Source organism: Myxocyprinus asiaticus, chromosome 7, assembly GCF_019703515.2.
Source record: "Myxocyprinus asiaticus isolate MX2 ecotype Aquarium Trade chromosome 7, UBuf_Myxa_2, whole genome shotgun sequence".
Classification (NCBI taxonomy): Eukaryota; Metazoa; Chordata; class Actinopteri; order Cypriniformes; family Catostomidae; genus Myxocyprinus; species Myxocyprinus asiaticus.
The window spans coordinates 19,873,605-19,945,693 of record NC_059350.1 but is presented as its reverse complement, the minus strand read 5'-3'; positions in this window follow the sequence as shown (position 1 = coordinate 19,945,693).

The window sequence follows — 72,089 nt, the reverse complement described above, 5'->3', positions numbered from 1 at the left end:
AGTAGTGTAACTGATGACAGTGTTTGCAGTGTGGCAGCACACTTAAAAAAATATAAAATAAAATAATCTCTTTCGTTATGTGATAAAACTCATGTTTGCATGTTTACATTCAACTAATGTCCCATTCTTTCTAAGGCCACGTCTACATTAATCCATTTTTGTTTAAAAACTCAATTTTCAGTTTCACAACATCATTTTTTCCCCCCAAAGTATGTGGTTATGGAGAGTGTATTTGAAAGTCTCCATGTTTGGTAGAGAAAAAACGCTGTACAAGTGTGAATGAGACTGAGAGGCAGTTGGTTTTTTTTGTGTTTTTTTTAAAGTATGCATTTTCAAACAAAAACACACAGTCTATAATAATAGATTGAATTTTAAGTTTTAACATTAAAATTGACTTGGAAACTTCGGTAAAACTTTATAATAACTTTCATCAATAAATCATTAACAAACATTAAATAATGTTTAACAGATCATTAGTTAATGTATATTCAAATAGTTAGAAATATGAGATAATGTGCTTGTTAATGTTAACTTATGAATTTAGCTAACATTACATAATGCTTAACAGATCATTAGTTACTGTAAATTCAAATACTTAAAGATGTTATTAAGCTTTCATTTATATATGGCTTTGCACTTTTTAACATCTATAAACAATTTTAACAAATGTTACATAATGATTAATAGATTATTATTTAATGTACATTTGAATGCTTAAAAATTTAATTAAACTTTATCATAAATAATTTATAAATGAGCTCATGCATTTTTTTTACATTTACAAATGTTTTCAGAAATTATAAGTATTTTTCACCACTTTACACACATTATTCATGTTTACAAATTAATCAATAATGTCCAGCTAATTAGTAAGCAATGTCTGTAAAAGCCCCACACTTACCGTTTGTTTGTTAATGTAAGCATGCTTTTACTATTTACGCATTTTTACAAATAATTTATTAATTATATTTTTGCAGCACCCAATCTAAAGTTGAAACTATTTATACATAGTAAATATTTGTAAAGGTTGGCTAATGATTTTTTAGTACATTTATGGGCATTGGAATTTGAGCTACAGTGACAAAGTTTGTGTAAGGGATGGTTTATTAAATTTTGTTGTACTTGTTACAAATATTAATTCTTCATACAGACATTAATAACACATTACAACATTAATAACAAGACTTACTTTGGAAGCAAAACTTTGTTTGTTTGTTTATTGCCTCAATAACACATTTATAGTGTACTGTATCCTTAAATAGAGAATATTCATTTAATCATAAATAAGAGAAAACAGTAAAATTTTTAAGAGAGATATGGCTGCTTCTATCCATGAAGCAATGCTTTAAAAATCTGCTAAATAAACTTATTCGATTAAATACAAGCGACGATTCAGCAGTGGTGTAAAAAGTACACCGAAATGAAAGTATGGATACTGACTGAAAATTTTACTCAATTAAAAGTCCAAGTATCTAGCCAAAAACATACTTGAGTGAAAATAAAAAAAGTATTCGCATTAAATTGTACTTAAGTATTAAAAAAGTTAAAAGTAACCTTTTTCCTAACTATAATGAAAAGAGAGGAGATTGTGTGAGAGAGGTTGTTAAATCGACTGATTTGTTAAGTTGCCTTTTTACTGTCTCCCCCAGTGGCATTCGCGACCTGGTCAAAGAATCATGTTACAATAACTAAATTTTTGCAAAATAATTTTTATGTGGCCTGTTGTACAGTACTTAACACAGCAATTTCCTGGTGGAGTGAACACTAGAGGCGCTAAAACAACAATGACTTTTATCCCTCTTACTCAAATCACCAGTAAAACGGCAGATCAGTTCATAAACACTTACTTGTTCTGTTCCTTACACAATGCTCTCTTATGACATATAAACACTTTTACTATAGCACATCACTCAACATTTGCATTATATAACCAACTACATTTAGAAGCTTGTTTAAGCGTGATCAAATTGCACAGAAGCTCAACTGATAGAGTGTTGCTTATGCGATACAAAGGACCGGGGTACGAGTCCTGAAGAGCACGCAAGTCGACATGTAAGCCCAAAGTGTCATAGATGCAACACAAAACTACGCAATTGTGTTTTTCATCTCACATTTGCTTTTTATAATGCTATTGGTTTAAGGTTTAGGGTAGGGAGGAAGGTAATAAATGAAATAAATGGCATGTACACATTTAATAAAAAAATAAAAAATAATAATTTTATATATATATATATATATTTGCAAATGTGAATGATTTTTTGACTTCATAACTGCATTTTTGACTTCATAACTGTCTAATCTGTAGGCGTTTAGAATAAAGATTAGGACAAAAACCATCAGTGTTTCTCACTTCTTGCTCATAGTTTTGAATGAATAGATCACATTCTTTCGAGTGGTCACATACGGTCTAGTCGCACAAATTTTTCAATGCATCCGAAGCTCAAATCAGATCCGAAATTCCACCTCTGCAGATGGTCGGAACTCCACACAGCCACTGGGTGACACTTCATTTAAAATGACTGACCTCTGTCTGTCGTTTGTCGGATGTGGTGAAAAGGTGGCTTCAGTCCAGTAAGACGAAAGAAAATGATCTGCAAAAATTCATTGAGTACTTTTCAAGTTTAAATACAATTGTAAGGAGTAAAAAGTACATTTTGTTCTTTGGAAATGTAAGTAAAAGTACAAGTATTTCATTTAAATTGCACTCAAGTAAAGTACAAATCCCAAAAAATAATACTTAACTATTTTTACTCAATTATTTACAACCCTGCGATTCAGTGCTCACGAGTCGCGAGATTTGGTCAACTACCCGGTGAAGTTCTACACTACCCACAATCCACCTGAAGCGAGGTCCTTCATGGATCAACCAATCAGAGATCACAGAATGACCGGCCGCTCCCAGGAGCGAAATTCAACTGCTGTTGATGCTCAAAAATGGAAGATCCAGAAAATAACATGTTTGTTAGTCAGAATCTGTATTGGTAAATATTTTTTTTTCAGGAAAATATATATATTTTTTACAATGAAAAAAATTATATATATACACTGGCAGCCAAAATTTGGAATAATGTACAGATTTTGTTCTTATGGAAAGAAATTGGTACTTTTATTCACCAAAGTGGCATTCAACTGATCACAATATATAGCCAGGACATTAATAACATGAAAAATGACTATTACAGTTTGAAAGAAAATTTCAGAACTTCTTAAACTACTTCAAAGTGTTCTCATCAAAAAGTCATCCATGTGCACCAATGACAGCTTTGCAGAACCTTGGCATTCTAGCTGTCAGTTTGTCCAGATACATTTCACCCCACACTTCCTGTAGAACTTGCCATAGATGTGGCTGTTTTGTCGGGCAGTTCTCATGCACCTTACAGTCTAGCTGATCCCACAAAAGCTCAATGGGGTTAAGATCCATAACACTCTTTTCCAATTATCTGTTGTCCAATGTCTGTGTTTCTTTGCCCTCTCTAACCTTTTCTTTTTGTTTTTCTGTTTCAAAAGTGGCTTTTTTCTTTGCAGTTCTTCCCATAAGGCCTGCACCCCTGAGTCTTCTCTTTACTGATTTACATGAAACTGGTGTTGAGCAGGTAGAATTCAATAAAGCTGTCAGCTGAGGACATGTGAGGCGTATATTTCTCAAACTAGAGACTCTGTTGTACTTATCTTCTTGTTTAGTTGTACATCTGGCCTTCCACATCTCTTTCTGTCCTTGTTAGAGCCAGTTGTCCTTTGTCTTTGAAGACTGCAGTGTACACCTTTGTATGAAATCTTCAGTTTTCTTTTGGCAGTTTCAAGCATTGTATAGCCTTCATTCCTCAAAACAAAGATTGACTGACGAGTTTCTAGAGAAAGCTGTTTCTTTTTTTCCATTTCTGACCTAATACTGACCTTAAGACATGCCAGTCTATTGCATACTATGGCAAAACACTAAGACAATGTTAAGCTTCATTTAATGAACCAAATAGCTTTAAACTGTGTTTGATATAATGGCAAGTGATGTTCTAGTACCAAATTAGCAATTTAGCATGATTACTCAAGGATAAGGTGTTGGAGTGAGGGCTGCTGGAAATGGGTCCTGTCTAGATTTGATCAAAAATGTCTTTTAAGTAGTGATGGTGCTGATTTTTTATATCAGTAATGTCCTGACTATACTTTGTGTTTAGTTGAATGCCACTTTGGTGAATTCAAGTACCAATTTCCTTAAGAAACAGCAAAATCTGTACATTATTCCAAACTTTTGGCTGCCAGTGTGTGTGTGTGTGTGTGTGTGTGTGTGTGTGTGTGTGTATATATATATATATATATATATATATATATATATATATATATATATATATACATATATAGCTCTGGAAAAAATTAAGAGACCACTGCAAAATTATCAGTTTCTCTGGAGTATTTATAGGAATGTGTTTGAGTAAAATGAAATTTTTTTTTTTTTATTCTATAAAGTACTGACAACATTTCTCTCAAATTCCAAATAAAAATATTGTAATTTAGAGCATTTATTTGTAGAAAATGCAACTGGCCAAAATAACAAAAAAGATGCCGTGTTTTCAGATCTCGAGCAATGCAAAGAAAACAAGTTAATATTCATTTTTAAACAACAATACTAATGTTTTAACTTAGGAAGAGTTCAGAAATCAATATTTGGTGGAATAACCCTGATTTTCAATCACAGCTTTCATGCGTCTTGGTATGCTTTCTACCAGTCTTTCACATTGCTGTTGGGTGACTTTATGCCACTCAAAAATTCAAGCAGCTTGGCTTTGTTTGATGGCGTGTGGAAAATCCATCCATCAACGATCCTCCACCTGGTCATCTAATGGTTAGACGGAGACCTGGAGAGGCCTTCAAGCCACAGTGTCTCACACCCACTGTGACATTTGATGGAGGATCAGTGAGGATCTGGGAGTTCTTCAGCAAGGCTGGAATCAGGCAGATTCGTCTTAGTGAAGGACGCATGAGTAAAGCCACATACAAGGATATCCTGGAAGAAAACTTGCTTCATTCTGCTCTAACAATGTTCCCCAACTCTGAGGATTGGTTTTTCCAGCAGGACAATGCTCCATGCCACACAGCCAGGTCAATCAAGGTGTGGATGGAGGACCACCAGATCAAGACCCTGTCATGGCCAGCCCAATCTCCAGACCTGAACCCCATTGAAAACCTCTGGAATGTGATCAAGAGACAGATGGATGGTCACAAGCCATCAAACAAAGCCGAGCTGCTTGAATTGTTGCGCCAGGAGTGGCATAAAGTCACCCAACAGCAATACCTATAAATAGTAAATCCAGAGAAACTGATAATTTTGCAGTGGTCTCTTAATTTTTTCCAGAGCTGCATATATACAGGTGCATCTCAATAAATTAGAATGTCGTGGAAAAGTTCATTTATTTCAGTAATTCAACTCAAATTGTGAAACTCGTGTATTAAATAAATTCAGTGCACACAGACTGAAGTAGTTTAAGTCTTTGGTTCTTTTAATTGTGATGATTTTGGCTCACATTTAACAAAAACCCACCAATTCACTATCTCAAAAAATTAGAATATGGTGACATGCCAATCAGCTAATCAATTCAAAACACCTGCAAAGATTTCCTGAGCCTTCAAAATGGTCTCTCAGAGGCTACACAGTCATGGGGAAGACTGCTGATCTGACAGTTGTCCAGAAGACAATCATTGACACCCTTCACAAGGAGGGTAAGCCACAAACATTCATTGCCAAAGAAGCTGGCTGTTCACAGAGTGCTGTATCCAAGCATGTTAACAGAAAGTTGAGTGGAAGGAAAAAGTGTGGAAGAAAAAGATGCACAACCAACCGAGAGAACCGCAGCCTTATGAGGATTGTCAAGCAAAATCGATTCAAGAATTTGGGTGAACTTCACAAGGAATGGACTGAGGCTGGGGTCAAGGCATCAAGAGCCACCACACACAGACGTGTCAAAGAATTTGGCTACAGTTGTCATATTCCTCTTGTTAAGCCACTCCTGAACCACAGACAACGTCAGAGGCGTCTTACCTGGGCTAAGGAGAAGAAGAACTGGACTGTTGCCCAGTGGTCCAAAGTCCTCTTTTCAGATGAGAGCAAGTTTTGTATTTCATTTGGAAACCAAGGTCCTAGAGTCTGGAGGAAGGGTGAAGAAGCTCATAGCCCAAGTTGCTTGAAGTCCAGTGTTAAGTTTCCACAGTCTGTGATGATTTGGGGTGCAATGTCATCTGCTGGTGTTGGTCCATTGTGTTTTTTGAAAACCAAAGTCACTGCACCTGTTTACCAAGAAATTTTGGAGCACTTCATGCTTCCTTCTGCTGACCAGCTTTTTAAAGATGCTGATTTCATTTTCCAGCAGGATTTGGCACCTGCCCACACTGCCAAAAGCACCAAAAGTTGGTTAAATGACCATGGTGTTGGTGTGCTTGACTGGCCAGCAAACTCACCAGACCTGAACCCCATAGAGAATCTATGGGGTATTGTCAAGAGGAAAACGAGAAACAAGAGACCAAAAAATGCAGATGAGCTGAAGGTCACTGTCAAAGAAACCTGGGCTTCCATACCACCTCGGCAGTGCCACAAACTGATCACCTCCATGCCACGCCAAATTGAGGCAGTAATTAAAGCAAAAGGAGCCCCTACCAAGTATTGAGTACATATACGGTAAATGAACATACTTTCCAGAAGGCCAACAATTCACTAAAAATGTTTTTTTTTATTGGTCTTATGATGTATTCTAATTTTTTGAGATAGTGAATTGGTGGGTTTTTGTTAAATGTGAGCCAAAATCATCACAATTAAAAGAACCAAAGACTTAAACTACTTCAGTCTGTGTGCATTGAATTTATTTAATACACGAGTTTCACAATTTGAGTTGAATTACTGAAATAAATGAACTTTTCCACGACATTCTAATTTATTGAGATGCACCTGTATATATATATATATATATATATATATATATATATATATATATATATATATATATATATATATATAATATAAATATATATATGTATGTGTGTGTGTGTGTGTGTGGCTTTTACAGACATTTGTTACTAATGTACATTAATGAATAATTTGTAAACATGAATAGTGTTTGAAGTGGTGAAAAATACTAATAATTTCTGAAAACATTTGTAAATATAAAAAGTGCATGAGCTCATTTGTAAACCATTTATGAAAAAGTTTAATGACATTTTTAAGTATTCAACTGTACATTAACAAATAATCTGTTAATCATTATGTAACATTTGTTAAATTGCAAAGCTGTAGAGGAATGAAAGTTTAATAACATTTGTAGGAATTTTAATTTACATTGTGTAATGCTTAACAGATCATTAGTTAATGTTAGTTAAATTCATTAGTAAACATTAACAAGCATATTATCTAACATTTTTCTGGCTATTTGAATATACATTAACTAATGATCTGTTAAACATTATTTAATGTTTGTAAATTATTTATTAATGAAAGTTATTATAAAGTGTTACTGAAAAGTTTTTTTTTTAATTTTTTTAATTTATTTATTTTACCATTCCTCCATAAATTTTTGGTACTTTTCAAATGCATTTTATGGATAGATTTTATGGTTTTAGCCTGGTCTTAAGCCCAGACTTATTAATATTAAAGAATGAAAATCCATCCAATCCAAATACAAATCATGCATGTTTAAAACTATGATGATCTAAACAAAGAGTGCTATAAACATAAACCGTTTCAGTATTTATTGTGTAAATGATTTGTATAATAAAAAAAAAATAAATAAAAAAAAAATATGACTGTTCCACAGTTGTGCCGTCATTTCCACCACACCAAATAATTTTGCCCTTAATTTAGTTTTTTTTTTTTTTTTTTTTTTTTTATGTTAGTGTACTTGTTAACCAAGTTGACAAAAGTGTCAGTGGATATTATGTTTGAGATGAAATATGACAAGTGCAGTTTAAAGAAAACTAAGAAAATTTTTGCTGTGGGCATCAGCTGTGGGCAGAATATTTGGGTGTAATTTCCAAACAAGTTGTAATTTTGCCAAATTAAGCAAAAAGTGTAAAAAATATAATTTAATTGTGTGTGTTTTGGATACATAAAATATTTGCCATGAAATTAGCTTCAGCAAGTCGAAGGAGTTTGCCATTTTATAAAAATAAAAAAAAATGTGTTTTTTAAAAATTATAAATATAATTTCCATCACTTTCATTTCCACCACAGAATTGTATTAAACACATGTGGTAGAAATGACATTGTAATGGGAATTGTCATGACTTTCAGAAAAAATGAAAAAAATGACATAAATCTCATGTGATACATGTACACTCACTATTGGACATTGTTTGACAAATTAAGTTTTAACAAGACTTTACTTTCTAGATGTTCACAGTGTTAAAAGAAACACCCATTAGTGGTTATATGGCCTAAAATACACAGACAATTGTACATCAGTTTGTACCTGCCAGAAATAGTTTTCCAGAGACAAAAGGTGTTTTTACAGGTTACTGCTGCAGTCTGCATTGCATGTCTCAAATCCTTTGAATTCACAGAAATATCTTGTGTTGTTGTCTCCAGTGTATGACATTATGGCATTCTCTCATGGCTGGCAAACTCCACTCTCTTGTGATGGGTGTCAGTTCTGATCCGTAACTCTTCCACTATGCTGAGAATGACGGATCTCCCTGGCTGTTCTGTAGGGCAAGGCAGGTCTGATAAGGTGATTCATCTCAACCCCACAGTCTCTAATGGATCAGCCAACACGCAGTGCTTAAGGTGGTCAAGCTGGTTTTTGGAACATGGTAGCTGGTCAACCAGATAATACCAGCTTAGACCAGCTAATAACCAGCTTAACTATGTTCCAGAACACAGCTACTGTACCAGCTGAAAGGAATATTCCAGGTTTATTACAAGATAAGCTCAATCAACATCTTTTGTGGCAAAATGTTTACCACAAAAAAACAATTTCAACTTGTCCCTTGTCCATTTTTCCCCTTTCTGATGGTTGATGTGAACATTAACTGAAGCTCCTGACCCATATCTGCTTGATTTTATGCATTGCACTGCTGCCACATGATTGGCTGATTAGATAATCGCATGAATAAGTAGGGGTACAGGTGTACCTAATAAAGTGGTCGGTGAGTGTATATACTGTATATTTAAAAGCAGAAATTGCGCATACAGTGAGGTCCTTACAATGCAAGTGAATGGGGCCGGTCCATAAACGTTAAAATAGAGTACACACAATTTAAAAGTATAGCAATAAGACAAATATGATTTAGTGTGATAAAATCAGGGATTTACAGGTGTTCAAATCAACACATAATCAACATTATGCCACAATTGCTGTCAGTTGAGCTTAAATTGTATTGAACCCAGAACATTCTGCTGAATATAATTTGATTGCCAAATTTTCTGTGCAACTGTTAGTGTGTATACTGTAACAGAGCATATACTCACTTATTATTCTGTATCTAACCCTTTAAAAGCACAAACCTAAGCTCCATATTTGATTAGTGCCTCCCAGTCACCTAACACTGATAAAATGCCTGGTGCTGAGGAGGTGTATATCTCACTCAATGGAAGATAAGGAGGAATGTGTCATATAGAGAGGTCTCTGTGGTTAACTGTATGGCATTCATCCTTAGAGGTGACCTCTCAGCACCTCCCTCCCTGCACACAGATGTAAAAAGCCATCTGAGAGAGAGGATATAATGGAGGGGCATGGCAAGAGAAGATGCTCCAAAGCATTGATTAGATTGTCTCCTCCAAAAAGCAGGTCTTTAAACAGGTCTGAAGGTTTCCCGTAATAATCTTTCAGGCAATAGCCTGATTTACTTGTCTGTTAATTTACTTAATCTGTTATGATTCCCATTGCGCTCCAATTCGGATATGTGTGATTTTGCAAATTTTTCTCTTCTTCCTTTCTTTGTTTACATTCAGGCTGTGTTACATTATTTCATCAAGCCCAAGACCACTTCTCTCTTTCACCCTCTTTTTCTCTTTTTTATACAGAGCTAAAGTGAGCACACTTGTGTCACCAGCCTGCCAAACAGAGGAAACCAGCAGTGATTTAGCAAACAAGCGATCAATCAATGGTGCACTGAGGCATATAACACATGCCAGTCAAAACCTATTAAGTTCAAAGGGTCCCCTTTAAATTCCACTTGAGTGGGCTGACCCTGTGGCAGACAGCCCGACATACCAGGGCTCAGAGGACAGTGGCCACAATGAAGACTGAAATGAATATAAAGAGATGTTTATTTACCAGATTATGATCAAGCTCAGCACAAAGCCCATTTTTTATATGAAAAAATATCAGAAAATCATCTCGGCATCAATAGTGGAAATGGCAATCAATTTGTTGAAATACTGTACTTGACAAACCTTAACTTTAATTATTAAGCAATATCACACTAGCAAGAGTTCTGTTGTTCTATATATCAGCACGGCTGTGATTTGGCTGCAGTTTATCACAACCATGTTGATATACGGAACAACAGCTCAATTGCAAATATGATCTTGCTTTTATACAACAAAAAAGTAAATAATATTAAATAACTTACATTTCCAGCCTGATCTCATAAACATTATGTGACTGTTGCAGCATTTTTGCAAAACTAAATTACGTGCGTTATTACATGTTTCGCTGCAGTTTCCTAGTGAAATGTCCAGTGGGGGACTTCAAAAGTGAGTGAAATGGTGTCATAATCAGACGATGTTTTTAAGGTGAATATTAGATGGAGGTTTTGATGAGATAAACGTAACTCCCTAACCTAAAACTTTAACATAAACCTAAACAATAGTGTTCTAAAAAGCAAATGAGAGGTGAACAAATCTGACATCTTTAACCAACACCTAAACCTAACCGATAGTGACCAAAAACAAAATGTGAAATGAAAAGCACATTTTCTGAAGCAACCACATTATTTCAATGACAACTTCGGCTCACATATGAGCTAGGCTGCTTGGCTGGGCTCGAGCCTTGGTCTTCTAAGTCCAAGGTCCAATACTCAATCAGGTGAGCTACCGCGGAAGCTAATCACATTGAAATAAGTGTGTAAATGTAGGTGAGTCTGTACATGTATAATTTTTCAAATGATACGTAATAATAAAAGTGTTTTGATATCATAACAGCAGTGCAAATAGTAAGTGTTCTTAAAGTCATAATCAGCCGTTGTACTCGTGATTTGTGAGTTGTTGTAGCATCTTTAGTGTTAATTTCACCAGGAAACTGCAGTGAAACATAGAGTGGGGCATGTAAAAGTCAGTTTTAAAAAATGTAGTTATAGTAACGTTCATTCTATGAGACTAGGTTGTTTGCTTCAGACACAAAATTATTTTCCACCAGCGAAAATAAATCTAAAGGAAGCTAAAGCATCAAGCACTTCTCTGCTTTGCTCTTATACTCTGGTTCTGAACTAGTGGTGTTTTGTTCGTAAACAAATTAATGTATTTGAACAAATCTTTTAAGTGAACAAATCATTCTGTTTCACTTCCATTATTTAGGTGGTGAACAGATTTGTATTTTGAGTCAATGATTGAATGGCTCACTCATGACATAAAAGATGCCAATTTTAAGAAAGGGTCACTGAAAAAATGAAGTTATACAAATAGTTAAGTATCCCAGCGCTGTTTAACTGTATATCAGCACTCATGAAAATGCTGCTCATCAAATCAGATTCAAGGACTGAAAAGAAATGTTATATTCTACCATAAAGTACTTTCTCATCTGATTAACAGACCGCTCATGCATGTATTGAACTCAAGGTATTGTTGCTGTACTTCTTTTTGTTGTTTTGAACCCTGAGCACTTATCATGCAGTACATGGTCCTATTCATGCAGAGAACACTCACATCACTTAAAACCCCATAGGAACACAAAAAGCGTTCAGTGATTTACATCACATGATACACAAATGCATCACATTTCTGTCCTCTTATTGATGCCAACCCCCTAAACACATGCACGAACACCCCCCCCGTGTCACACACTCAGTGACACCCACTCTGCGTTAGTGGAACACAAGAATGAAGGGAACAGAAGAGAAATGAGCACTTTGAGTCAAAGAGGAGCTTGGGGCGTGCTGCGGGCAAGTGAGCAGTCAGAGAGAGGCTTGGCAGCTCAATGCGCCTTCTGTTGACAGCTCTCAGAGAACAGCTAAACCTAATAGCAAGAGATGGGCCCCACAACTGCTCACTTCCCTGCATTTGCTTCCCCCTTTGCGACATTTAGCTGACTCCTCTAAGCACATTTGTAAATATGTTGTCATATTGCCATCCATATTTCAGCACTATTAGGATTATGTTTGTTACATTCATCTTAAAAGTTGAAGTTTGGAGATGCTGTGCATGCACTTTTACATCATTTCCTTAAGTGGTTGTAATAATAAAATGATACATTTTGGTCAAAAGAAGTGGCTTATGAGAAAAGGTTAAAGGAATATTCCGGGTTCAATACAAGTTCAGCTCAGTCGACAGCATAATTGTGGCAGAATCAGAATCAGAATCAGCTTTATTGCCAAGTATGCTTACACATACAAGAAATTTGTCTTGGTGACAGGAGCTTCCAGTGTACAACAATACAAAAACAGCAACAAGACATAGATAATATTAAAAAATTAAAAATTATTATACACATACCTACATACACACAGACACACACATACATACATACACACATACACATACGTAATGCAATCTAATACAAATCTGTTATCTGTTATGTACAGTGCAAATACCTAGATATAGTATCTTCTTTTAGCCACTCTGATTTCCTTGTTCAGTACATTCCTGGCCTGATTGTACAAGACTTTATCCCCACCCCTGTAAGCATCCTCTTTGGCCTGACGAAGCTGCCTGAGCTCTGCTGTAAACCACGGTTTATCGTTGTTGAACTTTAAATAAGTCCTAGTAGGAATGCACATACCCATACAGAAACTGATATATAATGAAACAGTATATGTGAGCTCGTCCAGGTCTGTGGCTGCAGCCTCAAGAACACTCCAATCTGTGCAATCGAAGCAGGCTTGTAGTTCCCACTCTGCTTCATTGGTCCGTCTCTTTACAATCCTTAATACTGGCTTGGTTGAGTTTAATTTCTGCCTGTAAGTTGGAAGAAGATGAACCAGACAGTGATCAGAGAGTCCCAAAGCTGCTCTAGGGACAGAGCGATATGCATCCTTTATTGTTGTGTAGCAATGATCCAGTAAGTTCCTGTCTCTGGTGGGGCATGTGATGTGCTGTTTGTATTTGGGCAGTTCACGTGTGAGATTTGCTTTGTTAAAATCCCCCAAAATAATAATAACTCCGGGTATTGTTGTTCCGTGTCTGTGATTTGATCAGCCAGCTGTTGCAGTGCCGCATTCAAACACGCGCTTGGCACGATGTAAACACTCACCAGAATAAACGAGGAAAACTCTCGCGGCGAGTAGAAAGACTTACAGTTAATAAAGAGCACTTCCAAATTAGGACAGCACATCCTCTTTAACGTTGTTACATCTGTACACCAACTTTCATTTATGTAAAAGCATGTTCCACCGCCTCTCATTTTCCCCGTTAACTCTGCGATGCGATCCGTTCTGAACAGCTGAAAGCCCGGCAGATGTAACGCGCTGTCTGGAATGGCTTCACTCAGCCAGGTTTCTGTGAAGCACAAGGCAGCAGAGGTTGAAAAGTCCTTGTTTGTACGGGTGAGGAGATGTAGTTCATCCATTTTGTTAGGAAGAGAGCAGAGATTCGCAAGATGAATGCTCGGCAGGGCTGTTCGAAAGCCGCGCCGACGGAATTTGTCCAGTGCACCTGCTCATCTCCCTCGCCTGCATCTCATAGCGCGTTTAAACAACACAGCCACGCCTCTGACTAAAATGTCCAACAAAACGCCTGAATATTCAAAAACTGGGAAAAGACTATCTGGTATAAGCTGTCGAATGTTCAGCAGTTCGTCTCTGGTAAAACTGACTGGAAAAAGATTACTAAACACAGGACAAACAAACAAAAACAACAAAACAATAGGAGCGATCCACACCGAGGCGGCCAATCATAATGTTGATCACCACAAAAAATAATTTTGACTCGTCCCTCCATTTATTTAAAAAAAAAAAAAAAAAAAGAGCAAAAATCAATGTTACAGTGAGGCATTTACTATGGAAGTGAATGGGGCACATTTTTGGAGGGTTTAAAGGCAGAAATGTGAAGCTTATCATTTTATAAAAGCATTTACATTAATTCACTGTTAAAACTCTTGAGCTGTACATTTGTTTAAATTTTCATTTTTACAGTCATTTTATGGTTTACATTACATTGTCATAGCAAAGAAGATGGAAATTTGGCTACAACTTTACACAGAAAGGGTTAGTAAGCAAGTTTATCACCCTAAAATCATGTTAACATGCATATTGTTTATGTCTTGTGGCTATACTTTTGAAACAGTGAGTATTTATCATTTACAGATTGGCCCATTAACTTCCATTTTTAGTGCCTCACTGTAACATATATATATATATATATATATATATATATATATATATATATATATAAGTTTTTTTTTTTTTTTTTTTTGTGGTAATCAATTTCATGCCACAAATGCTGTCAATTGAGCTTCACTTATACTGAACCCGGAATATTCCTTTAAGTTAAAAGTAGAGACATTCCATAAGAGTCTGATTCTGTCTACTTGGCCACTCACATTTTTGCTACTTTTCAAATGCCTTTTATGAATAGAGTTGGTTTTACCCTTGTCCCAGACCCAGACTTTCAATTTTAAACTATAAAAATCCATCATAAAAAACATTGCATTAAAAAAAAAACAAAAAAACTATGATAATCTAAACAAAGAGTACAATAAACATAAGAAAAAAATAATTTATGATACATAAAATGAAAATGAAATTAGCCTTAGCTATTATCAAACAAAAGGAAGGTTCAGAATGACAGATTTCTTCTGTGATGCAGGTATATTCAATGCTGGACATTGTTAGCAGACAAAAAAAATAAATAAATAAATAAAATAAAAAAATAAACAAATACAGAAAACTACTGTTTATTGTCTAAAAGTCCACACAGCAAAAGGGGCCATAGTTGAAGAAACACCTAATTATACATTTTAGATTAACAATATTAAACCATAACTTGCTGATGAATTAAATTACACTTATTATTGAGAGCACATAATCCCTTTACAAAGAGCACGTTCATTTAGCTGGAATCAAATAAAATATGTAGCTCATGATGATCCCCATTTGCCCTAACTGCAGGCGACTGCAGACTTGTGCTTAAAGCAGAGAGAAACAAAGAGCTTGTCCCTCTGTCATCCTCTGGCAGCTGGAGAAAAGGATGACTTTGATGGGGAATGTTGGGAGGTGTCCCACCAGTGGGGAAAGAGAGAGTGAGAGAGCCTCAGTGCAGCCAATCTACTGTATGCTATTCGCACCAGACACTGAATGAGTGATTACACTAAAGCCCCCTACCCCCTCCTTTTTTCTCCCTCAGGGCATAAGGGGACATATGAGTAGAAGCTTAATCGGGGAGTATGTGTTGGTGTATGTGAGTCTGCAATACAGGCATTGCATTTTAGCTAGCCTCCTATCCACTTTATTTTAAGAAAGGAAACATCTGTGAACAATTTTGGTTACTCATTCCATATTTATTCATGCAATGCATTGTGTGTGGTACACAACAGTGATTTTCTTAAAATCATGGTTAGGTATCGGGTTTGGGAAAAGGGTTAGACTTTATGGTGTAGGTTTGTGTTAGAGGTTAAACTTACGAAAAAATCGTAATAATGTTGTTTGCTGGTTCATTTACTTTTTTCAATTGGACTAATGGTTGTACGTTTTTGTACTTTTCAAATACCTTTTATGAATAGAGTTGGTTTTACCCTTGTCCCAGACCCAGACTTTCAATTTTAAACTATAAAAATCCATCATAAAAAACATTGCATTAAAAAAAAACAAAAAAACTATGATAATCTAAACAAAGAGTACAATAAACATAAGAAAAAAATAATTTATGATACATAAAATGAAAATGAAATTAGCCTTAGCTATTCTTATTTTCTAATTCGCCATCTCATGCCATTTTTATGATTTGTCATTGTTGAGATGGTAAACAAAGTCCAAATGTAGGGTTCCCTAATAAAAAATAGTAAGGGTAACCCTTTACATTAATGTTACCTTTGTTAAGGGTTTATAAAGGGGTAATTAATGACTAATAATTAATTTACAAATGCATTATGAACCACTGATATGTGGTTATAAAAACATGCATAAAAAGGGTGATTTTCATGCAGTACTTGCCAAATAGTGAGCCATTTTACCTTACATGTTATAAATGCTTAATAACACTTATTCAACATTAGTAACCTCTGAAAATGTACCTGAGTGTAAAGTGGACACTTCTGACACAATTATTAAGGAGTTGCCAACATTTGTACTTAAATTTCAGTATAGTTATCATTCATTATTATATTAAATATGCTGTGAATGAGCATAGAGACCTGAAAAATATTTTTGGAGAGGAATTTAGGTAACTAGGACTAGGTAAGTTGGGACTCCAATCGGAGTAGCACCATTCTTTTGACTTCAACGTGACAAAGAAAGTGACAAGACAAGTGAGTCAAGACATTACAGTAATTAATATAAACACAAAGTGGACTGTAGCAAAATGACATACTCCCTTCTTTTAATCACACTATAATAATCTGTTTTTGCTGCTTTGTGACATAAATCATGAATAAGGGTATTTTCATTCAGTAAATCATTAATAGCATGTTTTGATTAATATAACTATAATTAAGTGTATTTATTAAGCATTTATAACATGTATGTTAATATGTGCACTGTTTGGCAAGTACTGCGTGAAAGCGGTCCTTTTTTATGTTGTTATAACTGTGTATCAATGAATCATATTGCTTTTGTAAATTAATTATTATTCATTAATGAACCCCTTTTCAAACCCTTAACAAAGGGAACATAAATTAAAAGAATTAACAAAGTGAGACATAAAAACAGCACTTTTCCTCTGTGTGTTTCTTTCAACAGTATTCAGTCCACTATAACTAAAAAAGTAACTAAATCAACATTAATTATTTACCATTTTAGCTTTGTTAATGTATTTTTGTTTACCCTTATCTGCAGTTTGATTTCTAATTATTTCTAAGTATTCAAGCAGACATGCTAAAACAATTTCAGTTTTATGCCTCCTGGTCCAGCTGTGTTTTTGGAGGGAACATTCACACTCAAACATATAAATCAAAATCGTAAGAAAAAAGTCTTCTGTGCACATGCCGCAGCGTACATTTCTCTAATAACAATGCGCGTGTGCCACTGACAAGCAATAATACGGTTATATATTTCTTTATGTAATGCTTTTAATAAACATTCTATCAGTGGAAACAAAATCAACGTGGGCAGAAAGAATGAAAGAAAATCAATTAAAATGAAGTCACGGCTCTGGCTAGCGAATTGTCGGTGGCAGTTATTTGATATAATATAGTTAATATTCTCGCTGGGTAAATTAACGCAATTTTGCCACAGTAGATGGAGTGTGTCAGGAGTGGAGAGAGTATACGAGCTCCCCCAAGGCTGCACTAATAAGCGCTTTTGAGTAAACAATAGTCAGAGCTGACCGCTGCGCCATGGAGAGCCACATGGGGCGAAAATAATTAAAGCTTAGACGCCTCATCAAAGCTAATGCCAGGAGTCTTAGCTGTATGTGTGAAACTCTCCATTTCTCTAAGTATCACTGAGGCATGGCATCCCAAACCTTAAACCCTTCCTGCTCCACATACTTTGTGTGTGTTTATGTGTGTGTGTGATGCATGTGCAGTCATTGCTCGTTTGTACTGTGTCACTCTGCTATTGATTCTGAGGCTGCTCTGGCTGGAGAGAGGCGGGTGGGTGGGGCGAGTGCCAAAAGGCAAGCTGGGGGGCGGTACTTAAGGTCAAAACATATTGTTCGCTCTCCTCCCAGTCTGCGGGCTGCCTCACTGTTGTGATTGATGGGGTGGAAAAGTGGGATTTGGAGGAAAGGAAAGAACCCAGGCAAACAGTCAGTACATGCACTTATTTTTAAGTTAAATTGGGCATTAATGGGCCTGATAAAGCAACAAATTTTAGGTTAGTAGTTTATCAGATTTTTGAGAGACAGTTAAAAAAAAAAATAATATGAACATGCCTGTAAAAAAAAATAAAATACAAAAAAAAAAAAAAAAAAAAAAAAGAAATATATATATATATATATATATATATATATATATATATATATATATATATATATATATTTTTTTTTTTTTTTTTTGTCTATTAACACTTTGTCTAACATAAGCTCTGAAACCAATCTCTCCAGAGTAAATCAACACATGTAAGTATGACATAAGTGTGTTGGACCATAATTAAGACACTTAAGTAAGAAATCACAGTGGGCAGATGGGCTTCTGAACAGAATCCAAGCAGACTGCAGGATGCTTTAGAAGGCACATTTAATGAAGCAGGCATGCCATAGTTTGGCAAAGACAGGAGGCCGTCTTCTTTCAAGCATAGTGCTGTCTCGCAACACACACACATACACACACACACACACACACACACACACGTTGGTGCGACTATCCTTATGTGGACTCTCCATAGACATAATGATTTTTATTCTGTACAAACTATAGATTCTATCCCCTAACCCTAACCCTACCCCTAAACCTAACCCTCACAAAAAACTTTCTGCATTTTTACATTTTCAAAAAAACATGGTTTAGTATGTTTTTTAAGCGATTTGAGTTATGGAGACACTAGAAATGTCCTCATAAACCACATTTATAGCATAATACCCTTGTAATTACCAGATTGTAACCTAAAAAAATTTCCTCGTAAACCACCCACACACACACACACACACACACACACACACAGACACACACAAAACCTTACGTTATAGAGGAAAACCATTTATTGTCGTTCATGTTAACTTTAATTTATGTAATATCCCTTTCATATTGGTGCTTTGATCACTAATAAAATTACTAATGTGTGTCAGTAACTAACACAGCTTAAAGGAACAGGTCTCCCAAAAATGAAAATTCTGTCATCGTTTACTTACCCTAAACTTATTCCAGACATGAGACTACCTGTCGTCTGTAGAACACAAAAGGAGACATTTAGCAGAATGTTAAGGATAGGGATGGGCGGATCGATCCCAAAGTATCGATACTTCCAATACTGATTTTGTATTGAGAGGATCAATCCTCATAAAAATATTGTAAACAAAAAACGTTTTTTTAGGAAAACGTGTTTTTTTTTCTTCTTTTTTTCTTATTTATTTACCATAAAAATTAATGCATTTTATGTGCTTCAGAGTGAGGAAAAAATAACTCTATTAGCAAATAGTTGCATAGGAAAGGAACTGTTTATTCTTCCACTTTTCTTAGCACACATAAATGCTGAAAGACAGATAATGACAGAAAGACAGAAAAACATAATCTGGAGTTAAATCACACTATAAATGATTAATTGTAACATTTATTAATGGGTTTGTGTGACATTTGTTTATTTATAGTAACATACTGTAGTAATATAACTTTATATTAACTTGATTTACTGTAAATGAAAGGTTGTTAAAACTTTGATCATTTTCTGTAATAAATAATAAACAAAAATAAAAGTCTAGTAATTAGCAGTTTAGGCCTATAAAAGTTACAATAAAATATAATATTAAATGGCTAAAAAATCTTAATATTATTATAAATGGTTATAAAATTCCCAATTTTATTCTAATATAAAAAAATAATAATAGGAGTATCAGTATTGGTGATATCTGCGATATTGGTCTTTATAGTACTTGGTATAGGATCAAAAAGAAAATAAGTGGTATCACCCATCCCTAACTAAGGACTGAAAGCCTCAGTCACCATTCACTTTCATTGTATGGAAAAAGATGCATGAAAGTGAATGGTGACTGAGGCATTTTCATCTTTATGGTGGGCAAGTGGTTGTCTCTTCATTGGACCGGGAGGGAGATGTCAGAAGTGTTTGGGAGGCACAAGGAAATTCCAGCCCCACCTTAGACCCGGCCATGCTACAGAGGGTCTTAGCACATTTCTCAAATGTTGCCACATCAGCCTGCCTCCGCAAAACACACCAGAAAGTTATGTAAGTATAGGACTCAGGGTGCCTGGGGCAAAAAGATATGGAAAAAGAAAAGCAAGAACAAAATGAGAAAATCTAAAAGAAAAAGGAAAAATCCAGAATAGGCATTACATAACCACAGGCAAACCAATATTTTCTACTTACAAATTGTGTTCTCTTCCCCCCCCCCCCCCCCCCCCCGTACATCCATCCACATGAACACACTGCAGATTGTGAGAGTGTTAGCTGATAGGAGAGAGAAGAGAAGTGGGAAACAGTTGATGAAAAGAATAAAGCAGCTTTATATAAATGCTGTTTAGCTAGAGGGGAACTGGCCCCCACAGTGAGCCTGGTTTCTCCCAGGGTTATTTTTCTCCATTAACCAACATCTTATGGAGTTTTGTGTTCCTTGCCACAGTTGCCTTTGGCTTGCTCACTGGGGTTCTAAATACAATTATTATTTAATTATTTAATGATTTATTTTTATACACAATTTACAATCATATTTATCATTTTAATCAAATTACACAATGATGACTCTAAGACTTTATAGATATTACAGTTTCATTGTCTGTTAATGCATGATTTTCTGTAAAGCTGCTTTGAAACGATGTGTGTTGTGAAAAGCACTATACAAATAAAAAACGACTTGACTTGTCTTTTCATATCATCCCAGGAGCACTACCTGAAAGGAGAGGGAGAGAAAAGAGAAAGACAGGAATGAGCGTAAGCTTGTTGTACATTGCTCAGCTTCTTTAAACAAATGCTTCTCTTGACGTGCCCTACAGAAGTTGAAAGTATGGACAATAGTGGGAATTTAGCAACAACAGGTCCTCAATCTTATAAACTTAAACATTAAATGAGGCCAAAATGTTTAAATGATTGGCCTCTTAGGAGCTGGATTTTTTGCTTTAAATTTCACTCTGACCGTACAGTGCTTTAAAGAATCAATACTGTTAAACTCTGAATAGAATTTTCTTTTGGCTTCAGGCCAAGGTTTAACATCAGCCAGTTACTGGTTCGCTGTCTCAAACTTGTACTGAGAAACGATGGCCCAACTCTAATCCCACTTTCAACAATGAGGCACCTCAAGTCTTATCTTATCTCTGGACAACTTTAGAATAAAAGATAAACAGCTTAACACATTTTCTCAATTTCAACAGGATCAAACTGGTAACAGAGCATCAAACACAGAAGACACATCAGGCTATGAAATACCTGTCATTTGAACTGGTGTAGGTAACAAAAAGGGACCTCTTGCTATTTCCGTCAATGGAGAGCTGTCAGTCACCATTATCCTCACAAACTGATCATTTTTATCAAAATTGATTATCAAAAATTGGCAAATGGCAAAATAAATAAATAAAAACAAGGTTTTAAAATTTGATTTTCCCTGATGAAAAAAGCTGAATTTCACAATGCATTACTAGTGGGAAAGATCTTAGCCTTTTTCGCCTTTAATGAAAGCAATGTAAAACAAACAACTTTTGGTATACAAAACACAGTGTTATATTGGACAATGCATAATGACTTATCTTGGAATAATTACTGTATATAACACAATATCCATCATTTCATGAACACGGAATGCTGTAATCAATACATCAGTACCTCAAAGGGATGGAGGACTAGCATATAATTTTATTGATAAAAAGCATAAAAAATATACACATGCCTAATGGCAAATATAGAAAAGTAAAAAGACTATTATACTCTACAAATAAAAAAGCCATATCAAGAGAGAGACAGAGAGAGAAAGAGAGAGAGAGAGAGAGAGAGAATTTAACACTCCTTTATTAAAACATTTTAACATTAAAACATTGTGACAACAGAAACAAAAATCCTAAGCCCCCCCCCCCCAAAAAAAACATATAATTACAGAATTAAAACTAAATTGTTCTCTTCATCAACTGTACATAAAAAAACACCAATACCCCAAAAATCATTAAAAGCAAGCAGATTTTTTGTCATTTTGTAAAAAGCATACTCTGCTTTAATTCTAGCAGTTATAAGGGCTTTAAAAGTCAAACCAAGGTCTACCGAATTTCCCCCCCCTTAATTTCCGTTTTCTTGTCAACCATATTGCCAACTTTGCTTCACCCACTATAAAAATTATCAGAGAAATTTTCTTTCTCTCTGAAGCAACATACTTGGGTCCAAATATAAAATGTATTGGGCTAAAAACTTCCCCAAATTTCCTAAACCATTCCCCCAAAGTCTGAAACAACCCTTTCAGTCTTAAACAGTTTAAAAAAACATGGTCTACAGACTCTTCAAATGTACAAAACGGACACCCCTTTTCCACAGTGGAATCGATATGTGCCACATGTCTGTTTGTGGCTACCGCCCAGTGAATAACCCTCCATTGGAGATCCGCAGTGCGTTTCTCTATGGGAGGCTTATACAGGGACCTCCAGCAGCCCCTAGGGGACGAGTCTGACCCAAATAGATCCAGCCATTTTGATTCCTTCAGCTTCTTTAGGAAGGCTTGATGAGACACTTTCACACATGTTACATACATTGCTTTCTTGGAGATTTCCTCAAACTTTGTTAGTTCTGGAGTTCTGAAATTGAGAATCGAGTCCTCCTTTGGTTGTTCCTCAATAGCAGCAAAAACCTTTATCTCTGGAAAAAAAAGATAGCCTTCCTCCTCCAGCGGAGATATCTTGTTGGCCTCAGAAACTTGTCTAAGGACTGAAGGTAAAAAAGAATAAATTTCATTAAGTACCATCTTCATGAACCTAACAGACTTAATGCCCGTCAGACAACACATCTCCTCAGGACTTTTCCAGGTTTCACCAGCTCTCAGATATGATATTTTGGTACAGCCAGCTTTTGCCATTATAGTCCTTAAACTCTTAAGGTTTAACACCTTAGCTTCTATCAGAGGATTACTGACAAGTGGTTCAGATTTTATCCAGTCTCCAAGATTTGAAAAATCTCTCTCCAATTTAAAAGTGGATCTCCATGCTTTTAAAACTGACTGATAGAAAAACAAAGTGCCACTCAAATCCAAGTCTGTCAGCCTTATTAAAAACAACTTCATGTCATATTTAAAAATGTCCACTTTTTGCAGCAAAGCGCAGGCTGTTTCAATCCAATTTGATCCTCTAGAATATAGCAGTCTCTGTGCAGCTTGAAGTCTGAAGGTCATGAGTCGGCTTTGTACATCTATTAATCCGTGTCCACCTTCATGAACGGGCAAAAAAAGCACAGCCGCCTTCATCCAATGACATCCAGACCAAAATAAATCAATTAGTCTCTTTTGTATCTCGTGAACAATATCCTCTGGTGGATTAAGCACAGTCATTTTATGCCAGAGCATGGAAGCAACTAGATTATTGGCAACCAGAACCCTTCCCCTATATGATAGCTGAGGTAGCACCCAGTTCCATCTAGACAACTTGGCACATACCTTTTCCACCATACCCTCCCAGTTCTTTCTCTGATACCCCTCCTTTCCTAAATGGACACCAAGAATTTTTAGCCCTTCACTACCCCATTCAACTCCACCTGGAAGTACAGGGAGATTTCTCTCTTGCCAGCTCCCTATAATAAAACCTTCACTTTTTTCCCAGTTGACTTTTGCAGATGAGGCCTTTTCATAGATTTTTAAACTTTCTTTTAACACTCTTACATCATTATCATTTTTTATAAAAACAGTTATATCATCAGCATATACAGATATATTAACAGTTCTGTTTTCAAACCCTTTAATTAAAAAACCTTGCAATTTCTTCCTTAACTGACAAAGCAGGGTTCAGTTGCCAGAGAATATAGTTGCCCTGATAAAGGACAACCTTGTCTAATGCCCCTATGTATTAAAACTGGCCGACTAAGCCCACCTCCTACCTTTAACATGGCCGATGCCCCAGCATATAAAAGTTTTATCCCTGACATGAATTTTTTTCCAATTCCAAAAGCTTTAAGAGTACTGAACAAATAAAAATGATCAACTCTATCAAAAGCCTTTTCTTGGTCAATAGAAAGTATACCCAAATCTTGATCATCCATACATGCTAAATCAATTACATCTCTTAATAAAAAAAGATTGTCCATTATAGTTCTGTTGGGTACACAGTAGGTCTGGCTTTTGTGTACCACATACCCAAGGTATTGCTTTAGTCTATTTGAAAAACACTTTGCAAGAATTTTATAGTCTGTGCATAATAAAGCAACAGTTCTCCAGTTTTTTAAAAGACCAAGGTCACCCTTCTTGGGCAGTAAAGACAATATAGCTCTTTTACAACTTGTTGGTAATTCTTTCTTTTTAAAAGAAACTTTAAAAACCTCTAACATGTCTTCTTTAAATAAGTCCCAGAAATGTTTATAAAATTCTGCAGGAAGTCCATCAATACCAGGGGCCTGACCAACAGAAAGTTGTTGAACTGCTTTTGACAATTCCTGTATTTGTATTTCAGAGTCTAATTCCTTTTGCTGCTCAGCACTCAGTTTAGGCAGATCCTTAAGTAAAAAGTCCATACTAGAGCCATCACACTCTTGTGCTCTAAACAGTTCATTATAAAAGTCCATTGCAAGTGTCTGCATCTCTTTTGGATCAGACGTCAAAGTTCCATTAGTTCGTTTCAGATGTAGCATCTGTTTTCTCTCCGATTCTTTTCTTTCTAGACTAAAAAAGAAAGAACTAGGAGTGTCCATGTCCTTCAACGAGGAAAACCGGGCTCTGATTAAAGCTCCTTTTGCATGTTCATTAAGAAGAGAACCTAAAGCATTCTTTTTTTTCTTCAACATTCCCACATCTGCTAAATTATTGTTACTTACACTCATTTCAAGTTGTTCAATGTCTCTTTCAAGTTCTCTAATAGTTTTTTTAAACAAACTATTATTGTGAGCAGTATAATTTTGACAGAACATTCTTATTTGGGTTTTCCCCACCTCCCACCATTGTACAATATCATCATATTCACTTTTCTTTTCTCTCCATTCATGCCACAATAAAACAAACTTTTCACAAAAAACTACATCATGCAATAATTTAACATTAAAATGCCAATAAAAACTAGAGTGTTGTGATTTTTTAAAACTTATTTCAAATAAACACAAATGATGATCAGAAAAACCATTCGGAGAAATAATAGATTTTAAAACTCTATTATTCCTATTTCTACTAATATAAAACCTATCTAACCTAGCTGAACTAATATGTGCATTGGGCGCTTTAACCCAGGTGTACTGTCTTGCCTTTGGATGCTGTTCTCTCCATACATCATATAAATCATAATCTCTAATAATATTACTTAAAACATTTACTGAGGGAGGGCAGGGTTCCTCTCCATCTAAAGTAAAATCTAGGGTACAATTCCAGTCACCACCTAAAATTAAAAAAGCATTCTTATCAAATTGCCTTAAACCATCTTGTACTTTATTAAAAAACCTAGTTCTCTCTGCTCCATTATTTGGAGCATAGATATTAACAAGTACAAACAGTTGGCCCATTATATCAACTTGAACAGCTAAACACCATCCTCTTTCTATCTCACAAGAAGAAACAACAGTCATATTTAAATTTTTCCCAAATAAAATAGCAACACCCCCACTTACATTAGAGCCATGATTAAAAAAGATATTTCCTTCCCACAACATTTTCCAGTCTATTTCATTTGTCATGTCACTATGAGTTTCTTGTAAAAAAATAATATTAATGTTCTTAGTCTGAATATATTCTGATAAAACTGCCCTTTTATTTCTATTTATTAATATTAATTGTTCCTAATTTTAAGCTCTCCATGAAAAGAGGGAAAAAAAAAGAACAAGAAGAGAGAAGGAAAACAATCTAAAACAAGACAGAAGATTTACCCCTTGTGACATTAACATGGTTTGGTTAGTCTTTTGGTTGAGGTTTTCCCTCACCGTAAGTTTGTGACAATTTTCTTCAATCTAAACCGTTTCCTTCTACTAAGCTCATCAAACCCCACAGACTTTTGTATTTTTCCCACTGAAATAAAAAACGTATTGATGTCTGGGAAAAACTTTCGCACTTCAACTGTTCTGCCAAATGTTTCATCTAAGAAATCATTAATTTCTTTTACAGTGTAGAGCTGTTCATCTCCACACTGAGAAGGGATGTCTGACATTTCAGAAATGTTATCATCATCACCTATCTCTTCCATACCATCACTAGTTCCTGTCTCCTCTATCTGTGAAAGAGAAGACTGTTCTGCACTTGGGGTAACAGTTTCTAAAGTACACATGAATTCAGAGGCTTCAGATTCAACACAAGCAGCCTCTATCACTTCACTATTATCCTCCACCACTACACCTGCTGAACTATCCTCCACCACTACACCTGCTGAGTTATCCTCCATCACTAAACCTGCTGAACTATCCTCCATCACTACACCTGCTGTACTATCCTCCATCACTACACCTGCTGAGTTATCCTCCACCACTACACCTGCTGAGTTATCCTCCACCACTACACCTGCTAAACTATCCTCCATCACTAAACCTGCTGAACTATCCTCCATCACTACACCTGCTGAACTATCCTCCACCACTACACCTGCTGAGTTATCCTCCATCACTAAACCTGCTGAACTATCCTCCATCACTACACCTGCTGTACTATCCTCCATCACTACACCTGCTGTACTATCCTCCACCACTACACCTGCTGAACTATCCTCCACCACTACACCTACTGAACTATCCTCCACTACTACACCTGTTGAACTATCCTCCACCACTACACCTAATGAACCATCCTCTACCACTACACCTATTGAACTATCCTCCACCACTACACCTGCTGAACTTTCCACACTTTCCTGCACAACCACACCTTGTACATTCTCATTTTTGGTTACATTTTGATCTTCCCTTGCTTCCTCCGCTAATGGCACTACTGTTTTCGTTCCGTTTGTATTCACATTATTCTCAGTTTGCATTTTGTGTGGACAAGCAAATTTCTTGTGTCCAATATCTCCACACTCGAAACATTTCAGACTACCAGTACTCGCATAAATCATGTAGGATTTCCCTTCATGCTGAACACAGAAAGAAATATCCAGAGACTGCGATTCCAAGAACATAAACACCTGGCGTCTAAATGAAAACACATGCTTTAACGCTTGATTTTTACAACCAAGAGGAATCATTTTTATTCCACTAGCAAGTTTTCCAAATCTCAGCAATTCACGCTCAATATCACTGTTAGATATGAATGGCGGGATATTGGAAATAGTAACCCTCGTTGAGAGTGACACAAGCGGTGAAAAAACAGAAAAAACGCCACTTACCCACACGCTGCTCTCAATCAGCCGACCAACCAAACCGTGCTCCTTCAAAAAGATCACGACGGCCTTGTTCATTCTTGAGGCCGAGATGATGTTCTCAAAGCCAATCTGTTCACCCACAGCCACGAGCACATCTTCCAAAGACGCACCGGCATCAGGCACACACCTGACTCCATGACGGAGTGAAAGAGAAGAATTCCACTCACTCAGGTGAGCTTCCATCTCCACCCCCGCCACGAGGTCAGAAAACAAACAAACAAGCAAGCAAACAAACACACACACAAAATAAATAAATGAAAAAAATAAATAAATAACAAACCAACCCAAAAAGGAAATAGGAGAAAGAAAAATGAAAAAAGACTCGCTCTTCTCACGTGTAAAACGCTCACACACCCAACAATCCCAACATGCAAAGCAAGAGAGAGAGAGAGAGAGAGAGAGAGAGAGAGAGAGAGTGGGTGTGACCACATTAGCGATAATTAGCTAAGCCAGGAGAAACTGTACATCGCTTTGTTTCATACAGATTACATTGCAGGACAATATTTGTTTTAAATTTGAATTGTTTTATTTAAAAGTAGACATTTTAAGCTTTCTTTGTTTCTTTGTTTCATGTTTGTCTTATAAGTATTCGTGGAGTTTCAGTTCATTTTTGTGACGTGTTTCAGAAAGATGCTTGCGGAGACGGAGACGGCTGAAAGCGCACCCTGTTATTTTCTTTATTTTACAAAAGCACAAGGTTTTGTTGTTATTGTGAGTGTACACAAATAAAAATAGACCTTTAGAGTCTCTAATGATGTCTTACACTTATCTGTATGCCCAAAAATGACAGAGTATTTTAAATTGTTTCCGCTGTTATGAGGAAAAAATCCACAGGACGCGCCGGCACGTCCGTCGACCCCAGAGGGTTAAGCTTATTTGTAATCTGTCGTAGTGTCTGTGATTTGTATAGGCTTGTCACTGGAGTGCGCACACAACAAGACCATTGGCTGTGAGATCTGAGACTTCTTGACACGGACCAGTCACCAACTCAAAACATCAATGGAGATGAGCTTGAGTTGTGTAGTGTACACTAGGCTTTAGCGAGAGACTACATTCGCAATGTAGAAAGAACACTGTTTTGATGGGAGTACTCTTATGTTTACAGTTAGGTTTAGGATTTGGGTTAGGAGTAGTTTCATGTAATTACTACTCAAATGTTTAAGAAAATGAGACACGCCATGCCTTTAATGCCTTTAATGTGCACATGACTGTAGTTCCATCTTTGGCTGTTGGGGGGAAGTTAGATAATGGACAGAACAATTTTGTTTGCCTGAGGTGGTAACTATTTCACAGACATTTTTTTTTTTTTTTTTGTAGTTTTTGGAGGTATGGTGGCTAACTGAAAAGTACAAATACACTATAGCAATTCAAACAGACAGACAGTGAGAAAGAAAGTCGTGGGACCCATGCAACAACCTACCAATAACCGTTTGGGCCTTTATTTCTACAAAACTAGCCTGCAGACCTAATCTGAAATCTTACAAGACTTTATTTCAGGATGTGTAGCAAACAGAACAAATCACCATCAATGGAGGACAAAAATATAGAATGAATCTCTGAAAATCCATGACATTATTTATTGAGAGTTTTAATGGGACCTGAGCATTGTAAGATGAAGTGCCAGAGAGACTACTGGAATGTTTAACATGATCTATTTGAGTAAACTAAAAGTCCACACTCTCAGTGTGACTCTAAAATGCTGTTGACAGTACACCAGTTTGACAGAACAATAAGAAAGTTATTAACGTAGTCAAGATTCTTTTGCAAACTGCAAGCACAATAATTTTATGAAAACAGTTAAACTATTGCTTTGGATATTGGGCTTTGGGCTAATGGTAGCTAATGCTGAGAGGCACCTGTTCCATGACAGTAGTACACTCTAATGGCCCATGACTTAGATTTCTTGAGAGATTCCAGAGAAATGCAATTTAAGACAAATGATCCCCTGACAAAGGCCATATAAACAGACAAATGGAAAATGAACAACTGTCAGTTCTAGAATTGCTCATTTATTGATAATGTGGAACTCTTGCGAGAAGAATCATACATTAAATTGTATTTTGGGTCTGGGGTTTCTGAAACTATGATTAAATCAAATTTTTTTCATACATATTTATGTTCAATAATTCAAAAGCTATATAGATTCCCCTAAGGTACTAGCTACTGTATTGTTGAAAGAGCTCCTTCACAATATGAAGAAAAGAAAAAAAAAGAAAGAAAGAAAAGAAAACCTCCCATTAAGTCGCAATGCGATCATACAGTATTTCTACTCTACCTTTACTCAACAGTAATTGGTGGCGCCACTCAAAAGAAAGTCTGTACTTGCATGATTTGTATTTGTAACTGAAGAGCTCTGCCTTTGCCAGTGTTGGTGAAGCCTTATTTCTGTTTGAATTTGTCACTGTGTTCAAACCCCCAAGCTGAGCTTTTCTTAGGGACTGATGGATCAAAGAGACGTCCCACTGCTTTGTTTGTTGAATGTTATACTGGAGACTCTTCTATTTTTTCAATCTTCTTATATATTGGTATGTTTGGTTAGAGATGTGCAAGTTCACCCCTTAAACTCCTTTACAGAGATGATGGTGTGATTTAGGAATTATTTAATTGATGGGTCCTTTGTGGTGTTGGTGTTAATCTGAAATAATCCTCATTAATACAGTTAGTTTAGATTTAGCAGTAGTTCCAACCCATTTTATTTTTATAGGCATTTACATTTTTCACATTTTTTTACTGGCTTCCTCTTAGTTTGAACCATGTCATATTAGATGCACTCAATAAAAGAGTTGATAGCAGTAGCAGATAGTCATGTTTTGTTTTTGTTTTTTTCAGTATTTAACATTCCAACTAATCCAGATTTAGAATTGTACTTATTTAAAGAGAGTTTGCACTACAACAGTTAATGTTAGCATCTCATTACAGTATGTCACCCCAAAGACATGTTACATGTATACATTTGTTCACTTCACATTATCCCATTCTTTATAGCAATTGTTGGAATATAGAGTTGACGAACCATTTAACTTTTACACCATCTATCAGCTCACAATAATTCCTCTGATGACTTGTTATGAAGATATTGTTCACTTTATAATTATGGTCCACATTTAAATTTAAAAAAGAAAGAAAACAGTTTCAGTTGAAACTTGTTTGCTTTTGAACTGATCGTCTGATTTGTGATACACCTAATTCGTACCATTAACTCCAGGCGAATTTGCAGATGACATACATTTGATAGAGGGTGTGAAAGATCAGAGGAAGTTAAAATTTCCAACAAGGTTCCTATTTTGGTGCCATTGTGCACAGCAGAGTGAACGACAACTGCATATATGTGCGCTTCATGGCGTAACTCATCAGATGTCCAGGGGAAGGTGACTTGCTGCTGCTCGCAAACTGCGTTTTTTGAGGAGACAGCTGATTGCAAGGAATTCATTTGCATCTTTGTTTACACTGCACGCTTACTCATGCTCGTGTCCAAGGTGAAGTTATCGGCATTGTCATCTCCTATTATACCCTATATTTATAACCTATAATAGTATTTATATATAGTATTTATAAGGTGTATAGATAGATAGACAGACAGACAGACAGATAGACAGACAGTATTTATAGTGTTGATTGTACTTGTATGTCATGTCATGTCGTTACATTTTTGGGACTTTCAGGAATGTGTGGATCCTCATGTGTTGTCGAAACTAATGATGTCGTCATCAGCTAAAACGCATGCGCAGATTAATTTACTTCCTGAACGAGTGCGCACCCGAGTCCGAGTTGCTTTCACATTCACGCGAATCGCGCTACAGTTCCATTGCAACCAAACTCAGACCACCACCTACAGGTAGTCTTGAGTTCGGTACCGCGGTGCACACCCGCATGACAGCTTTCACATTACCAATTTTTCATGCGAACCGTGCTCTGTTTTGAACTAAACTGCCAATGTGAAAGCACCCTAAGAGTGCTTATTCAGAAAAACAAAAAACAAAAAAACAAAAAAAACATTAAAAGTAAAAATCCAAATATTTTCACAAAAATCCAAATATTATCATCAATAATAATACTGAATACAAGAAAATATGACTTCAGTGGATAAATAAGAAATATTTCTGCACCACACCACCACCACAACACACACGCACAGTCCAGTTCCGATGCGAAACACATTCTCACTGCTCAGTGTTCACAAGACTTTTCAACAATCTGACAGGCCATTGCAATCATGCATTTCTTTGAAGTTTCTTCTTTGAACTTTATCATTTTTCGCAAGCCTGAGAGAAACTGCATAAGATGCCTTTAGTGATTCTCGCACTGTCACGGATTTGGTAAAACGTTTTGTTGCCAATTTTACCTTTTAAATCTGTGATTAGAGCAGCTGTGCCATCACCGGTGTATCTCTCATTCATCTCTTTGTGAGCAGTGATGTAATGTTGATTCAAAATGTTTCATAACAGATTTCGTCTTCAAACACACCAAAAATATAGGTTTCCCCTTTAACTCGGTAAAGAGATCAACTCATTACCATTTGAACTGGAAAATGCAGTTTTCATAGTCAGTTTTTCTTGTTTTATTACTAGCTTGAATGCAATCTTCACATTATCCCTTTTTCAATGTACTAAAATCAATTTTCAGTCTAAAATGCACACAGCTGGCCCCCTGGCCTATGCAAATATGCATTTCCCCCAGTGAGCCTGCTTGCACAGACCCAATGCAAGGTCAGGGAGGATGAGGAGCAGGTCGTCCTGGTAGCACCCTACTGGCCCACCCAGACGTGGTTCTCGGACCTCACGCTCCTCGCGACAGCTCCCCCCTGGCGAATTCCCATGAGGAAGGACCTTCTCTCTCAGGGACAGGGCACCCTCTGGCACCCATGCCCAGGCGTCTGGAATCTCCATGTCTGGCCCCTGGACGGGATGCGGAAGACCTAAGCGGTCTACCACCCGCGGTCACTCAGGCTAGGGCCCCCTCTACGAGGCGCCTGTATGCCTTTAAGTGGCATCTGTTCGCTAAGTCGGATCAGTGCTTTCCTTCCTGCAGGACAGGTTGGGAGGGAAGCTGTCCCCTTCCACCTTGAAGGTGTACGTTGCTGCCATAGCAGCACACCACGACACAGTCGACGGTAAGTCCTTAGGGAAGCACGACCTGATCATCAGGTTCCTAAGAGGCACCAGGAGGCTGAATCCCTCCAGACCGCACCTCATTCCCTCATGGGACCTCTCTGTAGTTCTTCAGGGTCTACAGAAAGCCCCCTTTGAGCCTTTGCAGTCAGCCGAGCTTAAGGCACTCACCTTGAAGACTGCCCTCCTGACTGCGCTCACTTCCATCAAGAGGGTAGGTGACCTGCAAGCGTTCTCTGTCAGCAAAATGTGCCTGGAGTTCAGTCTGGGTTACTCTCATGTGATCCTGAGACCCCGACCGGGCTATGTGCCCAAGGTTCCCACCACCCCTTTTAAGCGCTGCCCCAGGAGGAGGCAGACCCAGCCCTGTCATTGCTGTGTCTGGTGTGTGCTTTACGCATCTATTTGGATCGCACGCAGAGCTTTAGAATCTCTGAGCAGCTCTTTGTCTGCTTTGGTGCACAGCGGAAAGGAAGTGCTGTCTCCAAGCAGAGGATCGCACACTGGCTCACTGATGTCATAACTATGGCATATCTTGCCCAGGACATGCTGCCCCCGGTAGGGCTACGAGCCCATTCTACCAGAGGTGTAGCGGCTTCCTGGGCCCTGGCCAGGGGTGCCTCTCTAACAGACATTTGCAGAGCAGCGGGCTGGGCAACACCCAACACCTTTGCAAGGTTCTACAGCCTCTGGGTGGAACCGGTTTTGTCCCAGGTAGTGGCTAGACCTGGCGGCCCAGTCGGATAATTCCCCTTCTTTTTTAGGGAGTGGAAATAGAGAAGGGAAAAAGAGGCCACGACTGAGTTAAGCCTGTCTCTATCTTTTGGGTAGTCGACTTGTCCCCAAAGGGCCGTTCAACGCTCATAACTATGTTGGGGGAGGTTACGTGTCGACCTGTTGTGCTGGCTATGAGGCACACAGTAGTCTGCCCACCACATGCTGCCAGTTCACGTAACACAGTTCAGCCAATTGTGGCGTTTCGTATAGAGACCCCTAGTGTCACTACATCGACACAATGTCGAGTGAGTGACAGATAGGGAACGTCATGGTTACTTGTGTAACCTCCGTTCCCTGATGGAGGGAACGAGACGTTGTGTCCCTCCTGCCACAATGCTGAACTACCCGCTGAAATGGCTGGACCTTATATCGGCTCCTCAGCATAAAACCTGAATGAGTGGTTGCTTACCAGCTCCTTTTATACCCGTATGTCCGGGGGAGTGGCATGCAAATACCACTCGCCAATTTTCATTGGCCTTTTGTCAAAGACCAGAGGTGTCTCTGGCTCCCAAGGGTGACCCCTAGTGTCACTACATCGACACAACGTCTCGTTCCCTCCATCAGGGAACGGAGGTTACACAAGTAACCATGACGTTCTACAACTTTGACTCTCCTGAGAATCAGTGTTACAGAATTAAAGACCACATACTGAACCTGGCAGAGCACAATGGGCAACTTTGCCTTTGGTTAGGTGTTATAATAATAATAATAATAATAATAATAATAATAATAATACGTTTATTTTATATAGCGCCTTTCTTGAACCCAAGGTTGCTTTACATGAGAGCAAATACATGAAATACAGCAAATGGACAGATAACACATACATAAAAAATAAATAAATAAAAAAAAAATCCCTAACAAGCAGCTGAGAGATAACACTGAGTGAAGAGATGAGGTTTTTAGATGTAATTTAAAGGAGGAGAAGGTGATGAGTTCCGAAGGGGTTGTGGGAGAGCATTCCAAAGCCGAGGAGCAACAGTCATAAATGACCTGCCTCCCATTGAAGACAACCTGAACTTCGGGATAAACTGGAAATTTGCACCAGCAGACTGTAGAGTGCGAGTGGCAGTGGCAAATTCTCAGGGCCAGCAAAGCCTTCTCTGCTGGCCTAACATGCCAAATAAATAAATATTTTTCATCCTTTCATTCTCAATCACCTTTATGCCTATGTATTTTTAATCGCTTTCCACTCTTAATTAATCTACAAACAAATAGGGAAAAATGAAAAGTTTATCCACACTTCGTTTGATGCTTACATGCGAAGTGTGAGAGCTGTTTCACAAATCGCTTGCCCGAAGCAGCGCGTGAGTCTCAGCTCCACCCCGTCAGGCCTTCAGAATTTCTTCAGAATCCCTCAACAGTGCAAATTAATGTGCATCTAATGTCAGATTGTCAGATTCATCAGCCAATCAGATTGATTTATTTGTTCTTGGTGGGTGTGATTTTTAGGATATGTTGTAAGATCAAGCTGTCTGACGAGTCGGCTGTCATCACTGCTGGTATTGCCGTTGAGAAAGAGATCCTTATGGATTTAAAAACACGAGATGTTCTGCATGACCGTGTGGTTGCTTAATTTATTAAACAGGAAAGGAGGGCTGATTTTCACTTCAAGTAAATTGGTAATTGCTTTTTGCATTGTTATAGCAACATCAGGAGTTCTCTAAGTGTAAATTAGGCTGCTTGAGCATTCAGTGTTGGATCAAGTTTTGAAAAGTAGCGCTGCGTTCCATTAAACTCGGAAAGTCGATTTTACAACATCCTACTTGGAAAAGTGCAATGGAATGCATCTTGAAGTCAGAATTACAACTTTTAGGCTCGTGCAGAAATTCTCAACTCCGATTTCACCGAGATGCAGGGGCATGATGTCACACAAACATGTCAACACTCAGGGAGATATACAAAGTAAGTGATAAACATTCACTTTATTAAGTAATGATGATAAATGAGTTCGTTTCTACATTACATGATATTAAAGCTTGTTTAAAAAACACCTGCAGAAACAGGTGTATAAAACATGGTAAATTATAATCTCTTTGCGCTGCAGCATTGTTTATCAGTTGGGTTGCTAGGAGACATCTCTAATGAGAGTCAAACCCCTGCTAAGCTAACGGGAGCATTGCAGTTTTGTTTCCTTAAACGTCATCTGAATATGGGGGAATGGAATGCATTTATGGTCGGAGATATCAAGTAAGAATATCCAACATCCAACTTGAATGGAACGCAGCATAACCGTGTACACTGATGAAATGAATTTTTTTGCAAGAAACATTTAAATCACAAATATTATTAGATTTTTTCCAGGTATTATAGACCTCCTTGGTAGATTCATATAAAAAAATTATGATTTTTGAAAGTCTGTTTGGGAGACGTTCATTTCACAAAACAGTCATGCTGCAGTTAAAATTAGGCTTGCTTGAGCATTAAATGTCGTTTCAAGTTCTGGATTTCATGCATGAACGTGTTTTTAAAATGTCAGTTGGTATTACTAGTTAGCTGCGACATAATGTATGATGCCCAAAAGCATAGGGTGTCTTATTCATTGTGAAACTGTGTTTTCTTAATGGCATGAATCACACTGAAGGCCTAGACTTTAAATGCACGGCCCACCACTGGCGAGTGGGAATATAAGGTGTTGTATTAAGTATCCATTTGTCATACTTAAGTAAAAATAAAGATACCTTAATGGAAATTGGCTCAAGTTAAAGTAGCTCAAAAATACAGTCATTCGGTTGATCTAGCTAAACCCGTTACTGCATAACAAGCCCTAAACAAACAGTGTTGGGTAACATTACTTTTGAAAGTAACTCGTTAGAATATTGCATTACTCCTTAAAAAGTAACTTAATTAATTCAAAAGTAAATTTTTATGGAAAGTAAAGCATTACGTTACTTTTGCGTTACTTTTTTCTCTCAGCCACTTCCTCTTCTGCTATGCTATGCATTCCATATAAATAAGCCATGCATTGCATACAAGAGACATTACAGGTCATGCTAGCTGCCATGTCAAAACAACAGTAAACAGACAGATATTTAGAAAGTAGGTCTTCACATCATATTTATAATAAAGAATCAATAACATGAATATGCATGATTTGTTTTTCCATCAACATGGCAGCCAATATGAATAATGAAAAATAACCATCTTACCTAAAGCAGCAAAGTCCAACACTTGAACCTGCATCATACATGTCATCATGTGCTGTACCCATCGACAATATCAGAGTCAACTTAAGATTTTTTTCAAAAGTCAGGATAAAATTCAGTGGCCAGCCTAACATGTTCAAGGAATGTGTCTGATAATAAAATAATATTTTTCACTTAAAGGTGCAGTATGTAATATATATATATTTTTTTGCCAATGTGTGAACGGCTTGTAACGCAACTTAAAAAATTAGCCCTTCCTGGACTTACTAGGTTGCCTATTAAAGCCTGTAGACTGATTTTCATGCGAAGGGAGTGGGTCGGTTTTGCTGGGAAAATCCAAAGGATGTGACGTTTATGCGTGCTCCTGAGGGCCTTGCCTCAGTGCTTCTCTTCCGCTATTCAACAGTGACAACAAACTGCAACACTAGGAAACTTTATCTTAGAGATGGAATCCAGCAAACGTCCGGCTCCCAGCACAACACCAACTCCTACACAAACTCTGAGTAAGCCAAAAAAAAAAAAAAAAATGTATCTACATTTATCCCATCTGGCTAAGTGGGAACGTGAACGTGGTCAAGCAAAAACTAGAGTGAACATCGGCAGGTCATTTGATTCCTCGAGGGACCTTTGTTCGGTTTTGGGGATCAAAACCGACCCTGAACTGGCATTCTTCTTATTGGACAGGTAAGCTTACAGAACTGCAAAGCATGTGCAATATAGTGCAATAAGGATTGATCTGTGTAATTTTAGCTAACTTGCTTCGTAACTTTCAAATAATTTCAACGATCTTCTCTTTAAACTAAAAGTCAGGTATACAGGATAAATTTAAGCAAATACGCTGGTTTCTTGATCATAGTACAACATATGACATACAAAACACACAATAGTGCAACATAACAGTGCAGTGCAACAGTAAACTGTCTGGTATAGTTCGGTAGTATGTAGCTGTATGTGTGTATCAGTATGCTATGTTAGCTGATAAGTAGTTTTAGTTCCCTATCTGTCACTCACTCGATGTTGTGTCGATGTAGTGACACTACGAGTCGCCCTTGGGAGCTCCAAACACCTCTGATCTTTGAGAAAAGGCCAATGGGAATTGGCGAGTGGAATTTGTATGCCTCTACCCTGGACATACGGGTATAAAAGGAGCTGGCTTGCAGCCACTCATTCAGATTTTTATTTCGGAGCCGAGTGGTTGTGTTTCAGCGAGCTGAATTCCTCCACTGATCCATTCACCTCGAAAGCTGTTGGATTTACGGTGCGTTACAGCGGTTTCTCACCCTCTTGCACCGGTGGTGTGCAGAGAATGCCCCTGGGCGCTTCAGCAGCTAAAAGAGTATATATTCTTCCTAATAAAAGAGTATATTTTCCTACTAAAAGAGTGGCATAGACAGAGCGTCTTTTTAAAGATGCCTTTCTGTCTGTGTATAATTCCTGGTTGCAGTCGCTATCTCTCCACTTCTGACGCCACGATCGCTGTCTCACATGCTTGGGTGCTGTCCACACGGAGACATAGTTGTAGCATCTGGACCAATCAGACACACAATTATTCATTATTTAATGAATACGTCTCAAGACCGTAACAAGCAAAGGTCCAAGTAGGCCCAAGCAGACTCTGAGATGTCTGTTCTCCCTCTAATCATTATCAGCTCTTACTCCCCCTTTGCTGACACTGGTCCAGCAACTAGTGGACCTCAGAGACATTCCAGGTGGGGGAAGGTAGCCACATGCAAAAGCAAAGGAATGTGGGGAGAAGTAACTCACTCCATTCCCCCATGTGAAAGACACATAAAGCCCATAAAACAGACTTTTCTTCATTAATTTATAGACAAACTGTTCTATAAATGAACATGCATATCCTCAGGACTTTGTGTGTATGATTATTACTGTCTCGTATAGTGTCTTTTGAACTGTATACCGTTTTGTGCATGCTTTATGACAGAACCACTAGATAATGTACAATTATTGGTATCATGCTTCCTATCAAATGAATCCTTTTGTGATGCCCTAAACAATGGTGTATAGCACCCCCTTATAGCATGCATTGTACGCTTGTTATATTAATCAGAGCATAAAGGGGTACAAACTGCCAGCTTACTCCAGTCATGCAAATGAGTCAGCTTCCAAGCAAAGGAACTTTTCCCACTGGAAAATTGCATCTTTTTCATTGGTCAAGCCAAACTTGAGAAGAGTGGCCTCCCTCAGGAGTTAAAGGGCACTGTCGGAGTGACCTCCCCCTCTCCTCTCTTCTCTCTCTCGCTCTCCCTTCTCCTGGTTGCTGTTCGTGTGGGACCGGAAACACCCGGTCCGATCGTGAGGTCGCGGGCCAGCAGGCCTCAAACACATCAAACCATGTGTAACTTCCTCGACCATAACGGAGTCATACTAACACGCAAGTTCATCATAATTTCTTCATTCAACACTGAAGAAATTGATTGCAACATCGACTCAAGGAACCATCAAGACTTTCTCCTGAGACTATCGTACAATTAACTAACTAAACAGAGGTTTAGTATAAGCTGTGAACCCCTTTGTTAACAAAGGTGCTTTGAAGTAAGAAACTGATGGTTCTTTCAGATGGTTAAATGACTCTTTTCATTGCTTCATTCCCCTGTTCAGTTCCGGTTTCATTCACTTTCACTTTTCCATTTCCCATGTATGCGTGATTTGTGTGTATGTGTTTGTTTAGATTAGTTATGTGTTTGTGATTTAGTTAATTAAAGCTTTTGTGTACATTCTTGCGAGTTGATTCTGGTCTGCTTGTAAATCAGCGTCAATTTAACGATTTGATCACAGCTACATGCTAAGAAAGAGTTATTTTTCTGTGGCCATGATAAATATCCTTTCTGAGAGTTGATAGACGATCAATTCACTGTTCACTGGACGAACAGATTAATTGTAATATTAATTCAGCTACATTAAGTTAATTCTATTAACTGATCCTAATATTTATAATTAATTATAACGAGTTATGATTAATTATTCATATTTCCCTTTTAAAGATAATATGACAGTGGTATATTTTAATAAATAATCTCATCTCTGTTTTTAAAAGATTTTGCTTCAAAGCTGTACCTAAATATGTGTAATATTATTTTCATTAAGCCATGAGAATAATATTACTCCAATTAGAGAATTAATCATAATTCCCTTATTAAAGCTAATTCCTTACAATAGAAATTGTGAGTGGATACAACGAGACATTGTATTACAATTTTAATGGTGGAGAATTTTATTCAGACAAATAATCTAGTTATTTGTCATTTATCTAATTTATAATGGTTGTCGAACGCGACTAATTCCATTATAAATTTCCTTACATAATAATGTAGAATAAGGACAGTTTAATTTAATTACTAGCTCACACATACTGTTTCCCTACATATAATGGTGGAGGTACGCGGGCACTTTAACCCATCCCGTGTACATTTATACTACCAAATTCGCTACATAGTTCGTGGATGGGTCATTTCCTCATTGCGAGAATCATTTCCTCATTTCCTTCGTCAGAGGGAAAGCCACCCCAGTGGCTCCCCGCCTTGGTCCTTCTGCCTACGGGTATGAGGCCACGGCGGTTAGCACTGGGGATGATTTGGGGACCTCAGTGGGAGCTTCTCCACCGGGAAACCCCCCACAGACCTCCCATTACCCGGTATGCTCGTGTGCCCCGGTCGAGTTCTGGGATGAGACCACCGGCTCATCTCAGGGTGAGTTTGCGATCTCATTCGGGGCTCGCGAAGAGGATGAGCTCTCGATCACAGCATCGAAGAACGGGCTCATCCAGTCTGACACCGGGACTAGACAGAGCTCCAACCCTCGGGTGTGGTCGCCCAGTCGCAGGCTGACGCGGAGCTGGCGGCCATGTTTGCCCGGGTGGCTGCGAGTGTCAGGCTGGAGTGGAACCCTCCACTTCCCCCTGAACCCTCGCAGCTTGACGATTGGTTCTTGGGCTCAGAGCGCTGCTCACGGCTGCGCCCCGGTTCCTTTATTCCCGGAGGTGCATGATGAGCTCATGAGATTGTGGCAGGCACCTTTCACTTCCTGGACCCGATTTATGGGCTCCTCTGCTCTCACTGCCCTCGACGGTGGGGCTGCCAGGGGTACTCAGTGATTCCCCAGGTGGATAAGGCGGTTGTGGTGCAACCTGGCTCAACCTGGTCGAGATGAAGGAGGCTGACAAGGTACGATTCCTTGACGCCCCCATCTCCCAGGTTGGCCTATTCGGCGACCCCGTTGATGATTTTTCCCAGCAGTTCTTGATGGTTAAGAAGCAGACGGAGGCTGTCCAGCACATCCTGCCACGGTGTGGATCAAGATCCTACACCCCGTCTGCTAGTCGCCAAGGGTGTCTCCCTGCGGCAGCAACACCGGCTCCACCGTAACCCGCCCCAGGAGGCCGGCTCCGGCATGGAGCCACCCGCAGGAAGCAGACGCCACCCGTCTCATGGCCCGCCATTAAGAACCCGAGGAAGTCTTCGAGGCGCCCCTGAGATGGGTGACCCAGGGAGACGGAGACCCGCTACAGATCTGGAGCTGGTAAACAGACACTCCATCCTCCGGTGGAGGGATGGGAGGAGAATTCTTGTTTTCCTTTTCTTATGATTTCGTTGCACGCCCAAAGGGCTGCGGTACCCACATTTTCAAGAAAAGAGCGGTTTCATCACTTCCTGGGTCACACATTCGGTGTCCACGGCCATCGTCATCATGACCGTGCCGTGGCACAATTGAACCCACACCAGGACAGTTGCGACAGGCTGTGAGGACGATTTCCCTCCACTCTCATCCTGGACCGGTCCTATGGTGGGTATACAGAGCCAGGTAAGTGCTTCGATGTCCCCAGACTCAGCACGACCATGAGTTCGGGGCTCGAGTCCCCCCAGCGTGGCGCCTCAGGCTCCGCTCCGCCACAAGGCCCCACCCGCCGGTACGTCTGACGCGATTGTTCCCTTGGTCCCCCTCGCCCGGAGCTTGGGGGCATGGCTTGTGATCCCCAACCCGTCGCGGTGGCTGACCAGGACCGTCCAACTCGGCTACGCGATTCAGTTCGCCAGGTGTCTGCCCAGGTTCAACGGCATCCGCTTCACCTCGGTGATGGGCGAGAACGCTGCTGCCTTGCGTGTGGAGATCGCGTCCCTTCTACGGAAGGATGCAATAGAGCCTGTCCCTCCTGCCGAGATGAAGAAGGGGTTTACAGCCCCTACGTCATCATACCAAAGAAAGGCAGTGAGTTGCGGCCAATCTTGGACCTGCGAGTACTGAACCGGGCCTTGCACAGACTCCCGTTCAAGATGCTGATGCAAAAATGCATTTTAGCGAGCGTCCGGCATCAAATTGGTTCGCGGCGGTAGACCTGAAGGACGCGTACTTCCATGTCTCGGTTTTACCTCGACACAGGCCCTTCCTGCGGTTTGCTTTCGAGTGCCTGGCATACCAGCACAAGGTCCTCCCCTTTGGTCTGTCCCTGTCATCTCGCGCCTTCACGAAAGTCGCAGAGGCAGCCCTTGCTAAGGGAAGTGGGCGTCCGCATCCTCAACTATCTCGACGACTGGCTGATTCTAGCTCACTCTCGGGATTTGTTGTGTGCGCACAGGGACTTGGTGCTCAGCCACCTCAGCTGGCTGGGGCTTAGGGTCAACTGGGAAAAGAGCAAGCTCTCCCCAGTTCAGAGCATCTCTTTTCTCGGCATGGAGTTAGACTCAGTCTCTATGATGGCATGCCTCACGAGCAAGCGTGCACAGTCGGTGCTGAACTGTCTGAAGGCGTTCAGGCGAAGAACGGCAGTCCCACTGAAACAATTTCAGAGGCTTCAGGGGCATATGGCATCCTCGGCGGTGGTCACGCCACTCGGGTTGATGCATATGAGACCGCTTCAACACTGGCTTCAGACTCGTGTCCCGAGATGGGCACAGTGCTGCAGGGCACATTGCGTGGCCATCACGCCGATCTGCCGCCACCTGTTCAGCCCTTGGACAGAACTTGCATTTCTACGGGCAGGGGTCCCCTTAATGCAGGTGTCCAGGCACGTCGTGGTTACAGCAGACACCTCCAAGCATGGCTGGTGTGCTGTGTGCAATGGGCATGCAGTCACCAGCCCCTGGACAGGGCCAAGACTGCGTTGGCATATCAACTGCCTCAAGTTGCTGGCAGTATTGCTCAGCCTGTGGAGGCTTCGGCCATTGATCCAAAACAAGCACGTGTTGATCCGGACGGACAACACGGCGATGGAAGCGTACATCAACCGCCAAGGCAGCGTGCGCTCTCATCGCATGTCGCAACTCGCCCGCCATCTCCTCCTCTGGAGTCAGCAGTGGCTCAAGTCGTTGCAAGCCACAAACATCCCGGGCAACCTCAACAGTGCGGCAGACACACTGTAACGGCAGGTCACGCTCAGGGGAGAGTGGAGACTCCAACCCCAGGTGGTCCAGCTGATTTGGAGTCTATTTGGTCAAGCACAGGTAGACCTGTTCGCTTCCTGGGAATCCTACCACTGCCCGCTCTGGTATGCCCTGACCAAGGCTCCCCTTGGCACAGATGCGGTGGTACACAGCTGGCCCCGGGGACTACGCAAGTATGCATTCCCCCCAGTGAGCCTACTTGCACAGATGCTGTGCAAGGTTAGGGAGGATGAGAAGCAGGTTGTCCTAGTAGCACCATACTGGCCCACCCAGACTTGGTTCTCGGACCTCACGGTCCTCGCAACAGCTATCCCCCCCCCGGCAAATTTCCCTGAGGAAGGAGCTTCTTTCTCAGGGACGTGGAACCATCTGGCACCCGCAACCAGACCTCTGAAATCTCCACATCTGGCCCTTGGACGGGACGCGGAAGGCCTAAGTGGCCTACCGCCCGCGGTGGTAGACACGATCACTCAGGCTAGGGCCTGCTTTCCTTCCTGCAGGAGAGGCTGGAGGGTCGGCTGTCCCCCTCCACCTTGAAGGTGTATGTGGCCGCTATAATGGCGCACCACGATGCAGTTAACGGTAAGTCCCTTGGGAAGCACGACCTGATCATCAGGCTGAATCCTCCCAGACCGCATCTCGTCCCCTCGTGGGACCTCTCTGTGGTCCTTTGGGCCCTACGGGGAGCTCCATATGAGCCCCTGGAGTCAGTTGAGCTACAGGCACTCTCCTTGAAGACTGCCCTCCTGACTGCACTCACTTCCATCAAGAGGGTATGGGACCTGCAGGCGTTCTCTGTCGGCGACACGTGACTGGATTTCGGTCCGGGATACTCTCACGTGATACTGAGACCCCGATACTATGTGCCCAAGGTTCCCACAACCCCGTTTCAGAATCAGGTGGTGAACCTGCAAGCGCTGCCCCAGGAGGAGGCAGACCCAGTCTTGTCGTTGCTGTGTCCAGTGCATGCTTTACGCATCTATTTGGATTGCACACAGAGCTTTAGACACTCTGAGCAGCTCTTTGTCTGCTTTGGAGGACAGCGGAAAGGGAGTGCTGTCTCCAAACAGAGAATCGCCCACTGGGTCATTGATGCCATCGCTTTCATGTCCAGGACGTGCCTCCCCCCTTGGGGCTACGAGCACACTCTACTAGGAGTGTGGCGGCCTCCTAGGCTCTGACCAATTGCGCCTCTTTAGCAGACATCTGCAGAGCAGCGGGCTGGGCAACACCCAATACCTTCGCAAGGTTCTACAATCTCCGGGTTGAGCCGGTCTCGTCCCGTGTGTTGTCAGGTACGAGCAGGTAAGTTGCGGGACAGCTGGCTGGGTGTACCGCTTGCATATAGCACCTTTCCCCTCCCAGAGGCGAAGATGTGTGCTTTTTACCCCCAGTCGTGTTCACGAAGTCGTGGACCCTGGATGTCCTTCCTCCTTAGCTCTGTGGCAGGGGAGGTTGTGGAGAAACTCGTTGCCGGCCCAGTATGTGTGATAACTTGGCCCTGTACTGGGGTAGGTGCTCCACATGCGCTGGTTTCCCAAATGTAACCCCGTGTACTGTATCTTCCGCGAGACGGTTCCCCCGTTGGTGAACCCACGTCTTCCTTGGGCAGATGCCCCTCAGCCCTGGGTCGCCATGTTTGAAGAGCTCCTCTCCCCCTAGGTAGGACCTACCACAGGGATTTCTCCACATGAGACACTGCCGACAAGACTCAGTAAGACCATGTGACATATTTCCACACAATTTCCTCCCCCTCAGACAGGGTGTGGTCTCTGCTGTGTCTTCCCCTTGGGAGTGACACACCTCCAACGTGGACGCTATATGGCCCCCAGCTGATTTTTCCTTTTGGGGAGAAGAAAGAGAAGAGGCCGCGACTGGGGCAGCCGGTCCCCATGTTTTGGGCATTCGACTTGTCCCCGAGGTACAGGGGACCATATGACGCTCATAAGAGCATTAGGGGAGGTTACGTGACGGCCGGGTGCGCTGGCTACGAGGCACACAATGGTCTGCCGTCTCGCACCGCCAGTTCACATGACACAGTTCAGCTAGTTGTGGCTTGCCAATTCTCCCAAGAATGACCCTTATTGTAGTGTCACTACATCGACACAACGTCTCGTTCCCTCCATCAGGGAACGGAGGTTAGGAAAGTAACCAGGACGTTTAGTCTCAAAGTTAAACAATCATAACTGTGTAATTTTAATTATGCTACCTCATCTGTCAGCATGATGCATGTGAATCGCATTCAGTCTCTTTGTACATTACGTCGTTGTTTTGGCCGATGCTCGTTCACTCAAGTCCCTATGGAGTGTGTGCACGAGCGCAAGCATGAGCAACAGGTAGCTGGCTGCAGTTCATTTAACAGCCACAGGTGTCATTAATAACATGGGTTTCTGAATCTTACATACTGCACCTTTAAGTCATCTCAGTGCACGCTTGTTTTGAGCTGATCCACGGTGCGTACAGACGCCACTGGTTGATCGCATACAACTTCAAAGGTGCATGTTGATACAACTTGAATGGAATCATTTTTAATGCTACCAAAATTTCATAAAAAACTTTGGTTTCATGAATCAAACTAGTTTATTATAAAACAAAAATTTAGAATCCTTTTAGAAACTATGACATTTTCCCTGCATACACAATCGATGTAGTACATTACTCGGAGCCACTGATCCAGAGTCAGCTTTTCTCATCCCACTCTCCCAGTTATGGGGAGCTGTAACACAGAGCAGTTTGGCTGCATAAGTCAGTGAATTGAGTGAGTATTTCATCCTGTGAATCATGTCGTGGCCAGTGAAAGACTAGTCTTATAATACCTCTGCCTAAACGCATTTACCAATTTTTTTTATTGCAGTGTGTATTAACACATGAATCAATCGCGTTTCACTCAACCAAATGTTGACCTCATATTATGCTAAAACACACAATTTTCCCAGCTTGTATAGCTAATGCGCTTGCACATTAGTGAGTTTGTTGACAGGTTATGTCTGTATCTAAAAGGTGATTGGCTCTTTTACCTGTAAGGCGGGACTTTCATTGACTGTTGTGTGCTAAAGCTTCTTGGTTGGGTGTTCCAATTTCTCCCGTTCATTAAAATATTCACTCTGCTCAAATCACAGAATTACTACTTGTGTCCTTTTCTAATTTTCCTAATAAAAAGAAATCATGCTCGTTTGTTTCTCATGCATCATTCCAAACGCAACAGCCAGCATTAAATAAAGTTTTGAAGCGCGTCTTAGGTTTTCTAGTGTCTTCTCAATGACCAACATCCACTTCAGACACTTGGTGAACTTTAGAAATAATGAGTTAAAGGGTTCACAGGCTGCACAGTGCAGATTCATTGGCTTTTTACCAACATGTCAATTTGCACAGGATAAGAGTAATAGGGGTTATTTTTACAATGTGTATGATAGATAAAATACTATTCCCACAAAAGGTCCAAAAAATTACTGACATGAATGATTAGCACAGGATTAAAATAAATGAGAAGCTCTGGTAATTAGGCTGTTACATTACCCCACGTCCCCATATAAAATAACCATGTCCAAATAGGGCAAAGAGAACAAAGCTATTTTTTTAAGTAGCCTACCTCAATTGTTTGTGCAGTTGTTATTTGCAGCATTAAATATTAGGTAGTATGCCAATATGATGAGGGATTTTTTTTTGTATCTGATGCAAAAACAATAAACAAGAATGTTGACCAAGAAATTATGTCTAATTTCTTTCTATTTCATGAGTGAGCGAGGAGTGGAGTGCTAACGTTTTAACTTGAGCACTGGAGTTGAGCAATCACACATGAGCAAATATTTTAGTGGAGTGACAACTCACTCCACTCCGCTCACATGCTCTGATGCTGACCAGCTTCTAGCTGGTGCAGTGACTTCAGCTAGTAGTGCTGTATCGTCGGTGACGGCACCAAGCACTGCTATGTTGCCTTCTCACCCTCCCTGCCTGTCAGCAGTGCATTTTCTCCCTTTTGTCTTTCACATTTTAAGGGGGTGCCAGGCTTGCAAACCTGGGACAAGTGTCTCAGATAGCGATGGTGAAGAGAAAAATCCCTTGTGAGAGATCCTGCTCCAGCCCGCCTTGCTTCTGTCACCACTCAATTGGAACTCTTGGGCTCAAATTCTACCAAGATGAAACATCTCTCTTACTACACATATACTGTTTCCCAGCAGACAACAATGTGGCCTTGATATGTGTCCTCTTAAAATGCAACTCAAAAAAGCACCCAGTTAGCATTGTTTTGACTTCAGGAGACGCTAATCAATATCTTAGGGGTGTCTACATGTTTACTGTCTAAATGTGAATGGCCTTACAGACAAAAACAGGAAACACCCAATTGGGGCATATAACTTGTCTCTTGCTGGTGTCAGTCTGTGGGTAAATCATTTATTTTAGCTTGTTGGAATTGATCTCAGAGCAGTCAGCATATTTATTATTTGTCTTTGCCTTAGTACTTTACTAGTGCACTAACATCTCATGGTGGCTTTTTAAATGTCAAACATTGCTAATTCTAGAGAGCACTAAAATAAAATACACTCTAAGAAATGGTTCTATAGAGCCTAAAAAGGTTCTGATACTCACTTCATACAGTATTTGAAAACCCCTAAAAGGTTCCATAACCTATAGGGTTCTTTGTAGCTACATGAAGAGGATCTATATAGAAATTTCAATGGTTATCTATTGTCCGCTTCATATTAAGAACCCCTAAAAGGTTCCATATAGAATCCTTTTTATGGGAATACCATAAATCATGGGTTTTTTTAGCCATATGAAATAGGTTCTATATAGAATCGTTGGCGTTTTATCATCTGCTTCAACTTTAGAAACCCTAAAAGGTTCCTTATTGAACCTTTTATAGCGGTTCAATCAAAAGAACCCTATCAGGTTTTTGTAGCCATGTGAAAAGGTTCTATATAGAATCTTCAAGGGTTCTATCACCCACTTTAAATTTCAAGCACCTAAAAGGTTCCTTATTAAACATTATTGAACCTTTTTTAAGAGTTCAATCAAAAGAACTTAATAGGGCTTTTTGTAGCCATGTGAAAAACTTGTATATAGAATCTTTAGGGTTCTATCACTCACTTCAAATTTTGAACTCCTAAAAGGTTCCATATTGAACCTTTTAAAAGATTTCAATCAAAATAAACTTTTAGGGTTTTAAAAATGGGATCCTTTTTATTTAATGTCATATATGTTATTGCCATATTTTATGGATTTCTTTGTTCTGTTTTATTTCCAGAACATTTTATCATTTTTGAACATGCACTGTATAAATGTTTTTTGTAGATATTTGCCTAAAACATGTGGTATCATCAAAATAACAATAACTGGTTTCATTCAAGTCCAAAATATAATTTAATTTGACTAAATTAACCTGGATACATTTGATTACACTAATAATATAGTAGAAGTACCACCTTAAGTTAACAACTTTATGTAGCACTTTTTACAGTGTAGATAGCTAATGTATCTAAGTCAAAACTGTAGAAGTATATTGTAAAAAAAAAAAAAAAAAAAACTTCTTAATTTATTTTTTTATTTTATTTATTTTTTTGCAGGGATGAAACATAAGTGCAACAAACTCTTTGTGGCTAAAAGGTTTCTTCTTTTTTATATAGAATATTTTTGTTATAATTTGGTTCTGTGGAGCTGTGTAAAGAATACTGAATGTGTCTTAGAGTGTACAAATGACCATGGCATGAAATGACAGTTAAAACACCACTCAACATTTCATATGAAACAGTCAAAGGTCAGGCATATAGGAAACTGGATAAAGCAAGCCAATTAGTAGTGGCATGTGTATTTACATACAGAACTTCAAGAGTGAGTGGCCCTTAACATGAGGTGCACTGTAACAAGGGTGTGTGTGTGCGTGTGTGCATATGTTGGGGTGAGGAGGAGCGAAATAAGCACCAAGTGCAAAAATCCTGGCTGAAACTACTCAAGAAGGAGCGAAACATGTCTCTTAATGAAGCAAGGCACAGTCCTCTGCTATAATTTTCAAAGGCGCGCAAAAAGATTAAAGTCAAAGGAGCCTCCCAATGGCTCCGAGCCTGCGTTTCTTTGAAAAGCACCCACAGTGCACAGAATCTCGAACCCCCCACTTCCCCACACACATGACCCACCCTGCTGTCTTCCTTTCTCTTTCTCTCAAATAACTGAAGCTGCACTTTAGCCACCAAGTCTCCCCCTGATCCTGTCATTAAAGAACACTAGTGTGGGTCTTTGCACACAAGTTGGCAAGCCTGCAAGGAACAAACGAGGAGCTAAACAGGCACCTTCTCTCTGTGAGATATAGGGGTAACAGCCTTAATGTGTGTGTGTGCATGCGTGTGTGTGTGTGTGTGTGTGTGTGTGTGTGAGCGTGTATGTGTAAGCACTTTGATATACACAGTCTGAAAACACTCTTGTGCTCTCCACGAGACAAGCACGCTCCAGACTTACGAGCCAGTAGTGTACTCTGTGTATGCTTCAGCACACTCACACATACAGGCAGTACAATAGGATGAATAATTGATTGTCATGGGGGCTTCATGTGTTAAGAACAGAGGAGGAGTGCCAGTAGCGTTTTCACTTCAAATTTGTATTGACTTTAGTCTCCGTGAGTCATCAGCATATCTAACACCTGCCTTAGTCAGATGTGTAGTGGTGCCTGTGCCTGGAACTCGCTTTCATCTCTACACTGTTACTGAAACACACAAAAAAGTGTGTGTTGGAAAAAAAAATCATACCACTACATTGTTTCAAGAGATCATTATCTATCAAGGAAACCAGGACACAAGTTTGATTGCTCAGCTCACCCCAGCTCTCATTCTCTCTCTCTCTCCTTCTTTATATATATATATATATATATATATATATATATATATATATATATATATATATATATATATATATATATATATATTCACTGTATATGTGGGCTAACCTTTGTTTTATCATGTTAACGTCTAAAATATTTTTCAAAAACAGAGAAAAAGTTCTTGACAGCTATTCCTGAAAGGTGAATCAATGTAAAAGAAAGAAATATCGGAGAGAGTCTTTCAGGAAATCTTTCCCCTTACTCTCCAGTATCACGCACATCTCAAATAAGTAATCATCTTTGTCCGTATGCATTAAACATTAAGCAATTAAAAAGTGTAAGTTTCAGGCTATGTGAAAGGCACACTGCAGGTCTCGTTGGTTTTTTAAGGAAGTGCCCCAACTTCCTTTCCTGTTTAACAGGATAAACAGCCTCTTAAAATTTCTGCTGGAGAGCGATGGCCTATGGTGATGTCAAAATATGCAAACTATTATGGAGTAAGAAATGTAGAGAAATACGTTACAGAGTTTGGGGTTTGTTCCAGAAGCGTATCTTAATTAGATTAAGTAGTACAGAGTTGAAAGTATCATGAAGATTGTATATAAAATCAATGCATATTTTGTGCATGAAAAGCCACACAGTTGCATTAATTCATTTATGAAAGTCAAATTTTAACATTTAAATTTGTTGAAAGATCATTTCGTTTCAAACCATAGACTATGAATGAACAGCTTCCTGAAACTCTCTGTGTGCAGATGGTTAAACATAGTTGCAGTAAAACTTAATTCAGATACTAAACTCTTGACTCTCATTGTGGCATGACCTCAAACAAGCTGTGCATTCACTCAACGGACGGGATATGTGGTATAAAGTGTAAACAGTGATGCAAAATTTAACAGAGAGGGCATCGTTGGGACTAAGATTCATCCCGCTCAAGTGTGCAGACATTTTGCCTTGGGCCCAAGTCCTGCCACTATGACATCACATGGGGCCTGGTAGTCAACTATCAAAGAAGTAGAGTGTGATCGTCTGGGGCCTAATGTATTCATCAATGGCAAAATATTTATACACGCCATTCCCTGAAAGGATATCTACTTTTTAAAAAGTGCCGCCTGTTGGCACCACATGAAGAGTAACAAGTCATCAAAAAGACCAGAGAATTAAAAATACAAAACACAGCAATGTTGAAAAACAAGAAACTTCATAAAATGCGGAAATTCTCTTGTCGAAGTGATTAAGAGAGAGAGAGAGAGAGAGAGAGAGAGAGAGAAAGATGCCATTGGCTTAAGTGGCATGTTGCTTTTTTGACTAGGCAACCTTAGATTTGATGAAGTGCTGTCTGGCTGATCAATAGGATAGAGCTCCAGGTGGTATTCTTAATTAAGATAATTTATGAAGCTGTTACAATGGGGATGCATCACAAATGGCCCTCGACATAGCATTATACTAAGCCTGTGCTACAGTCTACTAGCTTAATGTCATATATTTTAGGTTTCAACACATCTTATTTGAATATAGTCAAATAAAGTTCCATCTCCTGAAACATTAAATTAAAGTTCCAGACACAACTGTTACAAATAAACTTTTCTAATTAAAAATGTTTTACTCCTAAAGAAATGAATAATTTTGAAACATATGTATAATTCATGACCCCTCAAAGACTCCAGTCATATTACCAACCTGTTTAAAAGCTGTTTTATTCTACATGGAGATGGTCACCTCGTGGGCACTGACATGTTAGGATTACATGGCCAGCCTAGTGCTACCCGCTTAATCTCAGTAACCGTGCTGTTATTATACACTTTGAAATGAATTAAATAATCATGGCTGACTGTGAATAGTTCATTTCTACAATAGCATTGGTTACCGAAAACTATTACATTCCTATAACTGTATTTTTTTATATGAAAATGGCCAAGAGCAATAAACTATCAGTGGGCCCAGAATTTACTGCTACAGCACAGGCTGAATGCCATAGGTAATCACTGCCATCTTGATATTTAGATTAACTGCACAGTAGCAAATGTGATATTGATTTCATACAATAGTTCGACAAACAAAACAACAAATGAAAAGTAAATGATATTGAATAACTTACTTTTCAGATAACAATTGGCCAGTGCCAGCAAAGCTGTGAATACAGACAAGCGGAGTGATACAAATAGAGAAGTGTCCCAGTGCTGTTATACTGAATATCAGCACTCTTGGAATTCTGCTTGTTCAATCAAATTTGAAGACTGGAACTGTTGTATAATCAGTGACACATAATAACTGACCCTGCTTTGGCTTCATTTGCTGGGGCAAAAAAAATTACAAAATAACTAGGGATGTCCCGATACAATACTGGTATCGGAATCAGGCCTGATACCACGCTAGGGTCCTATTTCCATGGGTTTAGTAACATCACTCTGTTCCCTCCTCAAGCTCTATTGTCAGCTCTGACAAAGACACAATTAGCTTGGGAAGTTCCACAGTTCTGTAGTCAACGTGAGATCAATGACCATTGTGGAGATATTTCTATGGACGCATAGTGTTATGAATGTTCTGTTATGACATAGCATATGTGCTCAAATTGACATTAACAACATGGTCATTTACAGCATGTTGTTGAGTAGGTTCTTTTCTCATTTGTGGAAAGATGTATTCACACGTTTGAGCCTAGCAAGTCTACAGAATGAGTTTCTTTAGAACTGGTCCTTCTAAAGAAAGTATACATTATTTATAATCATATATATGAAAATGTCAACCTTTAAAACCCACTTCTCAAAATAATCAAACAGAATAACCCCCTTTTTTAAGATTTTGCTTGTGTGCTTTATATTATATAAATATAAATGCATGTAAATTCCACTACTATGTAAACACAACAATCATGTCACGATGAGCTACAGTAATTGTAACCAATCATTTCTAAATTAAATTATTTTTGAAGTGGTAGATTTACAACGAAATACTAAGGCATTTCCGTGCCTGTGCCCCAAGATCACACACTCAGACACAAAAGCAATTTTACTCGGCCAACACACAAACCTGATATCAACTGATCGACACAAATAAAGGCAGTCTGGCTTTTTGTTCTCACACAAACTCTTAGCCTCTGTTATACCCAAATTTTTACCCAATATAAAAAGGTTATTTGAAGGCATGTATCAAAAACACAAATAATTTCAGTGCATGGCACTCAGTGGTGTAACATAGCAGAGTAGGTAGGATGCTAACTGTTAAAAACAGAATAAGTCAGTTTGGAGCGACAACACCACATGCTTATGCTAGCAGAAAATTGCTTAAACACGTCTGCATGAATATGTGATATGTGTGTGAAGGGCCTGACAACAAAGAAGCATTTAAAAAAAAATAATAATAATTTATGAGGACACACAGCAGCGATGGAGCCCAAACAACAAGGTGTGCTGTGATTTTCCCATATAAGTGTTTGCTGAAGGTGTTACACCCATGGCATGCTTAACACACTAAAAAAATCTATTATTGAATTCAAGGAAGATTATGCGATTGTTCCTACTAATTAAACTTTATTAAATTGTTGTTAATCTTGAATGCTTGCAGATGACATAATAACATAATAAATGTCATAAAAATATTGCACCGATCCAGATAGAGTATCACATTTTCCTTAAACAGATCCAATTATTGACCTACACAGTAAAAGAGTGGTAACCTAAAATTGTAAACTGAAGGATCTATTTCTACTTGATCTAACCCTTAAAAATGTGTTTTGCTGGTGTAACCTAATGTAGTCAGGTTGATTTAGCCATTTTAACCCTTTAAGCTCAGATGGGCCCCTCCGGCGGGCCCACGAGAAAATTGGCAGACAAATCAGAAGTGTTCCGTTTTGATTATTTATATATAACAATTGCACTGTACATATTATTGCAATCAGTAAAAACATTAAACTCATCAAATTCTAAAGCTCTCAAAGAGTAGACCAGACCTATTTTTTTACTCACAGTCAAAAATACAGCGAGTAATAGCTAAGAATATGTCTTTGACAATTACGTTTCGTGTGAACAGGTGTTGCTTATACGCAGCGTTTTTGCTTATAACTTGATGAAAAATAAACAGAACATAAAATGTCACATACCATTACTTAGAGGAGGTGATTATCTTTCAAAGGAGCCCACACACATGGCAATCAGATGCAAAGATCATTAGATAATCTACACGAAGCACAATGTTACATATGGCCACCAGGAGATGGCACAAAGTACGACACAGACCCGATGCAGACTCATTGAGTCAAAACGCACTCATTCTGTGAAATCTCATCTAAAAACATGTCTGCATGCTATGAAAACCTTTAGTCAGTGTTGTATTTGCATGTGTAATTAGTTCTTATGTACAATTATTATGTTTTATTTGTTTGGAGAGGCTTTTAGACACATGGAGACGTTTTTGGACACTATGCCAAATTGTTTTTGTAATGCTATAACTTTTGATTGCTTTGTCGTATCAACACAAAATTGTTCTCAGTTACAGTTGATATGATTGGGAACAAAACAAAAGCAGTTTTTCAGAGCCACCTTGTTTACACCCAGAGATATATACTGTCAAATCATAAAAATAAAAAAAGTACATTTTTAGCTCAAGTTATTTCAGCAGTTTCTTAGGCTCAGAGTCTCAGAATCTATCATAATCTACAGCAATTAAAAAATTGAAAAGTTTTCTTTACAATTTTACCAAACACTTGACCCTCCTTGTTTGTTTTGTCGAGTTATAAAGCCTGATTTTGAGTATGCCATTGAAACACGACGTCTTCAAAAAAACCTTCAGAGCTTAAAGGGTTAAATTACATTTAAATCCCTTAATTTAGATGTTACAATTTAAAGCATATTTTTTAGATTACCTGACTTTTTTTTATTTATTTTTTTACAATGTAATAATTATGACTCTGGCATCAGCCCTTCACCGGATCCATTTTGTGAAACACATGTTCTGGATGGCAACACTTCTCTATAATTGTTCCACTCTCTTGTAACACTAACATTCCATCACTTGCTATTAGTGCCCGTCACCCAGTAAAAGCTAATCTTTTATTCTGTTTTTCAATTATTGTAGAGTGCAGTCTTTAATAGGGAGGCGGAGATAATGAAATTAACTTTGGAATTCTCTGTGGCACAATGATCAGATATTCTCTCAGCCTGGAAAATATATGCTAATTTTATGCGTCAATCATTTGTTATTACCATTTCAGCAACATAAAACAGAGTTTTCTTGAACAATTAGACTTAAAATAGTGCATATTAGCCATGGGAAAGCAGACATGAATATTAAAATTGTGCAATAGGAAGCCCTCTACTTTTGACATTCGAAGAGTGATGTGGGTGTGACAGAATTGTGTATTTGTTTGTATTCTGAGGGCCTTGAGATCTCAGAGGCGTTCCATCTACATGAAAAGAAATATGAGCCTGACAGTTTTCATAATGGGTTGTACTGCGTGCATGCGAAGGGAAGATAATTGCACATAGACCCTCACATTTAAACCTCTCATTTACTTCTGCACTACTTGTTTGTTTATTTATGTTCTTTTGTTCTTCAAGCTAAATTCCATCACTGGGAGCACTCAGTGTGCAAAATATAGATTCTGACTTACAAATAAATAAATAAATAAATAAATAAATAAAGCCTAAAACTAAATAAAAGCACAAAAGATTAATCAAATTTTCTAAAGCCTATGTGGGTTAGCTGGTCTTAGCCTGGACTGTTGGCTGGTTTTAGAGGGGGTTTTTTTTGCCACTTTTTACATGTCCAGGCTGGGAGAACAGCTAGACCAGCTTAAACCAGCTAAGACCAGCCAACCTGGTTTTAACTATTTTTATTTTTACTTAGTAGTAAACAATCAAATATACCAATTTATTGTCTTTTATTCACAACATTTTCACAAAAAGTAGTGGCTTTTACAAAATGTATTTAAACCCTGAATATGATATTAAAGAAATAAACAAAAGAGGTGGCTTTTATCATTAAGTTTGCTGACACATTATAACTGATCACCCAGCTTTGAGGGCCTCCGGCACAAGACACCAGCCCCACCCCTCCCATCCGTCACTAGCGGCAATCTCCCCTAGGGGATGCCCCCTTGACACCCATAATGGTTGTTTGATGGCCCCCATAAAAGACATCAATGTATTGATGGAAGCCCTTTGAGGACAAACCTTATTTGTATGTGGATCAATCCAGTCAATTCATAGAAGGGAAACATAAGGAAGTGAAAACAGACTTCAATGATGACAAAACACCTGTGACCTCACAGCTTTCTCTTCAAATTGTGTTGAGAGAGACAGTCTGTTTTCATAATAGCACGTTGCATTTTTATTAAATCATCGAATCCCTCACAATCAGATTACCATCTTCTAGATTAAATTGTATTGTCTGCAATTTGTCGGTGCAACCTAGGAATGCTTTATCAGCCTGCATTTTTGCTGACACCTTGAGTACATTGATATACCAATTCTAAATTCAAAACACTGCTCAAAAAACGACAAACTTATATGAAAAGAGCAATGCTACGAAGAAGAGATTTTTTTTTCTATTTCTACTTTTTCCTATTTTAAGATATTCATTTTAAAGACCCTTTTTCCATGCAAAACATTATCTCAGTAACCAACTGATGTAATTCTTCCTATAAATAAATAAGGCCTGTGAAGGAAAGACCCACCAGACAAGCTCTAAAGGGAGGTATCAAGTCTTGAGGAAAGAGAGAGAAGTCAAAGTTAGTGTCTCAACCAAAGTGTTATGGAAAACAACTACTTTGTTGAATCACTTTAAAAAAGAGAATAATTTCTACCTTTATGAAAGACAAAAAAGTGCAAAAAGAAATCCTACACGTACTTCTTTGAATTCAAAGTTTTGATGAAATGAATTTGGAGTATATCATGAAATCACATCATTCAACAGTGCAGGTATAAAATAATGAACTGGGGCTGGTGAGTTGTGAATTTATGCTATAAATTCAGACAACCACCCAGTCCAGATCCACAAGCTGCTATTATAATAATCTCATACAGTACCTGGCTCTGTGATCCTTGGCCTCAGACTGGATTTAACTAATGAGACCCCATGATGTCTGCATACGCTCTCCTCCCAGTGCCGCCCAATTCCAACTTGATGAACAGAGCAAACCACCTCATTTGCATTCACAGAATTTGTAACACTCTCCGTGGAGGCCCCCAACCAAAGCAAAGAGGAAGAACTAATAAGAAGACAGGAAGAAAAGAGAAAAAGGTTCCAGATTCAGGTCAGTGTTCCTCACCCACCGTCCCTCAACAGAAAGTCAGCAAGGGAGCCACAAAAGAAAGGAAGCCTGAAAAAAGAAAATTAGCCACTTAAAACGTCTCGTAGCGATTGGGGGAGAAATGTTGGGGAGTCTTAGATGAGGGCAACGGGAAGTTTTGGAGAAAGTTTGAGTGGAGTCCAAGGCTAGGTCCTGTGGAAGAGAAGGAAAGAGCCCCAGTGCCTGCCTGCTCCAAAGGAGGACGTCATGAGACTGCATGGCTAATGAGCTCGCAAGCTCCAGAGAACCCCGGATTTTCTTATTCTCGTTCATCATTAATTCAGCAACGTTGATAATTTCATTAGATTGCCACCATTTTTTCTTTGCTTATCAATAATTGATGGGCACGGCTCCTGGACCGGGTAGTCCCTGTGCTCAAACATGCACTATTTTCTTGTGTGTGTACTGTATGTGTGTGTGGTAACTGTGATATGGACTCACCTGCAAACACAGTACTTTTGACATCCACGCATGTACATTTTGTCCAGCACACGTACATACACACCAAATACACATACACACATGGCTTTGCTCTGGAAAGGCAGCTCAGAGGGATGAAACATATGGCAGTCATCAAAACGAAGCAACGCTTCAGGTAAATAAAACAGTACCTGGCAAATACTGGAGAGTTCTCATCTGGCACCATGGCAAGAGCACAGAGGAAGTCGCTAGGGCAGTAAAACAAACACACACAGGCAGTCAAGCAGCCAGCCGATCTCCCTGCAAGCTTTCAACAGCCAAGCTGTGGGATTACTCTAATCACATTTATTTATTAACCCTCAATTAAGAATGGAAGTCTTATGGCTCATGTTAGCTTAGGGAGAACACTGGGACTTGCAATACACATAATTGACAGGCAGGGCTTATTCTTAGTTCAAACCATTTTGGCTGATTAAGTATAAGCCTTTCATCTGTGGATACAATGCTATTAATTAAATCATTAAAAGAATTATTCAAATGTGACAGAGAGGGGATTAAAAAAAAAAAAAAGAAAAAAAAAAAGGAAAATCAAATGAGAAGCTGCCTTGCAATAACTCCTGCAATATTCATTAATAAAAAAAAAGATTGCTTAAATTTAATGACAGGGATTACATGTGTAGAGACCGTCTCCATTTCACGAAGCCCCTTAACACAAACCCTCCTCCCCATGTTTGATTACTTGATGAAGAGATTAAAGAAGAGAGCAAGGCACACACACACACACACACACACACACACACATGTTGGTGCGGCTATCCTTATGAGGACTCTCCATAGACATAATGATTTTTATACTGTACGAACTATAGATTCTATCCCCTAAATCTAACCCTCACAAAAAACTTTCTGCATTTTTACATTTTCAAAAAACATCGTTTAGTATGTTTTTTAAGCGATTTGAAGTATGGGGACGCTAGAAATGTCCTCATAAACCACATTTATGGCATAATACCTTTGTAATTACCAGTTTGTAACCTAAAAACATGTCCTCGTAAACCACCCAAAACGGCCCTCACACACACATACAGGCACTGACACTCACATTGTGTAGCAAATAATTAAACAGATTACATACATTTAGCCATTACACACACCAGTGTTGGGATAGCTACTTTAAAACTGTAGCTTCCCAAGCTACAAGCTACTCATAACTAAAAGCAGTGAATATACAGTAAAGCGGTAACACTTTACAATAAGTTTCCATTTGTTAACATTAGTTAAAAACATTAGTTAACATGAACTAATAATGGACAATACTTATACAGCTTCTATTAATATTAGTTAATGTTTTTCAACATCTACTAATACATTTTTTAAATCAAAAGTTGCATTTGTTAACATTAGTTAATGCATACAAACATGAACTAACAATGAACAATTGTATTTTTATTAACTAACAATAAGATTAATAAATGCTGTAAAAAAATATATTGTTCATTGTTAGTTCATGATACTTAATGCATTTACTAATTTTAATGATTGGAACCTTGTTGTAAAGTGTAACCAGTCAAGCTACTCTTTTAACCATGATATTTGTAGTAAAACCATGGTAACCACAAAATTAACCATGGTTACTACAGTAATAATTACTACAATATTACTATAGTAAAACCATAAACACTATATGGATACAGTATTACTGTAGTACAAGGCCGTTTCTGAGCATATGGGGGCCCTAAGCAAAGTCTGTATTGCTGTAGTAAAACTATGGTAAGTTGTAGCAAAACCATGGCTTCTGCCAAAAAACTATAGTTTTATATATATATATATATATATATATATATATATATATATATATATATATATATATATATATATGGTTAAACAAATATGATAACAACATTAAATTGCACATCATTTAAAATACACTAATAAACTAGAAAACACTTTTTTCTATAACTGAATTGCAATATAGTGAAAAACAGCAGCAAAAAAAAAAAAAAAAAAGGCAAAGTCCCTTTAAGGCTGCGCTGGGCTCAAATGAATCAGTGACTCAATTATGTAAACTAGTTCATTTACATGAACCATCCGAAAGAATGACTCACTAAAATAAATGAGAGTTCCCAACTTTAAATATAAAGGAATCGTTTATTTTCACTGGTCTCATAAATGAACTGTCCAAAGAAACAATTATCTGAAATGATTTTGTTTCCCCAGCACCTCATGTGAGAGAGATCTTCACTGCTGCATTTGCAATACACAAATGTGACACTACAGCACTACTTTTGGAAAATGTAGTTTGTTACTGGAAAATCTTTAAATAATAATAATTGTATAAATAATTGTATAAATAGCCGAGCTAATGTCACTACTACTGTTATTACTAAAAAATGTAAAGTTAGCAGCATCGCTACTTTTAGTTAACTACTCCCCAACACTGACAAACCATCCATACACACACACAAGTGATGATACTGTATCTAACTCAAAGTTAACAGAAAAAACACCACAAACTTAATTCTTCTAACATGTCAGCCATCATTTGACTGTGGTCTCACAGAGTGGCGGGAGTAATATTTAATTGTGTCGATCAAACGGGACCAATATTGTTTTCTGAGAGGCCCCTTGAAATGAAGGCTCCATGTTTCTTTGTTATTGTGTGTTTCTCGACATGCCTTTATAGGTTAGAGGCTTTGTTATTGGGTGAAAATTTTAGACAACAGAGCATAATAGATGGATCTTGTTTGATCAGCTTATTGCTAGCCTCTTCCTTCTTAGACTTTTACACAGAGGCGCATTCACACACTACCACACACAACACGTACAGATAAAGGACCTCATTCTTATGGAAAAAGACAGTAGCTTGCCCAGTAAGCCAAATCCAGATCATTCCTCTACTTTGAGTTAGTCTTCTCACCACAGCTTGTTACAGCTGAGAGTTTGGAGTGTACAGTAATGAACAAAGAGCAGCAAAACATTAAAAAAGTATAACACCATGCTGGCTCCTGTTGCCCAAAGCAGTGCACTTTTTTTCAGCCAAAGCTTGACTGAAATGATTTCTTGATATTTTAGGCCTAAAACACGTGCTTTACCTCGTGCTTTTTAATATAAATGTTTATATTATTGATTAACATTAATCCATAGAGCATGTTTGTTTTTGTGTCAAAGGAGTAGTTTAGCCAAAACATTTAATTCTGTCATTATTTACTCATTCTGATGTTGTTCCAAACCTGTTTGGAGAAAGAACATTCTTTCTTACATGAACTGAGAAAAATGATTAAGTGGTGAAGTAAAAATAGCACAAAGATTAAGCACTTTCTACATTGAATATGTAGGTTCAATCAAGAAATTGAAAATATTTAGTAAATTCAACTAAATTGTTCCAATTCAAACATGTTAAAATTAATGCTCTAACTTATAAATAAATATTATTTATGATTGTTTGTTGTCTTTACAAAGTGTCAAGTATCAATCCTAAAATAGAAAAACTTAGTAGTTTATTTGCTTATTTAAATGTCACTGGTAAATAAAATAAGCACAGTTTAGTTCTTGAAGCTGTTTTTTGCCTTCCACATAACTAACCATATGTGAAAAATCTGTATATAATGTTCATTTAAATGTTATCCTAAGCACTATCACATTATACTGTATTTGGAAGTAAAAGTAACTTTTGAACTGACATTTTTAAGTTAGATTTACTCACTCATTTTATCAATATTATGTCATGAAGTTAAGCAGATTTTACTTAGTTTTATATATTTACATATTACTTAGAAAAAAAAAAAAAACTTTTTATTAGAAAATCATACAGTCATTTTTTTTTTTTTTCAGTGTGGAACACAAAAGGAGAAATGTTGTACAGGCCACTCTTTTCCAAAGAATAAAAGTAAATGGGGAATCGAGGTGTAAAACTCAAAAAATAAATAAATAAATAAATAAATAAAAATTCAAAAAAAGCACAATAAAATGACCATAAAAGTATTCTATACGACTGGTCGCAATATTGCTATATTCCTAAACATTTATTCCAAGTTTTCTGAAGCCATACAATTACATTGTGTGAGGAACTGACTGTAAATTGTGTTATTCATTGAAAATCTTCCTGTTTGTGGTGCACTGATATATTTCTTATTTTGAAAAATTGTGATTTTGTGTTCCACAGAAGCAAGAAGTCATGCAAGTTTGGAACAACATGAGGATGACTTAATGTTGACAGAATTTTATTTTTTGGGTGAACTATTCCTTTAATGTTTGAGTGAAACACAACAGCAGAAATAACCCATATTCTGTGGAAATGCAGAACCCTAAATGCACTGCACTGCACAATCCCAAATGTTTCAAAAATTGTCACTGTCGCACACACACCACATGCTTTGTTTTTGAGATAGAACCCATTGGTGATTGTAGGATGATTGACGGCTCTGTACTAAAGCAGATGAGACACACTCCGCCCCTACTGTATTCAGACTGTTTGAGAGATTGCCAGTAGCCCACCCATAAGGGGGCCACACCGAGCTCTTCAAACAGCCAGTGTATGTGTGCATGTGCGCGTGTGTGTGTATCCTCTGTTTGATCCCTCTGCAAAGGGTCAGGACACAGAGGATTGGTCTATGGATTGATTTATGTGTAAGTGTGTCTGGTATGGATGGGTGGTGAAAACAATTGATGATAAAAATACAAAATGTTCAACACAGAGTTGCACAAAACTACTACTGTATAATGAAATTGGGACAAAGTGTAAGTTCAAATGTTTTACTGGATGTGTTTGAGTGAGATATACAGATTGTGTGTACAGGCTCTAAAGGCCAAATCATGCGCTTTGCATTATTTCTCTTTCCCAAATTCCACCAGCACCTTTGAGGGTGCCAATGACTTGTCTTCACTAGGCAGTTTATTTTTGAATAAATTAGACTACAGGGAGATGAAACCCAAACTTTACAAAGGATAACTTTTTTGGTAATTGAGATGATGTGGTACAAATAAGAGAAGCATAAATAAATGAAGAAAAAACCCTTATATGTGTATTGTTTTTCATTAGAATCTGGGATCAAACAGGCACTAGCCTTGCAGATGAAAGCCACAATAGAACAATTACATGCACAATCAGAACAGTCACACAACACAGACAAGTGACACTGCTCTTGGCTTTGCTCTCTTTTCTTGGTTTTCTCCCCTTTTCTCCCCAATTTTGGAATGCCCAATTCCCATTGCGCTCTAAGTCCTCATGATGGCGTAGTGACTCACCTCAATTCGTGTGGTGAGGACGAATCTCAGTTGCCTCCTCATCTGAGACCGTCAATACGCGCATCTAATCACGTGGCTTGATGAGCACATTACCATGGAGACATAATGCGTGTGGAGGCTTTACACTATTCTCCGCGGCATCCACGCACAACTCACCACACGCCCCGCTGAGAGCGAGAACCACATTATAGCGACCATGAGGAGATTAACCCAACGTGACTCTACCCACCTTAGCAACCGGGCCAATTGGTTGCTTAAGGAAGCCTGACTGGAGTCACTCAGCATGCCCTGGATTCGAACTTGTGACTCCAGGTGTGGTAGTCAGCATTTTTACTTGCTGAGTTTCCATACTACAACAGTTCATAGTGACCATGTCTGTTTATATCCAAAAAGAACAAAGAAAGCACCATAAAAGTAGTCAATGCAAATCGTAAGCAATATTCCAAGTCTTCTGAAGTCATACAATAGCTTGTGTGAGGAACAAACCAAAAGCTATTATTCACTGATAATCTTCCCCTTGCAGTGAGCTGTTAACTCGAGAACCTGATCAGTCTGATTTGTGAATAATTAATCCTTTATGCTGGTTCTTTTTAATGAATCAATTGATCTGATTCACTAATCATACTGAACGATTCATTCATGACTTTTAGGAGCTTAACAGATATAGTTACTATAAACTGTTATTGTATGGAAAAGACAACCGATCTCATGACAAGTCGTAATAATAGTACCTAAAAGATGAAAGATGCCTAAAAAGAAAGAAATCATAAGAGTTGCCTTGTACAAAAACGTACAACATTACTCATATCGAGAAAAAATAAACCACGAACAATGTTACTGCGATTTTTCCAAAGTTTAACCCCTAACCCAAACCTAAACTTAACCATATAGTCTAAACCCCTACCCAAAGCCTAAACCTAACCATTATTTTAATAGGAAAATCACTGTTGCGTACCACGAAAGAAAGAGAAACATGGAGGTTTAAATGAGCGTTCTTATGATTTTTCCAGAACCCAAACCCCAAACCCCAAACCTAACCATAATTTTAGTAGGAAGATAACTTAATCGATTTTAAATTCTGTTTGTTGATTGGTTGGTCTCCATGTGGAAAAAAGTTCACATCAAAGTTTCATATGAGCCAAGTTGTACGATATCTCATGATTTTGCCATCTCGTACAAATTATTACGAGTTGTGGAAAAGACCACTGTAAAGGTCCTTCAAAATGTTTCCTTGGAAAATAATAATAATAATAATAATAATAATAATAATAATAATATGGGTTTGGAGTGAGGGTGAGTAAATAATGACAGAATTTTAAATTCGAAGTGACTATTTGCACTAAGTGTAAAATAGCACCTGCCACACAGCACGGTTATTTGCAATCCAATAGACCAATACTTCGACAATGTCACCGCTTACGTCACACATGGAAGTGGTGGCAAAAACTGTGCTTAAACAGTAAACTTCTGTCAGATTCTGTTGTTGAAAAATATATTTCGAGGGTTCTTGTAGACGGCTGTGGCTTCAAGCCATCAACATAGCTGACTGGACTGTGGAGATCATTTCAACTCATTTAGAGTGAACATTATTACAAGTATGTTATTAATTCATATCATTATAATAATTGTATAATTAAGAATATTTGTGTATTTATGTTTTTTGTCGTAATTTTGTTTAATTGTCTAATCTGTCAAATCTAACACAACAGTTTGCTGGCTTTCTGCCACCACTTACTGGGCATGCGCTGACATTTTTGTAAACAATGGGATTGGTCTATAGTCTGGTGGAAACACAGAGATGGAAGACAAACTGCGCCTTTAGTGTCATTGCAGCGGTGTGGGGTGTAATGATGGTGCAGATGTGCTTTTTTTGTTTTTGTTTGTGCGAACGACCCGGGTTCGTTTCTGCCTTTTGACCCACTTTTTCCAATCCTGTTTCCTGTCTCCACTCTTAACATTTCCTTTAATAATACTTACAATAATAGATAAAAATGTGGGTCCAATGCTTGACACTTGTGTCAAAAATATGCATGAATTAGTATTGACATTGCTTAAGCGAGCCCAAATGCGTTAAAAACTTGCAGTAGTTCGTAAGGTGACCGATCTGATCGCAGAGCCAACATAAGTCTCTAAAAATTTATACTTTTCTTTAATTTTGTTGTTATTTAAACTTAAATGAAGACTTTCCAATTACTACAATTGCTGCACTGCTAAATCATAAAGTTATAATATAAACGATAAAGATTAAGTGAGCCCTTGAACTGTTGCTGAACTGAATATATCAAGCAAGCTGTCTGCTACAATTTGCTGTATATTAAAGAACATATACACACTATTTCAGTCCTATATATACTGTATATATATATATATATATATATATATATATATATATATATATATATATATATATAAAACAGTGAAGACAGAGATCATAACACTGTATATTGTATATGTTAAAATTATTGCACGCTGTTTACAGCACCACACCTTCAAGGTAGTGTCTCTTTGTAAGGCTGGATTCAAAGCATCAGCAAGCAAGCAGGTGAATCATGATGAAGTATATAGTAAAAGATCATTCACACAGTCAAGTATTTTTTCTTAAACTTAAAGTAATGTTTAACTTTGCGTTAAAGTAAAGCATATTTTAAGTAAAATGAATTAATATTAGTATACAGAATAAAAAAGGAATAATATATATTATTGTTATGAGTTATATTATGAGTTATATATTTAGCTTAACAATTTATATAGATAATACTATTTTATTTAACAATAAGTGAAAAGTCTAATTCTTCCATTCAAGATGAGGCATAAACCACAAGACTCCAGGTTGAAGAGTGAGGGAGAGTCTTCTAAGCATCAGGAGCCAGTGGTGAGAGTATTTTAGTGACGTACTATAAAGGTACATACTACTAAGAGTTTGATATGGAGTAAGATAGACATGTGAATCTTTGAATGGAACACTAGTTATAACAGCAACAACAACAGTAGTAGTATTAGCATTAAGCCTAATTATTATATGTTTTTAAATCATTCACTGTGACTACATTTAGAAGGTGGAAAGGGTGGGGTGTCCTTTTTTATCAGTTTGAGCCACTGCCCCTCGAAATGTCTGTGCACGGTCCTGGGTTTTTCTATAGTAGTATTATAGTAACCATGTTTTTTTTTAATGCAGTTAACCATGGTGTTACTACAGCAATATGGTGTTAATATAATAACCATATTATTTTTGTGGTTACTACGATTTTACTACAAAATAACATGGCGATACTATGTTTAATGTAGTAAAACCATGGTTAATATTTGTGACAGTCAGGGTTAGGTTTAGGGGTAGGGGTTGGTGTAGGGTCTGTGGGACTCTAAATAAACACAATAAACATGCTGCAGTGAAACTGTATGTTAGTATTTAATTAGGGGTACAAATAGTATCTGCCACTATTTGCATCTGGGTGTAAATAGCATCTAACACTATTTGCACTTAGTGCAAAGAAGATGCTTTCTGTTGCTATACTTACGCATAAAGTTTGTTAATATGTGTGTACAGAAAAGGCCTTAACCTTGAGAGTGGATTTCAGGTTTTTTTCTTTTGCATCTGAACGACATGGTCAGTGTGAGCTGGAATCATCTAACACTATACAGTCAGTGATCTCTTCATGCTGCCTCTGAATGAATGGATCACCCCAGTCTTCCACAGACATCTCTCATCCATCCCCACTGAGACTGAAACATCCAGAAATGAGTCCAGAGATGAGGGAAACAGCGGGTGACTGGAACTAACCTCACTTACTTCACCCTAGCCTCTGGGGGGGAGGGGGAAGGGGGTTGGGCTTACAAATGGCACTCGGCATGAATCACTTGTCGAGAAATTATGTCCACAACATTTAATATAGCGAATTGCTACTTGCGTTACAGACGGCATGTGATCATTCATCACAACTCCTCACAGCCGTGGCTGTTTGCCCGATTCGACGCCCTTCCCTCCTATAATGGATGTACAATTGAATCAGGTGTCTGGTCCTCTTAAGGAAATTAAGTCATGGCTTACGCTGCGGCCACTTAATGAGGGCCGGGCTGCGAGACAGTGACGAATGGGGGGCGACGCTAGGGTAGAGCAATATCTGCATTCCGTCGCCGTGTCGATTTTTCACCATTCCGCCTCCCTGCTGCCATCCCCCTCCTCCCTTGAGAGGGAGAGATATCACTCACCTGCGCAGTTATTAGAAAGCTCTTATTTGAACATAGATTCCCTTCTGCGATGACAGCTAATAATGCAATTGACGTTCATGAGCTGTATTTTTACATAGCCTTTTGATTATGATGGACATTACAAGCTACTGATAATGTCTGCCCAGCACTGCAGGTGCTTATAACTTGTTAATGGCAACGCTTATGATATACTGAATTTGTTTAATAATTCAAGATGGTGGGAAAGTCAACCGTGTGGCACACATATTACAGGACTTGTGACAGATCTCCTTCATAACATACCAGATTACAATGTTTATTTAATTGAGATTCAGTCACTTCTTACCGGCACTGAATACTTCCATTATTAACCAATGGAGATCACTTCACTTCACTTCACTTCACTTTTATTGTCACACAACCATATACACAAGTGCAATAGCGGGTGAAAGTCTTGGGTGCAGTTCCGAGCAACATAGCATTCATGACAGTGATGAGATTTACACATCACAATTTACATATCTAATAGACACATAATTACACACAACACAATATACAAATAATAATATACAATATACAGTATACAATACACACAATATAGAATATTGTACAGTATACAATACACACAATATAGAATACACATTATACAATAAAAATTGTATATATAGTATATATAAAATATACAGTAGGTTGCATTGTACTGTATTGACATTCAGGCTGTCGGTTGATAGTCAGTTGCCAGAGTGTTGTTAAGAGAGAATATAATTTAAGACAGTCCAGTGTGAGATAATAAGATTAATAAAGTGCAGTGCTGATGTATATTGATCGTGAGAGATCAAGAGTTCAGAAGTCTGATTGCTTGGGGGAAGAAGCTGCCATGAAGTCGGCTGGTGCGGGTCCTGATGCTGCGATACCGCCTGCATGATGGTAGCAGTGAGAGCAGCCCATGGCTTGGGTGGCTGGAGTCTCTGATGATCCAAGCTCCAAGCTTTTTTCACACACCGCCTGGTATATATGTCCTGGAGGGAGGGAAGCTCACCTCCGATAATGTGTCTGGCAGTTCGCACCACCCCTTGCAGGGCTTTGCAGTTGTGGGCGGTGCTATTGCCATACCAGGCAGTGATGCAGCCAGTCAGGATGCTCTCTACAGTACTGGTGTAGAACCGTGTGAGGATGTGGCGGTTCATTCCAAACTTCCTCAGCCGTCTCGGGAAGAAGAGGCGCTGATGGAAAAGATTTTACGGAGTGGTTCGACTCTCCTGTCATCAATGCAAGATCTCGGCCAAAACTTAATGCAACTCTGGATGGAAATAAATGTTGTGATGTTGCATAAGGTTGTCGAAAAAATACCACGAAGAATGTGTGCCGTAATCATTGCTAAAGGCGGTATTGAAGGTATTGAGTCAAACCACTCCGTAAAGTCTTCTCCAGCACATCCCAAAGACTTTCAATGGGGTTATGGTCAGGACGCTGTGGTGGCCAATTAATGTATGAAAATGATCCCTGAACTACTCTTTCACAAGTTGAGCCCAATGAATCTTGGCATTGACATCCTAAAATACGCCCGTGCTGTCAGGGAAGAAAAAATCCATTGATGGGATAACCTGTCATTCAGTACATTCAGGGTAGTCAGCTGATTTAATTTTATTGCTGCATAACATTGCTGAGCCTAGACCTGACATATTGAAGCTACTCCAGATCATAACCATTATTTCCTTTTTTTTTTTTTTTTTTGGCCAGGCATTGTACATTTCAATAATTAATAGTCTACCTATCAGGGAATAAATAGGCATTATCAGCCAAAATTAATAATGTAATTATTTATGTCACAAATTGTGTATTGTTGTGTGACTGTGCTGAATTACTTTCAGTTCAATCAATTCTGCTTCCTTTCATTTCAATTAAAATCTATATTCAGCTTTCTGTGGGGCGCTGACAATTCAATTCAATTTTGCCCAACCCTAAAGACAGAGAGTTACATTTCTGGACCACAAAGGCATGAAAGCATTAACCCTTAAATGAACAGGAATTTCACCAAACACTCTTACATATTTGGGTCTTTAGAGAACTGGTATGTATATCTATCACAAATGGATCTACAGAATGCCCAGATATTGCCCAGATAGTGTCAGATTTTCCAAATATTTTCAAGACAGTTAGAAAATGATAGAATACAATATATTTTGACATTTTATTTTTCATATATCAAAGAGATATTGCAACAAATCAAGACAGATCTAGAATAGGATTCATTACTTTTACACTGAAATTTCATGAGATGCAACTGGCTATCAAAAACAGTAAGCTACACATAATGCACAAGATACATATAATCTACACATAAACTACACATAAGTATTTTCTCAGGCACTTATTGAGTCCAAATAGATGCAACACTTACATAATTTCAGTAGTGCACTCAAATGACAATATCCATATCACAGTGTTCATGTGTTGTACTGTACCTGCTATAGTTAACTTCTATGTTGTTTCTTCAACAAATAGCAAAGTCAAATGTAAATCAATCACTGACACATCAGGACCACCTTGAGTAGCAAATATTATGTATGTGTACATGCATATGGGATGCTGATTATTCACCATTGTTGCACAGAAAATCAACATGATACAGTATTTTTTTTATATGAATATAGAACTCATTTCTCTTGTAATAAACAAATAAATAGATATCCTGTGATAGTAAACTTATGTAGATATGAAATAATCATAAAAATATAATTTATGGAAGTGCCAAAAAAAAAAAAAAAAAACACACTATTACATACCTAGGGTCTCTAATGACCCTATACACTTTTGTTACTTAAGCCATAATTGTTTTGTGTGTGCAATTTTGGTAATTTGTTTTGTGTTACACTATTTATAAGAGAAAGATTGAGGAATACTAAAGTGTGGTGTGGGCAAAAATCAAAAAAATGGATGAGGTACAGGGGGTGTTACTAAAGCCTGGAGATAGCCGTTTAAGGGTTAAACACACAGAAGGAATTTTTTGAGATAAAACGTGTGAGTCCAGACAATCATACCAACTGTATACTATACCATGACACAGTAGTATATCATATACATGTTTCTATACCACCTCACACTTTCTAACAATCTTTTTTTTTGTACTAACATTTTGTGCAGCTCCTACATGACTACATAATTTGCATCAATTTCCTCAGATGCACTAAAAAGAACATGGCCTACCAATGAGAATCTGAGTAAAACAAGCTCTGGTTTAACATGACTACTATCTTAGTAAGGGACTGGGACTGACACCGGCTATTAATAACCATGATGAGAATCAATGAGAGGAACATCTCAAGATGATCAGTGGTGCATCCCAGAATGAACAAGCAGGGCTGGCCTGAGTTGAGTGGAAACTGTTACATGTATGCCCTTTAATAAAGTAGTAAGACATATGGAGTTGCACTTAACTGGGCCCTGCAGTGGTCAAGCTCTGTAACAAAGATGACTGTGTGTGGAATTAAGAACACTCTCTTACCTCTCCTCATCCATCCCTATTGAATTGCACTCAGTATGAATTACTGACCCTGTAGTCTGGAGCCTCCTTATTACTGGTGAGACTGTCAGGACTAATTTGCAGATGTTGGGTTGGGTTGGCTGACCATGTCGGCATGCTCCATCTTTAATGCCCAGAGCAAACCAGGCATTCTCACCGTTTCATCAGGCCAGCCATCAGGAAGCATGTTCACGTCCAAGTCTGAGTCTGAAAAGCTTGGATCACCACCTGGGAGTATGTAATCTTAAAGTTCAGAATAGCTGTGAAAGTGCCCACAGAGTGGGAAAAAGATATAAAGTTCACCAAGACTTTTTTTCACATATTTACATTTATGATGGAACTTGTGAGTTTCCGTAGGCTTAAAAAGGAGCAAAGCTCAATCATTCAGTTTCTTCAGTCAGAGTAACAATCAATTTCTTCACTGAAAATGAGGCTAAAAATCAGTGAAGCCCAAAAATCCTCTTCATATGAATGTTTGTTTAGGAGTACACATTCTGGACTCAAGCCAACCAGTCATTACAAACTGTTTTTGTGTTCCCTGCACATTCCTGAGCTCTGCTGGTGAATTTGCTGGAATAATTTTCAACACTGAGCTGCAGGGGTGTAGATTCCTCCAATAATCAAAACAAGCAAGTGCAACCCCCCCAATATTTATACCATGATCAATGGAAACATGTAAATGCTTCACGCTGCAACAACCCCCCCCCCCCCCCCCCACACCGAAACAATCTACACTACACCCTTGCTGAGCTGTCTGACATCCACAGCTCTGAGACGGGCTACTGTTTAAACTGCAGGTGAATTGTGCAAAATTTGAGGTACCTGTAAATTTGCTCTCTGGGTCAGTGTTCCTTGGGAGTCAGTGACCATAAACATCGAAGTAAATCCACTACAGAATAGCTTCAAAAAAATGTAATCTACATTTTGGAGTGGCCCAGTCAGAGCCCAGACCTTAACCCAATAGAGATGTTGTGAATGACATCAAGAGAGCCGTTCACACCAGACGTCCTAAGAATATGGCTGAGCTCAAGCAGTTCTTTAAGGAAGGTTGGTCCACAATTCCTTCTGAATGTTGTGCAGGTCTAATCCGCAGCTACCGGTAATGCTCGGTTGAGGTTATTGCTGCCAAAGAAGGATTGACCAGTTATTAAATCTAAGGGTTCACTTACTTTTTTCCACAGCACTGTGAATGTTTAATGGAATGTGATCAATACAGACATAAAAGACTATAATTGTTTGTGTGTTGTTAGCTTAAGAACATTGTGTTTGTCTGTACTTGTGACTTTGATTTTTTGACCAATTAATGCAGAAATCCAGCTAATTCCATAGGGTTCTCATATATTTCTTGGCATTGTAGATATTCATATATCTACATATATAGAGAATCAGAAATGCTATATTCTAACAACCATCTATGAAAGTATCCATCTTTCTATAAAACCTCTGGGTTTTCTGTTTTTTGCGGTCAATTGGATCTTTATTCTTAAAATATATATCCTTGTAAAGAATACTTCACTTTGCCATAAACTGTGCCATATATATACAGGACAATTTCAGGGATCTTAAAAAAAACAACAACTGCTGAACAGGAGGCTAGCAAATAATTGTATTCCTGTATTGTATTGATTTAAATTCTGTTTGTTGATTGGTTGCTTTCTATGGGAATAAAAGTCATACCTTTTAGTACAAGCAAAGTCATACGAGATGGTGGAATCATAAGGTATCGTATGGCTTTGCTCGTATGAAAAGGTACGAATTCTATTTATTTTCAACCTAGTCTCATAGAATGAACTTTACTATAAC